The sequence below is a fragment of the Strongylocentrotus purpuratus genome, unplaced genomic scaffold (assembly GCF_000002235.5).
Source record: "Strongylocentrotus purpuratus isolate Spur 01 unplaced genomic scaffold, Spur_5.0 spur5_scaffold_18, whole genome shotgun sequence".
NCBI classification, from domain to species: Eukaryota; Metazoa; Echinodermata; class Echinoidea; order Camarodonta; family Strongylocentrotidae; genus Strongylocentrotus; species Strongylocentrotus purpuratus.
The window spans coordinates 19505025-19573878 of record NW_022145603.1 but is presented as its reverse complement, the minus strand read 5'-3'; the positions used below and the strand labels follow the sequence as shown (position 1 = coordinate 19573878).

Genomic DNA, 68854 nt, shown 5'->3' with positions numbered 1-68854 from the left:
AGAGAGGGATAGAGAGAGAGAGATAGAGATAATTAGAGGGGTATAGATAGATATATAGATAGATATATAGATATATATATATAGAGAGAGAGAGAGAGAGCGAGAGAGAGAGAGAGAGAGAGGGGGGAAGGTATAGATAGATACATAGATAGCGAGAGGATATAGATGGTTACATAGATAGAGAGAGAGAGAGAGAGGGAGAGAGAGAGAGAGAGAGAGAGAATAGAGAGAGAGAGAGAGAGCAAGATGATTGTTGTTTGTGCTCGTCCCAGGTGCAGGCATGGTAATGAGATGTATGACATGAACTATAAAATGCTTTTACCTGCGTATGTTCAACTGTCACAACTTGCAGTGCGTGCTATGGAAATTTATATTAGTGGTTATGTAGATTTTGCGTACACGCGATAAACACAGAAATCTGATAACATCTTGGTGACACGACATTTGCTCCTGCGACAATTGCTCCGGGCTTTATTTCGTCTAAGATGTAGGGTTAGGGTTAGGGTTTCAATAGGGTTTTATGTTAGGTTTAGGGTTAGGTTTAGGGTAGGGTATAGTGTTGAATCCAGGGTTGAAGTTAGCCATTCGATTAGTGTATGAAATTTACAGCGGAGCAATTGTCGCCGGAGCAAATGACATGGAATCAAAATCTTACATGAGAGGGAGTTAGGGAGAGAGAAAGGGAAAGAGAGGGGGAGATAAAGATATAGAGATAAAGAGAGGTCGAAAAACCCAGTTGAAACCGTTAGGCATCTGGTCAACTGGTACCAATTGAAACCAGTTTATATTCCACTGTTTTTATCATGGAAATTGAAACGCCGCTAACTCGGACCAGTTGAAAAACCAGTTGACATCTGAGACCAGTTGATATTTCCAGTTGAATTACCAGTTGAAAACTAATAGATTTACCAGTTGATATACCAGTTGAAAACCAGTTGAATACCAGATGAGACTAGTAATCAACTGATAATCTTTCATCAATATTGGCATCTGGCCACCACCTAGACCATTATAAAGCCTCTTGCAATTACCCCCATTACAAACTAGGCGTTGTGGCGTGCGCCTGTAATCCAGCTAATAAGTGGAAGTTACAAACTGATTCAGCCGAGGACGCAGGTTCGAAACTGAGTCACGTCTTTCGGATGGTGACGTTTACAGGTCGGTCCCAGACGTAAATAATCATATCTGATTGATACACGTCTGTCAAAACACAATACACACACACACACACACTCCATTACAAAGATCATTTGAAGTGGTATACAAATGAGTGTCTTATTAAGTAATACATTTGGAGCTCGTACAGAATTATACAAGTTGTTTCCTTGTTATCAATTACATATATCAATACATATATTGTTACGTCTTAAATTACACGTACAACATATTAAGACATATATATTTGTCAATGTGGATTGACCGTAGAACATATATATTACTAAATGGATGTGCGTTGTCACATTTGCTTGACAGATCATGATGATTATATTTCATGTGAAAATGTCCAAATTAATCATGAATATGCATAACATTCATTGAATTGGTTTTTAAACTGGCAAATCAGCTGGTAATCATCTACTGGTTTTCAACTGGTAAATCAAATGGTAATCATGCATCTTCCGGTTTTCAACTGGTAAATTAATTGGTAATCATCTACTGGTTTTCAACTGATAAAGCAACCAGTAACCATCTACTGATTTTCAACTGTTAAATCAACTGGTAACCAACTACTGGTTTTCAACTGGTAAATCAGCTGGTAATCATCTACTGGTTGTCAACTGGTTATCATCTACTGGTTGTCAACTGGTTATCATCTACTGGTTTTCAAGTGGTAAATGAACTGGTAATATCGACTAGTCTCAGATGTCAACTGGTTTTTCAACTGGTCCCAGTTGGCGGTCTTTCAATTTCCAATTTACAAACAGTTGCTTACTGGTTATAACTGGTAGCAGGTGACCAGTTGGATACTGGTTCCAGTAACAACTGGTATTCTATTTGTCCGACTTCAAACTGATATTTCTACTGGTTTCCAAATTGTATCAACTGGTACCAGTTGAGACAAGTTCGAACACCAGTAGATACCAGTTGGAAATCTTTACTGGTTTCAACTGGCATCAACTGGAATTTTGACCTGGGCCGGGAACCGGAGAGAGATGGTGAGACAGACAGGGAGAGAGAGATAGAGAAGAATACAACTGTTATTGTTTTGCTTGTCTCAGATGTAAGCGAGGTAATAAGATCTAGGGCATGCACTAGAAAATGTTTTCCCTGCATAATTATTTTGAAACATTGACAACTCGAATCTTGTGCTATGAAAATGTAAGATTTTATCAGATTTCTATCACGTGTATACAACATATATCTGCTATAGCAATTTCCATAGCTCATGATGCTATCCGTCTGTCTCTCCATCTCTCTATCTCTCTGTCACTCTCTCTCTCTCTCTCTCTCTCTCACACACTCTCTCCCCTCCTCTCTCTCTCTCTCTCTCTCTCTTTCTCTCTTTCTCTCTTTCACGCCTCTCTTTCCCTGTCTCTTTGACAACTATTTTATAGATTTTGTTATATATATGATAAAGACAGAAGAGGACTTTGGTTGGACAGACTGCAGACATGGTTTGAGGAGACAGGAGAGAAATACCAAAGGAATGGAGCTCCTGGGCCCCATTTCACAAAACTTGTCATCAGTGGCAAATGACAGTTTTTGTTTAAGCTAGTGGAATCCTTGCTTCTGATTGGTTATCGGCAGATTTGTCACTGATACTTGTCATTTGTCATTGAAAAAGGGCTCTGTGAAACGGGCCCCTGGTCTGGCAAAGGCTAGATCGTGATAGTTGTGGAATGGCATAACCGCCAAAGTCGATAGATATGGCACCTAGAAAGAGAGCGAGAGAAAGAAAGAGGGAGGGGAGAAAGAGAGAGAGAAAGAGAGAAAAGGAGAAAGAGAGGGAGAAGGAGAGACAGAAAGAGAGAGAGAAGGAGAGAGAGAGTGAGAAGGAGAATCAGAAAGAAGGAGAGCGGGAGAGGGGAGGGACACAGAGAAAGAGAAAGAGAGAAGAAGAGAGAATGAGAGGGAGAGAGAGAGAATGAGAGAGAGAGAGAGAAAGTGAGAGGGAGAGAGAAAAAAAATAGTACAGACATATTAAAGTCAATGTTGAGTATAATAACGTGAATAGATTCAGATTGCTATGCTTTTTAATCATGTTCTTGGCTTCGCAGAACCAGAGAACACGATCCCTATTATCGCAAAGACTTTCGAAAAATCAACCTATAGTACAATCAGTGACAATGGCATTGTGCACCATGACAACAACATAGTTATTACGTCATATTACGTAATACAAGTACGATTATAATGAGTGAAAAGGGGTAATGAAGTTGCCCTTGTTGTGTTGATTTCTCTGAAGGTCCTAATTTACGATCGTGTAAAATGGGAATGCGCATGATCATCCTCATCTGCATCACCATCATCGAAATTTGTATTTTCAATTACCTATCCGTTTCTGCTTAATAAATGCTTACAATGACAGTCCTTCTTCCGCAAATAATTTTATAATGTTTTATAATGTTTGAAGGAATTTAGTATTTATGACAGTTTATCATTTCGTTTTGAAAACAGTTTATATATATATATATATATATATATGTGTGTATTTGCTAATTTATGATTCATTGTCAGTAAAATACTTATTGTACTTTATATTTTTGTTATCGAAAAACTGTAAACTTATATGAATGCAGAAGAAAATAAAATCAAAACAAATCAAATCAAATATTACCTCGATTCCAAATCTATTTTATCTTTCTACTTTCGTTAATGTATGGATTGGTCAAGACGGACACCATTAGCTTGATTACGCAGTGAGAGCCTGGCTTCTACGCCAAAGGAAGAAAGAGATCCCTTAGCTTCCCCAGAGTGGAGTTTCACTCCTGTAAATTGACAGAGTATATCATTTCGAGAAGATTGACCTAGTGGCATGTTTGAGTCAAGACAGGTAGATGTCACTATTTATTGACTCGTCAGGTTGGTACATCTCTCGTGTATTGTGTTGGATAGCTTGTATGTGTGGCATGTGACACATTTTCTACCTCTTCATCCCCGTTATTATAATGAAATCCACTCCAAATTCGTAGACTCTTTTCAGAGTGTATTCCACCCTGATGGCTCATAAATCACAGTGAAATCCACTCCGAATTAGGTGTTGAATTAGCCTTTTGAGAGTAGATTGCACTGAAAACGCAAAGGAAGAGATCCATTAGCTCCTCCGAAGTGGCTTTTCGCTGAACTCCTGTACATTTACAGAGTCAGGACAGGTGTATTTAAAGATGAAGTTCAGTTCTGGTCATGCGATTTCATTGTGAAAGAAACGTTGTAAAAGTATTGGTGTGTACTGCAAGGTTCTGGAATAATCGAAATGATAAGAAATTTGGCCCAGTCTTGGTAAAGTTACAAGCACTTTGCACACAAAAATATATGGGACTAAACGTACATGTGGCATAGAAATCCGTCCCGATTTTTATGCTGTTTGAAGAGCGATGCTTTTCAAGGAACATTTTTTATCTGATGTTCTTCCACACTTGCATAATACAATGATAACTCTCACAAATGTTCGTTCACCTCTTCCCAAAACTCAACCTTCTCTTTAAATCCCAAAGGAAGTTCAACTACCCTCTTGAGATTGGAATCCGCTCCAAACGAAGAGATGCCGTTTATATAGCTCCCCAAATAAATATCGACCGCTGTATATATACATATATATTTAGAGAGAGGGGGAAGATGGAGAGAGAGAGAGAGAGAGAGAGAGAGAGAGAGAGAGAGAGAGAGAGAGAGAGAGAGAGAGAGAGAGAGGGGGGAGAGAGAGAGAGGAAGAGAGAGAGAGAGAGAAGAAAAAAGCAAGAGAGAGAAAGAGAGAAAGGAAGAGAGTGAGAAAAAGATAGAAAGGAAGAGAGAGAAAGAGAGAAAGTAAGAGAGAGAGAGAGAGAATGAGAGAGGAAAGGAGAGAGAGAGAGATAGAGGGAGAGAGAGAGAGAGAGAGAAGGCCTAACATTTCAAGATGATCTGAGCCAGGGACAAGCCTGATTCAAGGCAGGTAAATAATTAATTATTGACTCGATCATTCAATAGAAGAGGAGGCCGGTAGAAATCTCGTATGCATTGGTTGGGGTCATAGCACACTTAGAACAATAGTTGTGACACGCGAACTCTTACATGCCTCAAATGTTAATACTTGGAGCCCCTGCTTGGAGCTCCGAATAGACACTCTCTGTGGGAAGAATCATTTTGATCACTAGAGGGGAATAATTTCGGTGCTCCATGAACTGGACTTCAAACGAAGGCTACTTCCGGTGGCGTAACTATGTGTTTTCTCCTAGCTATGGGTTGGAAGGATGGGAAATGCGACTGGTGATACGTTTTCCACGCTGATTGTTAGTGTGTTGAAATAAGAGCTGGGTTACTTCATCTGATTAGTGATTGTGGGCGGAGGACTGACGTCTGCCCGATATATACGTCAGATCTCGATATATTCCACGGGGGGGGGGGGGGGGGGGGGGAGGGGGGGGGGTCTGTCCACATCAGTATGATCAGATGAAAAATAATGTTGGAAAATGGTAGCAATAGAATGGAGACCCTTTCACATCAGTAAGATGCGGGGAGATGTTAGCACAGAATAGGGACCCTTTCACATTAGAGAGATACACGGGAGAGGATAGCACATTTTATAAACCCATTCAGATAAGAAAGATCGATACGAGGAGATGTTGGCACACAATATACCCTTTCATCTCAAAGAGATGCTGTGAGATGATGGCACAGAATAGAGAACCTTTCACATCAGAGGGATACGGGGAGATGTTGGCACATATTATAGACCCTTTCATATTAGAGAGATCGAAACAGGGAGATGTTGGTACAGAATAGAGACCCTTTCACATTAGAGAGATACGAGGATATGATATCACAGATTATAGACCCTTTCACATCAGAGAGATACGAGGATATCATATCACAAATTATATACCCTTTCACATTAGAGAGATCGAAACGGGGAGATGTTGGTACTGAATAGAGACCCTTTCACATTAGAGAGATACGAGGATATGATATCACATATTATAGACCCTTTCACATCAGAGAGATACGAGGATATCATATCACAGATTATAGACCCTTTCACATTAGAGAGATCGTAACGGGGAAATGTTGGTACAGAATAGAGACCCTTTCATATCAGAGAGATACAGGGAGATGATAGCACAGATTATAGACAACCTTTCACATCAGAGAGATGTTGGGAGTTGATTACACTGATAACAGACCCTTTCACATTAGAGAGATCGAAACGGGGAGATGTTGGTACAGAATAGAGACCCTTTCACATCAGAGAGATACGAGGATATGATATCACAGATTATAGACCCTTTCACATTAGAGAGATCGTAACGGGGAGATTTTGGCACAGAATAGAGACCCTTTCACATCAGAGAGATACGGGGAGATGATAGCACATATTATAGACACCCTTTCACATCAGAGAGATGTTGGGAGTTGATTACACTGATTACAGACCCTTTCACATTAGAGAGATCGATACGGGAGATGTTGGGACAGAATAGACACCCTTTCACATTTAATAGAGATATCTAAACAAGAGATGTTGGCACAGAATAGAGACCCTTTCACATCAGAGAGATATGGTGAGATGATAGCACAGAATAAAGACCCGGTCACATGAGATATCTCGACATTTCCATGACAAAGTAACCGTTCACACTGACGAATGAGTGGGAAGATTACTGCATAGAACAGAAATCGCCAAACCCGATCGCAAAGTCTTTCAAGAAATCAAATTTCAATTTCAATACACGATACACAACACTCCTTCTCTCCCCTTTCCTTTTCTTCTCTGCAAGTCACTCTTTTTTCTTTTTTTTGTACTGTTGTATCTAAGTTGAGGGCTGCTAGCACGTCAAGCTACTTTTCTTATTTATGTAGCCCTCCTGCATCTAATGTATGTTAATTATGCATTCAATACATTTGTTTAATTTCTTTATTATCTGTATAAAATTATATACACTTGAAATATCGTATCAAACCATATTATCTTCATGAAAATGTATGATAAAAAAAAAATGATGCAGAAACCGATAAATCAAATCAAATCAAATCAATTGTGCATCACTTTTTTGACGAACGTAACAGTGACATAATGATATTGCAATGACACCATACGTATGGGCAAGACAATTGGGTAATGGTATTGCCCTTTATCCGATTTCTTGAGAGTCTTTCCGATCATGGTATCCGTTCTCATCTCAGCGATGGGTGTTCAACCAGAGCATAGAACAGGAATGTTACCTACCTGCTTCAAATCTGAGGAATTCGATGGCCAGTTGCAAGAACTTTGTTTTATCTGAATTCGTCATACCTCTGATGTACATTTATGCTTTATTTACCATGTATTTTATGTATTTATCTGTTTGTTTTTGATGTTGTGTTTTAAATAAGTTTATACATTGTCATATCCGCCTGATTTAGGGCCTCCTTGTAAAGCAGGCCTTGTGGCACTGAATGGCGCTATCCTTTTTTTTTTTTTTTTTAAACAAGACTGAATAAATAAATTAATCAAATAAATAAGAACTACCCCAAGTGGAACATGGACGACACACGTATTGATTAGTTCTTTTTATGTCAGCCTCATCAGCGCCTTTGATTAGGGTAGCTAAATATAGGCGCTCTACAAATTCGTTGATTGGAAAGAAAGGGAAAACATCTGCGTGACGTGAACGGTAATTTCATCATCTCTGTCATACCTCTACATCAATACAGCAGATCACTAATAAATTACGAAATAAAAGACTTTAAAAGCAATTTTATCGTTACATTCATTTTTAAGAAAACGCTTTTATCTTTTGTGTTTAATGATAATAAGTTTATGAAGTAAGCATGAAAGCCAAGTTCCTTGTCACAAATACCTGACTAGGTTTCTCGAATCAGAGTTAATCACATTGAGAAACCTAAATGGATTTCCGCCCTCTCACGACTGACCTAATCGCTTTGCTTGCAACACGCGACGACATGCATACACCATGTGCAGTAGTAATTCAAGGCATGTGATGAACTCGCATCAACATTACCCAGTGCTATTAGTGTTTGAAATTCGTTTGTCATTAAACAAGAATTTTTTTTTTTATTATCATTATTATTATTATTATTATTATTGTCTTTCAACATGTTAATTTTCTTTATATACCACTCAAACAATTTTCGTGTTCCGTATTATATTTATCAAGGTATAGCTAAAGTAACTAAAGCCCAACTAAAGGCTTTACGATTATTGAACTGTGCACTATTAATCTATACCGCTCTTAAGAGGGTAGTCAATGACCTCATTAAGACCTTCAGTCCAAATGTACATATTTTTCTGTGCAAAACTGCACTTGTGGCAAACGAACACCTGTGCAATCATGTGAAGAAGGCAATGGCTGGTTCGCTTTATGCAAAATATTAAGAGACCAAAACATAAATCCTCAATTCTCTATAAATATTACATAAATTGAAGGTATTGTAACTTGCTTAGAGACAGTTTTATGGTTAATAATATGATGCATTATGTGTGCGAAGGTTTTTGCGCTGACTAGAAAAATATATCTGATTATCTAAATTTAACTTATTGTGACAAAAATTAAGACATCTTAAATTGTTGTAATCATCGTTTAATAAAAACATGTTCGTCGAAAATTCGGGACGTAACAGAAATTAGTAGATTTATAGCATGAAACTTCTCATCTTCGTCACTTTTTGCATATTGCGCCAACACGTCGGCTAAATATTGACTAAATGATATATTCATATATCATATGTAAATGTATATGTACATATTATGTACATGTATACGAACATGTGTTCATGTTTATGTACATAAGTACATTTTTTTACTGCAGATATCAGCTTACTTATCATTTTGCTGATAAGCAAACCTAGACTCGTTACATGGCAAATGAATACATCGCACGTAGGTTCGGTCATAAGTTCAGTAACATAATTAAAATCTCGTTTAAGGGCGTCGTTAGAATTTAATTGGAGGGCCACGTGCGCTGATAAAACTAAATGCTTTTTAAATGAGCAATCGAGTAAGGCATTATAATGGGTAGGTAGAAATGTGTAGATACGTCATTCCGTAATATTAAAGCGCTTTGTAATAATAGTAATAAAAGTAACAATAATGATGATGATTAAATGATAATAGAAGTGATACTTATAATAATATTATAATAATGAAAAATATGATATAATAATTTTAAACAAATAAATAATGATATTATCATTATTAATAATGCTAATACTGATGATTTAAAAAAAACGACTGATGATATCAATAATGATAATATTGACACTGTATGTAACAAGTTTCCTATGATACATCGCTTTAAGATGTCATTCCTGGCCGTTCAGCGTTTGATTTAAAACAAAAAGTGACTGTTTGAGTTCAACGAATGCATACATTATTGCTCTTTTCCATCATTATAGGCTATTCTTATATTTTCCTCCAAATTAGCGTTTAACATGGATAGAGCCTATTTTATTTGTGAAATCTTTTGTTTTAAGACAAAACATCGTTTCAATGTAAAATACGACTTTCTTCCCTTCACATTAACCGTCACATGCCAATATCCTGACTACTTTATTCTTACGTGCCTCCTTATTATTGCAGCCTGACAGTTTAAGACATCTGGGGAGGTTTAGGGTGGAATATTTCGTTATTACAAGCACCTTGAAAATATTATATCGATTAGGCTATTATCTAGGCCACGCGAGGACATCTTTTAAACATTACCTCCACCCCCTTAATCTCTCTCTCTCTCTCTCTCTCTCTCTCCCTCTCACATACAAGCACACACACTCACATGTATACACACCCATCTCTCTTTTTCTCTTTCAGTCACTCACTCACCCCCTCACCCCCCCCCCCCCCCCCCCCCCCCTCTTCTCCCTCTCTCTCTCTCTCTCTCTATCCCCCTTCAACTCTCTCGACCTTATGTCCAGCAGAAAAGACAATAATTAATGCACGGCAGCTGCAAGCGGTACTTATTATTCATTACACACCGAAATGCGTTTGACTCTGCGCGTAAAACGATACTCATCGAAATATGACGTTTTTTTTATTCACTAAATAAAAACCGCACCGTGCATCCCGGCAAATAAGCTTCCAACCTCAAACGACCATTGCGGTCATTATTCATCAAAGTCGAGCCAAGGAAGCCTGCCTTAAACGGTAACGTCTTTGTGATCTTTTGATATTGATATGTTCTACTTCAAAAACTTCTTCTTGAATATACTGATTTAATAGTCTCCGAACTTGGTGATATAACATTTTCGTATTTGATGATATAATACATCAATTATCCTGCGAGTCATTACGTTGATGTCAACGCAAGCGTAATCGGAGGTGAGTGTATTTTACCTTTTCTACTTTAACATATTGCTATAATTGATATTCATTTCAATAACAAAATAATAGTAGCCATTTACCCTTTGCTTCCTTTCCTTTTTTTCTCAATATGTTTTTTTTTAAAAACATGTATATTGTGTGCCTTGTTTACATCACTATTAGCAGACCTTACGTTATTTATATTTTCAATTTTTACCTGTCGCTGTAATTTATATTTATTAAAGAAACAAATAATAATGAGTCATTTTTCCTTTATATCTAGGCCTATCTGTTCTTCTCAGTATGTGAAAACCAATATCAGTTAAATCTGTAAGTCTCGTAAGCATATATAGTTATAGGCGTTCATTTATTTCCGATTTATACTTATTTTGTAGACGGGAATAGAATACATTTTTTAAATCTAATTGGCCATGTTGGTGCGCCGGCTTTCGTTTACAACTCGAAAGGGAAGGACATACGGACTATCTTTTTTCCATTAAATTGCTGAAATTGCTCAAAGTGCACTTCTAATGTCAATGTTTATATACCATCATTGTGGACCCCTACATTAAACATCACTCGTCCTGATAAGAGTGTTCCATTTCACAAGTAGATTTTTTTTTAAATGGTGTTTGATGTTTACATTGACATAAAAGGGAAACGACTTTATTGCATATATTCATGATAACACCCGGGTATTGTTCGGTCTTGATCTTATTATTCAAGTAGGGCCTATTTTATCTCATTCAAGGCTGTCAAACTTATACACATCTATGCTCTATATACCAAAGTCTTAAACTTTTTCATTTTCATTTTTGTTGCTGGTGTCTGAAGAAAAAGGATGCAAAGTCATCGAACCTTTTCCACTTCCTTAAATACATTTCTTCCCTTTATATATTGTCAAATTTTAAGGTGATGGCTAACTGCTTTTTATGTCAATATATCGAATGTATGTAAATTCTGATAAACATATCAATTGTAACAAAATGGAATCATGGTTGATTTTCGTACCATTAGTGATAGAAATATACATAGTGGTTCTATGTGTTATCTCTTCTTCATGGTAACTAAGGGAAACAATTGTTTAAATCTTAATGGGGCACATTTTTTAAACAGAACAATAGGCAAGTATTTTCAGAAGACCATTACCATTCCCAAAGTTTAAACGGCAAGCGTTCAATGTTCATTATATTTCCATGCCCTGTCATATAACAAATAGGTAGAAAATATGTATCCTATCATTTGATTTACGAACATCATCTGGAACTGATTTCAAATGCTGCAGTCACGATTCAGTTTTTTTTAATTGTATTATTGAGAGACTGACTCACTTACTCGAACCATGGAGCTACTAGGTCCATGCCCAAACATAGTAATAATAGGGCAATAATACAAAAAGGAGTGACTGAAAGTATTGACAAATAAACAGAGTGTAAAACAAACAACTGTTTACAAAAAATTGATATTCAAATAACCTTGTTGTTGTTGTTGTTTTCAACGTTATATGGCAATCAGGCAAATTTGACTAGTAATATCACTAACCACATTTTTTTTTCTTAATATGAATTTCTATTATGAAATATTAATTGACCTGTCTCTTATATTATTATCTTTATTATGAGTGTCCTCGTATTTTGTTCATTTTTTTAAAAATTTCATTATTATTATTCAGTATTATGATTATATCATGCCAGGTTACCAAATCCTCTCCTTTCTTATTCGGCACAAATAGGTTATATACATACTTAAAACACAGGCCTTAATTGAATTAAAAGAAAGGGGAAAGGCCTAATGAGTTAAGGGCGCCACTGCCCTCTTTACCGTCATAGGCCCGCATAATTTTTGGAAACTCTGGGATCAGTCTGTCACCTAAAAACGTTGTTAATTGCTCGGTACATACGAATGGCCAACATGACGATGAAATTAACGCATAATGATCGCCCCGACGATGTAGGTTAATTCACTTCAATTCAATGCTCGGGGGGCCGAATACTCATTACGTGGACTAACTAGACTTTGTTCTCGTCCGTGTTAAATATTCATATGCACCTGGTGTGGTTTTACGTCGTGATGCGAAGTAGGGCTTCGCCTGGAAACATACTGATTGGAGAGGAGTTAAGGAACTGAGGAATGACATTACCTGAGACAATGCACATAATAACAGAACGTCAGAGATATACTAGTGCTTCTCTCCGCTATCTCCCTCGACCTGTCGCTATCTCTCTCCCTCTCTCTCTCTCTCTCTCTCTCTTTCTTGTACTCACTTCCTCTACATAATTTTGTTATCTCTCTATCTTTTTGTCTATACCCCCTCCCCCCCCCCTCTCTCTCTCTCTCTCTCTCCCTATTTCTCTCTATCTCTATTTCGCTATCTCTCTCCCTCTCTCTCTCTCTCTCTCTCTCTTTCTAGTACTCACATCCTCTACATAATTTGGTTATCTCTCTATCTTTTTCTCTATATCCCCTTCCCCTCTCTCTGTCTCTCTCTCTCTTTCTCTCTCTCCCCTTATTTCTCTCTATCTCTATTTCTTAACCCCCCACCCCTCCTCCTCTCTCTCTTTTTCTCTTTCTCTCAGCCATGTATATCTCGTTGCCTTCCTATTCTCTACCCATCCCACTCTCTACTTTCTTCGTTATCCTATTCCACCCCCCTCTATTTCTCCTTTTTTCTCTCTCTGTCTCTCTTCTTGCCTCTCTTCCCTCTCTTTATCTCTATTAATCTTCTCTTTTGTATGGCTTCCTCTCTCTCTCTCTCTCTCTCCTTTTTAAAATTCTCTCTCTTCCAGGTGAAGCGGTCCCTCTTCCTCTCTCACCGACAGAGTCATCTAGCCCACCTACTCTCTCTCTCCCTCTCTCCCCTCTCTTTCTCTCTCTCTCTCTCTCCCCTCTCTTTCTCTCTCTCTCTCTTTCTCTTTCCCTCTCTCCTACTCTCACACGCAATGTATACGCGCCATAACACATAAACAATTTCACTTATTCCCAATAGTTTGGTATCTTCCATATACCTCTCTCCTAAGCTCCTTCCTCTTTTTCTCTTCTTTCGCTAGAACGTTGCTAGACTTACGTAACTGCAACTCCTTGTCGTTTGGTCCTCAACAATTAATCCATGCATTTCAGATAGAATTCAGTCAAATGATACAGGGTTCCTTTGTAAAGTAACCAAGCGTTCTTGCCTAGATATAAGAACAAAATAAGAAAGATGACAAATTTATAAATTCTTAAATAAATGGGAAGCAAGAATGCAGACTTGTACTTTAATAACTGAAAACCTGATATGTCTCCTCTGCATCAACTTTGCTTAGTCGAAGAAAAAAAAACGGTCGAGTATGCGAATTAGCTACAGATTTATGTATAATTTGCAAATAGATAAGCTAGCTTTTGCTTTATACATCATAATCCGGGAAAAAATGTAAATACCAGCTGCATGATAAGTCTATGCTTAGGTTTTTTTTTGGAAAGGGACTCTGTTGAAAAGGGTTGGGCTCAGCAAAAGATGAACGATTTCTGCTTTTTTTCCATCCGTATTAAGTCACTTTGGAAGAATAGCGTGCTTGAAATGTCACCTGAAAATGGCTTACTTCGGATCATCGGGTCATCACGTCCGGTCGGGTGGTCGCGTTGCATGACCTTTCGTGAAACAAAAGCGCAATATATAGCGAAGATGCGTGTTAAGTACGCGACCTTTCGTAGATTTGCCGTAAGATTTTTGTTTACAAAGTGTCGGGTAATTTGGACCAGACCATTTGTAGATGAGAGGGTTTTGTTTACATTATCCCCGATATTTTGTGAATATAGGGGCATGTTTTCACCGCCGACCCGACGCGATGAACCAGCTGATGATTAGAAGAAAGCCCCTTAAACTGATGGTCCTTACTTTGTATTCATAATATGACGAGAAACTGATGACGATTTTGGACCAAGCTTTCATACCATTTGTGTGTGTAGTCCCGGTATACCCGATTCAGTGCATGTTATTTTCATCAGGATGGATCAAGTGGGTATCTTTTTATTTTGATACTTCCTTAACCTCATAGTATGCATTACCTCCTATGTACAACAAAATAAAACTTTCTCCATCGCTTCTAGGCAGCTGTTTTGACAATGTAAATCGCGTGACTAGGGGGGCGTTTCACAAAGCCTTTTTTCATTAACAAAAATTAGTGACAAATCTGCTGGTAACTAATCACAAGCAAGGATGACAACTTTTGTGAAACGGACCCCAGAACTCAACTTTATCTTAAAATAGTACATGAAACCATTAATCTCACATGCATGATAGAATTAATTTTCGTTCTGCAACATACAAACCAAATTATATTTCAGCAATACCACATTTTTGTTAAATGGATAAAAAAAAATTGAACGTGTTGATAAAATAAAAATAGATATGTTGACATTAAATCAAATTGTAACTGATAACACACTGCCAAGAATTATTCATTAAGGAAGCTGCAGAAAAGATAAGGGAGCAAGAAAAAAGGAGGGTATTCCTTAACTGTATAATGGTATGTGGTACAGATTCACAACTGTTCATAACTGTATGGCCGACATTTTTTGACATTTCTAATTCCAATCTTAAATATCTTGGTAATCAAACAGGTGATCGGCTTGTAAAAGTCATGGGATTCATGACTGACCTAAAGGTTTTAACTATGATTGCAGCATGAGCTAGATCCAGGATTTCGTTTATAATACGAGGATAAGTTACCTATTCCCTTTCAAGGCAAAGTCGAGTTCTGATATCGCGATTAAATTTAGAAAGAAATTATCTGAAGCATTTAGGATGGGTTGATTATGTAACATAAAGAATTGATGTGAACTGTGAAGTTTTGGAATGATTAAAATTAAAATATATAAAATCAGGATCCCGTCTTATAAATATTTGGATGATCCGAATCAATCGCAAGTTTGCACTAGTGTTCTATCTCTTATGAGTTATGACATAGTTGCGATTAATCGTAACTGCTAACAAGGTGGGGCCATTATTTGCTTAAAGATCACACACACTACACACAAAAATAAGTTAATGGGACTACACAAAAAGTTTAGTTCAAGCATTTAACACATTGTTCATCCTAATAGCAATTCATTTCAAGGAACATTCAATAGTATTACAATTTCCACTATGATAATCTTCCGAACCGACATAAAAAGAATTAGAAAGCTAAAAATGTATTTCCTCCCTTCACCAGAACTCGATCTTATCTTTAAATCCTCAGGATGGTAATATTCTAATAGTACTATGGTGAGGTGAAGTCACGGCAGGATATTTGTTTTTCCTTGTCTAAATATGGAGTTACCATGACGATGAGGAGATATTTGTCGACTGCATCACATCATGACGTTCCAGATCGTAGGGAGCATATTTTATAAATAGTACTTGCCTGCAGTTGAATGTAAATACGAACTAAAATGTCAGATACTTATCCAAAGCATGAATACATTGGCTACAATAATTACTGTATTAATAATGAATGACGATGTTAATGAATATAATAGCAATATTAGTAATACTCTATGTACAAATTATAATAATAATGATAATAATAACGACGACAACAATAACAACAACAATAAAAGTAATAACAATGATAATATTGGCACTGTCCATATTATGGTTAAAAAATTAAATCGAATTAAATCTTATTTTGAATTAATTGGGATGATTATGAAATTGGTGTAAGCTTTAAAGTCACATTAAAATTAAATGAATTAAGCAATAAATGAAATGATTTATTTATTCATATACAGTATCAAAACCACATAAAAAAAGTAATGACAAAGTACATATAGATGGGGGGGGGGAATAAAAAAACAGCTAATATGAAAGCGAAATCACTGGAATTTAGATAAGGAAATAATGACAAGAAACAACCCATCTAATTTCTACAATTCGAGGTACATGAAAACAAAAATATATATCATTAGACCTGGGCACCATTTTAAAAATTAAAACAATTGAAAAAAGACACATGTATTTTCGAAAATCAACCCGCTAATTGGGCAATTTCAATAGACTTTTAAAGCTTATCTGCCGTAGTTTACAGAAGGGATTAGACCGCTCTGCAAGGTCACTGGACAGGTGGCTATCTCATCAACTCAGCTCTCAGTTAACATAAGAAAAAGAGGATCATGGGGGACCAATGGTCACCGATTAGGCATCGTTTGTTATATAGAGGGCGCAAGTAGCTACCAGTAGTGCAGTGGGCCTTTAAGTCACCTATTGAAATGAGCGAACATGACAATAACATATTACATAATCATAACATGATTTGTACAGGGCATACAATAGGGTCCTGAAATTACCCTTGATTTTATTTTTCGACAATAGTGACAATCGTATTGTCAATACTCTAAAATAACACTTAAAACCCTGTGCAGTACTAATGGTATGATGAATCATCCTATATTTGCCCTTTACTTTGAGGAGGCCTTCAATGTCAACATTGTACTTCTAGGGCCTTTTCAAATTGACTTTGTCTGTAAAAAGGTATAACTGTCATTCATACTTTTTGGAAAGTAGGTATAACAATAGCGAGGTATTCTTGCGTGTCCTATTTTATCGTTCTCTTTGTTCTCTTTGCCTCTCAGTTGACTATCATAACACCCCGTTGTGCCTTTCGAGTTTGCGACAACAGTGAGCATATGGGAAGTATATTCATTTAGTGTTTGGTGTGATTTGTAGTAAGATTGCCTCAATATGGATACGGAAACTAAAGGAAATAAAATGGATACGGAAACTAAAGTACATAAATTGGACACCCTGCTCCACGAGCCGGCATACGTGCCTATGAGGTAAGTTTAAAGAGTATGGTAATGATAAATCATACATACCAGGGGGTGTTTCACAAAGATCCTATGTCGAACTTATATCTAAGTTGGACTTAATAATCATGGAAAGCCGTTAGCATCTATGACTTTTTTGTAACAGTTCTTTTAAAAGGCATAAAATGTTGATCCAAATCATTCCTATTTTCCATTATCAAAGAGATTTCATGTTCTTGATGTGGAATTTATGAAAAGTCTAAAATACTTGAATGTTTGCTTTTAAATATATTTTGTTTTAGGCTTCAAATTGCTCTCTATAGTGTTTAAGTCCAACTTAGATTTAAGTTCGACTTAGGATCTTTGTGAAACACCCATTGGTGTATTAGTTGAACTGATTACATAACTGATAATATGTTTATTTATGGCATGAATATTTTATTTACGATGAGGACAGCTCAAGCTGTAGTTATCACGAACCCTTTTTTCTATGTATGTTTTTTTTTTAAATATGAATTTATATCATCCTTTTAATTTTTCTCAATCTCTTTATTTTAGTTGGTATTTAGTGTTGATTATGATTATCATGTATTTTGTATGTATTATATGTCTGGTTGTTATGGCGATCCCACCAGAAGCCTTGTGCGTTTAGGGAATTCCGCCTCCTTGTGTTTTTTGTGAAGGAATTACGTTTATTGAATTGAATTGAATGGATGTGACCCTATTTGTTTAAAGTACATGTTTGTGTTATGATGGATATTAATGAATATCAAATCAAATCAGATATGTATATATTTCAAGAGATAATAGAATAAAGAGAGATTAGGAGAAACAATTGAGTGATGGAAGTCTTGAGTTTGTTCTTTCACTTGATATTAAAAGGAAGCGGTTACTTCCAAAAGAATTGTGAACAGAACTTTTATAAATAAACTGTTGGATCATGGGCATGATACTTGTACAGAATCTTTATTTCTACATTTATAAATAACCAAGTTTGTATTTTATCAGGAGATTTTCTTTTTCTTGTTTACATTGATACCATTTCATGCTCCCTTCGTGGACGCATTTTATTTTATGGAACGTATTGAACCAACAACAAAATCATTGCTTCATCCCCATTAGAGTATTACTACTGTATAGAGTATAATAATAATATATATGGAGTGGATGAGAGGGAGGGAGAGAGAGAGAGAGAGGGAGGATGAGAGAGATATAGAAAGGGAGAGAGAAGAGGTACAGATTGGGAAATAGATATGGAGAGGAGGAGATAGAGAGATAGGGAGAGAGAGAGAGAAAGAGAGAGTGACAGAGAGAGAGTGAAAGAGAGAGAGAGAGAGAGAGAGAGAGGGGGGGAGATAGAGAAGAAGGGAGGGAGAGGAGGGAGTGATGTGGATACAGAGTTGGAGGGACTGTGGAGCTTCTTTAAAGCGAACTTCCAATAAAAAAGGAAGGAGTTTATAGTAACTCCGATTAGAGTCATGATGGCGTGTCGAAATTGTCGACCATTTGTTCAATTTTAGCACTGTATGTGTGCATCATTAATTTGTAGTAATTACAAAAAGGAATATTGTTAATGTTTGTTCTTAGAATATTATGTGAAAACTGCAGGAATTATGTACCTGTAAGTATCTGTTATGATTGCACCATTTTATTTTTATTTTTATTTGTTTTTAATGATATTTTATTTTCTCCATTGCTTTTCACAAACAATAACAACAATAACAATAACAAAATCAATACATAAAATAATCTGCATGTTAATATTATCATATAGAATATGATTTTTCATTCACATCTAAATAATACAAATGAATTTTTACTATTTACATCAAATAAAGCATGAAATATGCATGCACGAAGAAGGCATGAACATAAAAAGACATTTAAGAAAAAAGAAAAAGAAGAAGAAAAAAAAAACATGGTATCGTGATTGTGAAGTTAGTCTGGCGTTAGAAGGAGACAAAACATGAAGCTCGTCCTCTATTTCGGCTTGTAGAAATGTGAAAAACATCCATTTTAAGCCCAAAACTTTTTTTTAAAAAAACGTACTTTCAGTTCTGTGGTTTTAAAACTTCTGGTAACGTTGATCCTCTTCTCTAGTATACGCGCATTGAGGATACGTCAGTTTCCGTCTTTCAAGAAGATATGATCTCTGAATTTTTGTAATCTTAATATGAATAAGAACAGTGTGTCCTACATTCATACATCAATCTGAGTTAAAGGAATAAGAACCTTGTGTGGGCAAGAGATTCTTCGTGATTGTTATGATGTCACGTTATGATTCGTTTATGTTTGTATATAATTGTATAATAAACGAAACCTATGGAAAGAGGAAAAAAGGGTGTTTAAAGCCATCGTTTAAATGTTCAATATGAAATGCACGGTCCTACGTGTTATCAGTGTCTGTGATATGGTGTAATATTGAAGCCCTGACAAAAAAATCGTGCTTCAAAATGATCAAGAAGTGCCTCAAAAAAGTAAAAATCTTTGAGTGACCGGTTTTACCATACTCGTTTTCCCCAATAGACTCTAGTGTTAGGAAAACCGTTTGGCAAAGGGTTTTCAAAATTTGTAATTCAAATCATAAATATCTTGATAATCAGACAGGCGATCGGCTTGTAAAAGTCATGGGGTTCCTGACTGACCTAAAGGTTTAAAATTATCATTGCATCATGAGCTAAATCCAGGATTTTGTTTCAGAATCTGAGACAAAGTTACCGGATCCCTTTTAAAAGTTTACTCTCTTTGAAAAAAAAAAATCCATATCCACCAATTTCAGATAATGATCGACTTAATAGATGACACGGGATTAGCTCAAAGTCACTATCGACTTGTTGAATGCACCACCATTATCTGTAATCTGTACAACACTGACACACCTGCAGAAAGGGACCCCCACGTACCCCTTCCACCACCTCTCTCCCCCTCTCGATCCCTCTCTTTCTCTTTCTTATAGCGCGTCGTGTCTCGGTGAATAGAGCGATCAAGAAGTCAATAATGACTACAGTTAATCTTGCCATCTATCACATCGATCAATATTCCAGATAATTGAAGTAGAAAGGTTCATTGATGGGGTAATAAAGAGGGATTATCCTTAGGGACCTGGGGGTCTTTTTGTGCGATCTTCAACGGGCCTACTACCCGCATCCCCACGTAGACCATAATAGCTGGCTTTGCCTGTACAGCCAATGTATAGCCCATTAAACTCGCACTTTTAGCTTTCTTCATGGCGTTTTAATAGTGATGTTACTAGTGTATCAACTGCTGTTTTAATGACCGCAGTAACACATGTTTCAAAGTCGTGAAAATAGGCCTATAACGATACGGAGAATTTAACTTCATTACCGGAATGGACACCAGGCCCCCACGTGTATTAAGGTAAGATATCATTCAATATTACTTTATTATATACGTTTCAAACTTAATAAACGCGATTCATTGAGAGGGATGGCAATCTGATATTTTAAGAGGCAGGTAGGAGATCCCATTCCTTTTATTTGCCTTCGTGCAATAATGAAAGGGCAAATAATTTGTATTCCTTTATATTTGTAATTTACATTCATTCAGTTTTCCATTTATTTCAAGTTTTTTTTTCATCGGATATGGCCTTTAAATTTTGTGAATTTCCACTCATGTATATTATTAGAAGTCACCAACCCAGTGTAGGTGTGTATAGGGAATGGAAATACACTTAAAAAAGAGAGACTTTTTGTTCTTCTCATAGGAGTCTTAATAAGGATCGCCTATTGAATTGATTTTCTCATAAATATTGTGGAATCCATCCCAAATTATTACTTGAATTATCTTTTTAAATATTTTATTCTACTTTTTCAGAGCGAGGTTTCCTACTTCATAGGCTAGGCGCGAAGCGATCCCATAAAACGTTATTGGTTTTCACTCCTGTATAATATTAAGAAAGTATAAGTGTAAGAAATCACCAATAGCGTGCATGGCGATGATAATATGTTTTGTAAAAGCAACCAGGGGGTGTTTCACAAAGATCCTAAGTTGAACTTATCTCTAAGTTGGACTTAAAAAATATGGAAAGCCATTAGCATCTTTGAAAATATTTTGTAAAAGTTATTTTGAAAGGCATTTATTGTTTATTGAAATCATTCATATTTTCTATCATCAAGGAGATTTCAGGTTCTGGATGTGGAATTAATTAAAAGTCTAAAATACTTGAATTTCTGCTTTTGAATATATGTCATTTAAAGACTCCAAAGGCTGTCCATAATTTTTAAGTCCAACTTAGAGTTAAGTTCTACTTAGGATCTTTGTGAAACACCCCCCTGGTACCTAGTTAGACTGTGGTATAAAATGAATCTAAACTGAAACTGAATACAAGGTTAGCCATTCATGGACATCATGATTTTAATCGTTCATGTGTTTTTTAAACAGATATTGGTAATGCTCTGTAAATACAGTCAAACCTGCTTTAGTGACCACCTGTCTACAAATACCACATTTTTTTGTTTTCCTTGAAAATGGTTTCTCATTTAAACATGTAGTAAAGGAATCTTTCCACAAAGGCCACATGTCTACAAAGAACACTTTTTGTGTTTGCCTTGGGCGGTCGCTATAGACAGGTTCGACTGTAGTTTGATGAAAACGAAAAATACTATTTCACTATAGAAACGTATTAATACAATTATACATGTGTTACAAACTGTTATTTGTATTTGTATGCGTATATCGGAACAGTGTTATATATTCACATATCTTGGCAATGTTAATGTATGTATCTGTACTACACAAACGCCACAGGATAATTTATTCTAAAACGCGATATGTATATACATGATGTGTGTGTACATTTGGCAAATGTTCACTTTGTAACTGTATGCGTGTATCGTTTTACTATATGATAAATCTTGGCAAAGTAAACCGGATGTAATTGTCATGACACTTGTCACCCATTTCCGCCATAAGTCAGGAAGAACGATATAAGCTCACATTTCCTTTATTGCCTTTATTGGACAAAATATTGGTTTTCCCTTCAAGGTTATATGTGCTGCATTGTTGTGTTTCTTCGTATGACTGATTTTTAACAAAAGCGCGACGTTTAGAAAAAATGGTTTATGACGTAGATAGTATCGTTTTTGCAGCCAGAAGGGCGTTAACTCTGTGTTAAAGGATATGATCTAATGACCTTCTGACTCCAAACAGATGCTATATCATGCACAGCGTGGGTCTTTCTGGGGTGAAAAGGGGAAGTTGAGTGTTCGTGGTTTCTGATTGTCACTGCCAATGTTTATATGACACAGCCTTTCAAAAGAACCGTATACCATAACTGATGAATGAGCTCAACAGTCAACTAACGTGCAGTGTACTCCTAGAACCATTTCTAGCGTTAGACTGTCAACCACGTGGAGATAGCGAGCCGACCGAAATAAAATTACCATATCATTTTCGGAACATTGAGGTACCACAGTGTACGTCTTTGGAGTTTGATTTGGATTAAATTGGAATATCGCTACAATGGATATGTGAGTAAAATTGTATTTTAATATGATCCAGTAATCCGACATTATGTGTGTTATGTTTCTTGGTGGTAAATAGGTAGACATAGACATTGCGTGTCAAATGAAGGCTCATGATCTAAAGAAAGGGAAACGTGTCATAACTTTTCCCATGAAATACATTTTGACCACAATCAGACATTTAACATTGAATGTTGGCACCCCCCCCCCTAATAAACGAACCAAAATTCAAATTCAAATCGGGCAGCAAATTAAAGCAGTGCCACTTCCAGATTCACGCAATGCCCTTTCAACACACGTTAGATGATAGATAGCAGCCATATTATCAGCAATTTAATGATTTGTTAACCATTAAATGAGTGAAATTAGGCAAGACAGTAACTAACTGGATCGGCAGTATTCATCGTCTGAATCCAGTGACGATGGTATTGATGGTATCGATAGGCCAGTTTTCAAATTATTGTAATTTCTGAATTAAAAATACGTGTTTACATGCTTTCGTCTATTTTTAATCATGAGTGGGTTGATTCCACCGACGTAATGTATCATCGCGAATTACGAACTTGCTTACCAAACTAGACGGCATAGGTCGCAGCCGGTTGAGAAGACGAATGTTAGAAGTAATTTCCATCGAAAAAGGCTGAAATAGATCATATTTACGACAAAGAAAAGAAATGTCGCGGAATTTCGTTCGAGAAGCCTCCACTGACTAAAATATGAAACAAATACAGAGCGATGTTTGATTTGATGTGATTTTGTTCGTAAGTGTGATTTGAGCACGAATGATGACCGGCAGTTGCAATATATTAACTACATATTGTGTTAATTATCATTGATTTCTTTCATCTGTATAATTTCTTTCGTCAGTTTTATGTATTAAGCAACGTTATCCTTTCTTCACTTTTTAGTTTTTGTTTATCTAATTCAAAAATCATACAAGTTATGTAAAACAATCAAAACATGCAACTAACTTATACTGCCAAAGCCATAGACTGCATGAAGTGGTTACGATCTTTTGTATTATGTTTGAGGGTATAAGCGCCTATATGTCACATTTTTGGGGCGTTTTACTGGTTTGATTTTGGGAAGAAAATTAATCTTGACAAATCGGGTTTTCTATGTTTTCACAACTTTATTAAGTATTTTAAAGAATCTGAAGAAAAAAATTCCGAATTGTTGTGGACATAAGCTTTCCATTGATACATACTTGTTTGTTTATACAATGGCTACTTTAAGATTACACCTTACGCTCGTTGCACGTATATGATCGAAGGCGTCATTTCCCTGGCGCAGAACTCCGCCAGCGACTTTTGCGGTATTTTACGCGCCAATAAGAGAGTGATTTAGTTAACAAAAAGTTCATGCAAAAAATAACCAAGTGTGTGTATTGGGTTTTACAGACGTGTATCAATCAGATATAAATAGGGAGTTTTAGATTCGCACGAAGACAATGGGGATTGCTACGATCGACGTCCTTTTAATGCACTGCCTTGAATGGACGTCAAACGTATCAGTCCACGCAAATCTAAAAGTCCCTATTATTTACGTCTGGGGACCGACCTTTAAACGTCACCATCCGAAAGACGAGACTCAGTTTCGAACCTACGTCCTCGGCTGAATCAGTTTGTAACTTCGACTGTTAGCTGGATTACAGGCGCACGCCACAACGCTAATGCAAGCAATGCATTGCTTAATTGGCCTATGGGAAAATTGCCCTCACAGGAATAGCCCAGTTAATAACGCAATCAAAAGGACGCCTTGTTTGCATCAGATATAATATTGTATACAGGTGACGTGCCATTTGAGAGTTGTATAAAATGTGAATACGAAGTGAAAAGTGCTAACATGACGTTAACTTGCTGGCTCATTAGGGGTTTTCGTTTTACACGACGAGAACGTGGACAGCCCTTTTAAGGCCATGTGACGTCCTTTTAAGGCACTGGCAGTGACGTCACATTGCCTTAAAAGGGCAGTCCACGTTCTCCGTCGTGCAAATCTAAAAGTCCCTATTGGCAGATTTCCTTCACCCTATCCACCGGCGTTATTAGCAAAGGTGATAGAACATATTATTTATTGAAATGACACTTCGCGTGCGACGGGAAAGTTCAAACGCACTCCCTGGGTGCAAGGTCGGTGACACTTGAGACACTGATTTCTTGTCAATCTCATTGCAGACAAGTCATCAAGTTCATTGCGCTATTCAAGAGCGTTCAAATAAGCGGGTACTACAACAGTGCATGTGCACACACGCAACTATACAGTGCGTCCCGGAAAAAAACGAAACCGAGAATTATCGATGTTTTATCATAACTCAATTACAATTATAATTAATAAATGACACATATTCGGAAAGCTTAGATCCTCTTCTTTCATTTGATGCAACTCATATAATGCATATTTCACGCATGAGTGATTTAAAAGCAATTTGAAGAGAGGAAACTAAAAAAGTCATTTGGCGAGCGGTATCTGAATTTCAAGAAGAAACCACATTTCTAGAAAGTTCAGTTTCTGCCCTTTTATATGACACCTCAATCAGGAAGAATGAGCAAGGAATGACAAAGTTCTGTTTGTTTAAAGTTACTATGTCCCATTTGCAGGCCAAAAAAAATGAAAAAGTTAAATTCCAACTGCATTTGAAAGATAATACTAATTTAGAACTTCCCTAAAAAAGGTGGGGCTTGAAAATGTCTTCAAGTGGGAAAATAACGACTATTAGTTGTCGAATTGACTTTAGGGCTATAGAGCCCTAAAGTAATAGTCTTGATTTTCAGACAATTGTACCGAATGGTCATACGTTTTATGCTGCGCAAAGATACAATCAGTTTAAGAAGTGGGTTATTGATGTAGACAAATGCTCATGTACCCTTTACAACTCTTTTCATGTATGTATACCAAAGAAGAAAAAAAGCCAGTCAGTCACTCAATAGTGTCTGACAGTGAAGTCTAGCAAGTAAACGGGTTTCCTTGCATAATTTGAATATGAGGACACTGCTAAGGTTTAAATTTCACAGATAGGACATACATGACATATTCGTAATTCCTGCAAAGTTCTACAGCATTTGAGGTTGGCTGCAAAAGGGACATAGTACCTTTAAAGTAGTGCTTGCATTTCCATAATTTGATCAAACGAATTCGTTTTCACTGGCTGCCTGCCGTAGCAACAAGCAGAATCGACAAAAGACCTAACTCCGTTTCGTTGACAATCAGCCATGCATGAAGTCTTTCGTGTCTTTCATTTGTTAATTATAATTGTGATTAAGTTATGATAAAACATCGATAATTCTCGGTTTCGTTTTTTCTGGGACGCACTGTATAACATAGGAGTGCGATTCCCAAACACAAGATTTCCGATTTTGACCGAAAACAACCGTGAACGAAAAGAAAAGGTCAGGACAAAGCACTTTATCTTTTGAAAGCAATTAAAGTCGTTTACTTTCTCATGTTCACACGTCAATATCAGTGTTCAGTGATACGAAATTTGATGTTTTGAAAACACAGTTGGCGTAGTCGATCGACGGTTCGTGTAATTTGATGACGTAGGATTGCGTCACTGATTGGCGCGGTCATTGAACTGCCATTCCTGATTTAAATTATGACAGAGTTAATGTAATGATATTGTTATTACTATTTTATATATCATCATCAGTATCAGCATTTTATTATTATCATCATCATCAGCGCTACTACTGCTGCCACTACGACATCTACTACTACTTCTTCGACTTCTACTAATACTACTACTACTTCTTCTGCTACTTCTGCAACTATACTACTACTATTATTTTACGGCTGCCACTGCTTCTATTACTACTACTACTTGTCCGATTTCTACTACTACTATACTACTACTACTACTACTACTACTACTATTACTATTTTTACTACTACTACTACTACTACTACTACTACTTCTCCTTTTACAATTAATACTACCGCCTGCTGCCACTATCACTAATAATTATTCTACTACTTCTGCTACTTTACTACTACTACTACTACTACTACAACTACAGCAACTATTACTACTACTTCTGTTGCTGTGAAAACTACTACTACAACTTTTACCTATGTAGCTACTACTACTACTACTACTACTACTACTACTACTACTACCGCTGCTGCTATTACTATTTTCTATCATTTTTCTCCTTTGTTAAAGTAATTACGAATTGGTACCATAAATGTAAGTGGTTCGATTTAGCATGTAAGTGACAGCCAGTCATAACAGCTAATAACGGACTTTATGGCCTAAACATTATGGCACGTATACATGTTATATAACATGATAATCGTGGGAATGTAACAGCCCCTGCCCTTTGAAATGTACTTTTAATCGTGGTCAAGTGGTAATATTTTGCTGGCAGACGATTTTTGTTTCTTGACATACATGTTCAGTCCGTTCAAAACAAGGAAAATGTATACGAAACTAGTACAGAAAGAAACGCTGTATAAAAAGATCACCTATATTGTAGTAGCGAAGGAGGAGTAGGCCTACAGACTAAATACAACATCGTATGAAGAAATGGCGTATTAAGAAAAAGAAGAAAAGAAAAAATAGTTTTGAAGGGGTCAGTTCACACGACAGTTGGTGTATCAACTGTGGACGCTCATGATAAAACCCGCTTATTGGTTTACGATTTCGTACCATACGAGGTTGATCAGACTAGAACAGTTATTTTTAATGATACTTTATCGCGTTTTCGTTCGTAACGTTTCGCTATTTGCCGTTTCGTTGACCAAATTTACCTATACGACCTTCAGACTAGAAAAAAGGTAAATTGCTTTAATATAATAAAGTTTTATCAATGTACGATTCTCGTAGAGCAATACGATGAATTCTGGAAGTCTAAACGCGTGGTGAGCCGTGTATAATTATGTAGGATGTGCGTTCGATTACTGTAACTTGCGGTTCAACGCTTTCACCAGCATCAGCGCATATCGATGACGTATTCAATGCTCTGTATGTTACTAAAAATAACTGGGACATAGAGGGGGATTGAAAATATGGAAAATAGAGGAGGAGGAGGAAGAAGAAGAAGAAGGTGAATTAGAGAGAGGAGGGAGATATAGAGTGGTGATATATTCTCCCAAAGCGTATCGATATTGTAGTGAATTTATAAGCCGATTCAGGTTGGAATGTTCAAAAGAGAGGGGAAAATATTGTGAAAGTAGAAAATGAGAGAGAGAGAGAGAGAGAGAGAGAGAAAGAGAAAGAGAGAGAGACGGGAGGGGGACGACGGGAAAAATTCGAAATTTAATATCTTAATTACTATTTTGTAACGGGTAATTAAGGCTAGTCAACCAATTTATTAAAGCTTATTAGAGTGAGGGCTCACAACAAAGTACTACACTGTTCAACTTTTGCGAAGCATTAAACCAACACCTCATATATTTTTATATTTGTATTAGGTGATTTGATTAATGCTGGTACTTTCCAGCCACTTTTAAAGTGTCAATGTGACAATGTGAAAACAACCTTGTTATGCCACTGCGCACACAGCCATAAAGCCTGCTTTCGGTTTTCAAAGCTCCGTTAATTGCTATCTAGCACGTCGGTGAGTGAATTATATACGCTTCACCGGAAAGACAATTGCTCAGTGATCAAAATTTGCCTTTCAAGTGCAGGTAGTGTCTGGGATATTCTGAATATGCAGGAAAAAGACGACCAGAGACCGGCTCCGTTTGTGTAAGTAGGCCCATCTTGTCTGATAAATTATTTAGTAGAGTAGAGAAAAATACATACACAAAACATGGTTGACACACCTCTTGAAGGAGACTGTAATCATTGACAAAACATGGTGGTAGTATCCATTTTGCAGAAAGAAATTATAGCATAAAACCTAGAAAGGATCGTATGTATAAATTGAATTAAATATACGGAAAATATGTAGGGGCAGAAAGGATTGTGATCCCACCGACGGAAGGAAACAATCTGTCCCTTCGCTTCTGGACCCCGTTTGAGGCGTATAACCTCGCTCACAAATGCTATTACGAACTACTACGACCGCCATACGAACGATTTTCAGACAATGGAAATTCGGGAAGACAATTGAAAAACAGGGAGATTCGTACGAGATTAGCGTTCGCACGAACCTTTGTGACCGTGGAAAAAATGGAAAAACAGGGAGATTCGTACGAGATTATCGTTCGCACGAATCTTTGTGACCGTAGCAAAAGCTACTGTCCTCTATATTTTGTGCTGGTATGTTAAAGGGAGCGTAGCGACCAATTAAGTGGGATCTTATTTTTGTCTCGGGGAAACTGAAACTGCATTTGAGCACTTTGATACTCCATATATTTCTGATGTGGAAGTTGGCCGATATGCAGACATGTGAAGAATGGGCGATCATCTTACCATCAGCAGGAAAAGTTACTGTACCAAAATTAGTTACATGATCGGAGGGGAAATGAGAGTACTGCCGATAGCCTTCTCGATTTCACCTACTAGTTGAAGATAATGTTGTGAGACAAGAACAAGAATCCTTTTTTTTTCTTTGTTTGAGCACAATCATCCATGTCTGCACATTACCTACAAATTTGGAAAGTGCAGCAAAAGTGAGTTCAGCCTTTCGAAAGGTCACTATGGGGTCAAACTAAAGGTAAATCTGAATGTATATCAACAGTATACAAAATGAGACTTTCCGTTTTCAGCTCTAGAAAGATTTCCAAGTAGACTAGTGTACATAGTGAACAAGAAGGGTCCAATCACAGATCCCTGCGGAACGCCAATGTTAATGATGAACACACATCCAACAGGTGCGGTTGGGAAGGTATGAAACTGTCCACTGGAGGGCTCAACCTTTGATACCGAAGGTGTTACCTAAGCGATCAACCAGAATCTGGTGATCAATAATGTCAAAGGATGCAGGCAGATCAAGCATTACCAACCTCACACCAACATTTTTCGTACAAAAAAACTTATATACATACAAATAAACATACCCCAAAAATGATAAATATCAAAATTATTTATCGATTATAACAAAACAACAAAAAAATAGAATATTTATGTGATCTCTCTTTTTTGTATTTATTTCACAAACGCGCGGTGAGCATTTGATTTCAAGTGGATTCGACCCCTTACAAATCTCATATATATTATTGTCATATCATTATTATTTAAAAAGAAAACGGCTGGATTACTCTATTCCAAGCCATTAATAATATGAATTGTTCTTTCTACATGCCCAGAAAGGCTTGACAAGACACCAATCAGCAATTAGGGTCTGCATATTTCTAGTCTACTCACTTGCTTCGTGGTTAGAAGGGACAAGGAAATAGATTACTTTCGATTCCTCTCGAAGCTCCTTTATCATCCCAGGAAACCAAGAGCTTTAGGGCATTAATATTAACGATGAGATGGCCTGTTCAGAGCCAAAAGGGCAGTTAACTATGTATTAAAGTATATGAGTTAACGCCCTTCTCGCTCAAAGCTGAAGAGATAGGAAACCATACATAATTGATTAGCTATAACTGAGTAGGAGTGTGTAGAGCTGTATTGTGGTTAAGTAGTTAAAGGGGAAGTTTCGAGGAAACCAATTGTTTTATTTTTGGTATTCATTATCAAATTTCATTGGCATTGTATCTTGATTCTATTGCCTTCCAATACTAAGAGTCTATAACACATTACAGAAATTGAAATTGTTATTTCTTTTTTAAAGATTAACAAAAAAATTAAAGCAAGATTTCATTTTATTTTTTATTTTATTAATTGATGATTGTTTCAAATGACTGGTAAGAGAGCACGTGTTTGCTTGTAAGTCAGAAGCCAGGAAACTCACGGCTTTAAGTCCTCTTCGAGGGGATTTGGTAATGGTGATCATGCCTTACCGAATTGCATGAGCGGATCGACTTGAATTTGAACCCGGGACCTCCAAATTGCGAGACCACTGCTCTACCACTGAGCCATCGCACAAAATGGAGAATTTTTGCAGAATATTCTATTTTGGAACCTGGGAAAAGTAATAACATTCCAAAATCTCCTGTCACTGAAAGTTAGCGGGGGAAGAATGTTATGAAAAAGTCAGTATAGAATATTTGTACAATTCTACCAAAGATTAATGACACCAAACATGTCTGCTTCCGGCAGGTGATGAAGAATAGTTATATACTTCTACAACTAAAGGTCTTATGCATGTTACCTGGGCCCCGTTTTATACAGAATTGCGATCGATCCGAATCAATCGCAAGTCCTCTAATCAATCGCAAGTTTACATTCTCCTCTCTCGTATTTACATATATAGTTGCGATTATAATATCAATCGCAATTAAGTGGAAATAATTGCAACTGTTCTTTAAGACAGGGCCAGAACTTCACTTTGTCTAAAAACATAATGTAGCCTACTTCCATGAACGTGTTTTCTTCACTTTTTCTACACAACTTTTTTTGCACGACGCACCTAATATGTGCTTATTATTCCGTTACAGACATCGCTGACAACAACTGTGTTAAATTGAATGGCAGCTGTATAAAGCTGTATTGCATGAGTGAGATCTCTCATAGTCTTTTAATGGCGTTTTATATCCTGTTTGTTAATGACACTTCACTTTATCAATTAACAGGCGATTTTGTTTACGACGCTTAGTGCTGTTTCCTGTTTCCTGATTGAAACGTTCTGGGAATATGGTCATTATCCCCTTTGTGAGTGCAATGTTTGTTTGTCTGTCGAAAGGAAACAAAACACACATTTTCCCGGGGCATTAAATAAACAAAGCGATATTTTATGATCATTGTCACGGGTATCCGATATTTATAGCGAAATAGTGAAATCATTTTGTTTAGAATTCATTTAATGATATCAAGTGCCTGCAATTTTCAACTGATATTTGGAGAAATGAAAGAAAGGAGCAAAAGATGTATGTTGTATGCCTGTTTCATGGGCACATTTCACCAGTGGGGCTTGTGCTGGTTATCCGAATACCAACTTTCTAAATTCTAAATTTTGCAAGGGAGCATATCGACCGAACGAAAATTGAAACATTTATTTTTTTAGGAAAGTCTAATTATGTCCAAAAAAGGAACATGCGTAAAGCCTCGGTCACAAATGCCATTACGAACTGCTACGAACGCCGTACGAACGATTTTCAGACAATGGAAAAACAGGGAGATTCGTACGAAATTATCCTTCGTACGAACCTTTGTGACCGTAGCATAATACATACATGAACGAGAACAACAAAAAATACAATTAAACAACTTATTGCCTATATATGAAGTGGTGTTTGTCCGAATAGGTTGCCCCAGTTGCCCGAATGATGTCGAAACTCGCAAGCCCCTCCCCCACCCCCTTCACCTCCTACGCTAATAACATGTTGTTGCAGCATACATGCGTCCAAACAGCTTGACAACATGCCATTAAGTGCTCTATCAAGGGGCTGGCTTGTGGAGGTAAATTTGATTTAAAATGGCATTGTAACCATGCATGTCAACCGTGTGACACATGGCAACCAGCCTTACCAAACCAACAGACCAGAAAGGGCATCAGCTTATAAACTATAGCAGCCTTTCATTTCCAAAAATAGTTTTGTCATGATCGGCGGGCACCAATTTTGCCTTTTTATTCTCACATAATCGAAGAAATTATTTATATTTAGGCCTAAAGGTAGTAAGGAAATTACTGGTGCCCTTGGAACAGAATAACGAATATAACAAGATCGCACAGTCTTTCAAAAATCAACCTAGAGCAATTTTATAAGACTCGTACGACACCTTTTGAACAGTGCGAACAAGACGTATTGCAATGGCATGTTACGTAATACGAAGAAGGATCCTCCCTGGAATACAACAGGTTATTCGAACTGCCCTTGATGAAATATCCTGACAATAATTATCGATCGTACGTGTTACATGACATTGTAGAAGATTTCCCCACCCCTCCCCCAGAGATTTATGTCGCCGTCAGCCTTTTGCAGCCATTAGGAAAAAAACTCTCGAAGCCTTTCGAGAGGGCCGTAGCAACCGCTTCCCCTGTTATTAATTTTCTTATTCTTAATGCCATGCAATGTCGTCAAGTTGCCGTTCCATCTAACCATGCGTGCGCGCTGGAGCCTGTGTACATAAACCTCTATGTTAATTCGATGGGAGCTAGGAATCGCTTTGCAGTTACGGGCATGCATCTGGCGTGTATTATTGATAACGATGGTGCGTGTGAGATGAGGTTGGAATCATATCTTTCTTGGATTTATACATGCTTATCCTCATCTGGATTAATTGTAATAAGTGGGTGGAAAAAACTTCTTGTACGTTGTCTGATTGCCATGGAAACGGATGATCTTAATAATTTTGTTTTCGTCTCGGATTCGTAAGGACGAGTTATCGCGAAATTGTTTAATTGGAATGTGGGAGCCGTATTACCTGTCGAGTGCTGTCCGCGATGTAGCTATTATTGTAAGATGAAGCAGTATAGAGAAACAATAGAGAGAGAGAGAGAGAGAGAGAGCTAGCTAATAGTGAGAGAAAGAGAGAAAGAAAGACGGAGATAATGTTGAGATAATATTTTGGTAAGATCGTGACTGCCAGTGAGAGAGAGTCTCTAAAGAGAGGGGGTGAGCAAAGAGGGAGAAAAGAACAAAACAAAAAAGAAAGAGAGGCAGTAATACAAAAATTAACAGCAAAGAGAGGTAAAGAGAGAGAGAGAGCGAGAGAAAAGGACATGTTCGAATATGGAAAGGGAGTAGAGGGTTTGAGAGAGCGAGACAAAGAAACAGACAGAGATGGATAAATATATAAATGGATAGATAAAGATGCATAGGTCGATAGATAGAGGGAGGAAGAGAGAGAAAGGATGGGAGAGAAAAAGATGGAGAGAAGGAGGCAGAGAAATTGAGAGAAAGGCGGATAGAGGAGAGACAAGGAAGATTATAAACAACGACGATTAAGAGATCAGTTGCGTAATTGCGGCTCACTGCTTTGGTATTAGGCTTTTATCGATATCATATTTTATTCATCCTACTTGCAATACCACAGGGCTTTGTTCCTAGCATGATCTTTGGATGCATGGTATGTAGCAGCAAAATTCCTCCCAATGTTAGGAAAACAAGGGCAGCATCTAATCTCCAATTCAAATGTCATCGATTTTCCCCCGCAAGAATCAATAGCTATACGTGCCCCGTTTCTAGTATCAGTAGGGTGTCTACCACCCCCTCCCCTCCCCTTCCTCTCCTCTCCACACACGTACAGTATCATCCTTTTTTTACGACGAGACAGAGGATTCCTACTACAACCTTTCAGACCTGCGAGTAACTGGGTCCGTGCTTAACCAATTCAAGCGTTAGGATTAAATAGTACATATCTGCCTCTTGCATCTTCTGGCTGCTCGTTAATTCAGTAATTAGTCATTACCACCCGCTCCTCCACATACCAGTGCCTTAATGACCACTCGGCAACAGTACATGAACATCTATGAGTGGTCACTGTGGATCTTGCAGCTGGACATTTGATAATCTTGGTGTTGCCATCATTAACTTTAGAACTGAGGAATTGTTTTAAGTGAAATACTTCGCTATGAATCAGACAAGGAAAAATTTACACAGAGACCTACAGCCTGAATCGACATACGGGTAAGTTTATAATCATCATTTTCAATCACCCCAAACGCAAAGACTTTCGGGAAATTAATTAGTGTTTAATAAGAGAGTAATGTCAATGTTGCATTGTACATTAATTTCCATAGATATCATTCTGTATAACACCGCATTGAAATGTTCGCAGATTTCAAAAGGAGACGAAAAATACTCTCGACATTGCTATAGAAGATACATGTAGTTTGATTCTGTGAGTCTTTTCGATCGTGCGAGAATAATTTTCAATCGAAAGGATTGATTGATACTGAGAACATATTAATTGTAATGGATAAGTAGATTAATGACAGTGTTTGTATTTTGTTTGTCGCATTTCAGTCACTACGAGTGATGAGTGATATGATTGCACGCTTGCCACGTATGCAGATCGGCACAAACAATATATGAACAATTTAAAGGCCCACTGCACTACTGGTAGCTACTTGTGCCCTCTATATAACAAACAATGCCTAATCGATGACCATTGGTCCCCCATGATCCTCTTTTTCTTATGTTAACTGAGAGCTGAGTTGATGAGATAACCACCTGTCCAGTGACCTTGCAGAGCGGTCTAATCCCTCCTGTAAACTACGGCAGATAAGCTTTAAAGAAAGAAAGCCAATTCATTAATCAAAATATGTTTAAATAACATCCTATATCTTGTTATATTTCAAAATACTATTATGATTGCAGGGCCCTCGAAAAGAACAGTATATACTAGGGCTATTAATAATGATAAGGCTACACTGGGTAATACTAATATTGAACATTCCCCTTCTTCTTCTTCGTCTTCTTTTTCATCTTATTCCCTTATCGTCATCTTTTTCCTCGACTTCTATTTCGGATGATGACGAATGTGCGAGCTCTGCGCTGGCATTAATCTTCCTTTGTCACTCCGTACCCAGGAGAGAAATGGGGACCTGGTCGAATGACGAAATTATTTGTGTTGGTAATTGCCATATTCCCTCACGGTGACTATATGGTAGGAATACTCCCCATGGAGTGGAGATAGTGCACATTGTGCGTAGATGAATCCGATGTCGGGGGTAATAATATATGTAAAGCGCTTAGAGTTGGTATTTCGTATCAAGCGCTGTAATATAATATCCAGATTATTATTCAATACATACAGAAATGTGACGCGCTTTACACTTTACGTCATCACAAAAAAAGAACATTTAACAAATGGCTTGCGCGTTATATCTGAACGAGGCTCACCCTTCCCCTGACATGAACCTTACTCTACCCCTCACCTTTCCTTGATTGACATCAGGCCCCCTGTCCACGAAACCTTTCATCGTCCTCTAGTCTTACTAAGTATATATACCCCCGTGATTCTGTTCGCTATGGGTTTTGCCTGTCAACGTCCACGCTTCCCCAATCCATCAAACACACATTTTGCTACGCTCTGACATCCAACCGAGGACCTACATACAACCGTCTGGGGAGCAATTCCAGCAAAGGAAAAAGTCGTTTCTTTTTCATTTAAAGCAGAGGAAACAGGGGCAAATTCCGTTTTCCTTTGACATTTAGCAATCTCCTCTACCAGTATACATCGCTCACCATCTCCCATCTCCCTCACCTATTCTCCGATTCATCTTTAAAATGATAAATGCAACACTAGACTGTTTGTAACAACTAAATTATTCATACCCTTACCAAGTTTTTTTAATTTGTTAAGTAAGTGACAAATCGATTTGACCCGATGTATGTATTCGTGAGGATGTGATGTATATTGAAACTTACACTAAAAGTATTCAAAAGAAACCCTAATTCAACCAGTCCACTTTCGATTACGAACATATTACCGGCAATGCTTTCCAATATCTCACAAAACACTAGTATGTAATTATAACCTAGCACGAATTTATATATTTACAGCAATATTGATGTCACATTCGATTCTAAAACTAAAACAAAGGTTCATGAAAAACAGGTAAAAGCTTTGACTGAAATGCTAAGATAATGTTTATATTGTATATGGATAGATGTTATTGTGAACAGTGTAGATAAATTATGTGAAATAAAGTTCCCTGAAAGGGTTTGAAAAAAATATGTACAGCATGCGGTTACTTTAATAGTGCCTTCGACGAAAAACTAAAGGGTCAATGAAACATTGCTTGGTTTGTATAATTGTAATTGTTTTATAATGTGCGATTACCAGCACAATTTCCATTTGTCTACACAATGCCCACTTGAGATAAGATGCAGTTATATAAGCCACTTCAGATGTAGAGATAGCACTTGTTAGTACAAATGACCCCAACAATGTCCACAGAGCTTGTATACATTATACATGGAGACGTTCCACTTTGTGCATGTTGGAATAATCACTGCCAAAGTGATGGAAGTGCTTCATGGCTACCTTTGTTTGCCCTCTTAAAAGGAATAGTTGGTCTCGTTTTCCATGGAATGTACCGCCAGTGCATAACTGAATAATGATTGCATTCATGAACAAGTATCCAGTACTGAGCCGTCTCGATGTGTTTTACCGTTTTCTTCAAATGATAGTAGATGCGTAGATAGTATCTTTGAAGTGCCTTGTTCTTTCAGTGAAAGCACATTAATTATAAAATACCCGAGAAGAGGCGGAGAGGATAGCCTCAAGCCTCGGTCAGATGTGACGTAGCTGATACCGCGGCGGTTAACCGCGTCATATTTTAACAAGCCCCTAGTGTACCATACTACCACAACACAAAGTTCATGTACGCTCCATAGTGCCGTGAGTGTTTATATTTTAACTATCACTTAAATGTTGTCAGTTTGTTTTGTTGTTGATTTTGTTTACGATTATCATTTGGGTAAACTAATTTTTCATCTTCATTTTTAACTACCAGAACAACAATCACAAATGAATATATATATTGTAGGTGTATATCAATTTATCAGAGGGGGGGGGGGCAGCTATGTGCTACACTTGCTCTCACTTCCCTACATTCTCTCTTCACCTAGTTGCCTCTTTCCTCGACTCTCACAAATTGATTTAATATCAATCCTCCCAGTGCCTTAGTGCGTCGCCCCTTACTTTCATGCGACACACAATTGCATCACCTTCGAAGGATATAACTCACTTACAGATCTTACTACCAGCCTTCAAAGGCTAACTCACTTACTATCCTCAGCCTTGCGGAGATAACACACTTACTACCAACAGACATATGAAATTGACCTTGTGATATTTATGCGCATTTACTCTACGCCCCGCCGCGTAATGATCACACGGAGGTCAAAAATAGCAACGACAGAAAATGGCAGACGGTATATTAAGAACTGTCACTGGTTGATTTCATTAAGACAAATCATGCAGGGCCATCGAACTGATAGATATGTATCTATCTTAGATCTAGGGCAGTATGGCTACGGTTCTTGAGGCAGAGGTGCATGGTATGGGGTATATGGGCTTCTGTATGTGAGGGAGAGTGTGGGTGTGCGTGGTTATTGTAGTGCGTGTGGGTAATGTATGTGCGTAAGTGGGTGCGAGGGCAAGGGTTATATGTGCAGTGTGCGTAACAGAGTGATATATTTTTGACAGAATGTTTCGACTCCCCCCAGATGAAGAATGCACACGATTATCATTTACCGCCTAAATTTATCAACTTTCAATTATGTAATCTATCTGCATCTAGCACTTCTTCTGCAGATTTTTTTATTGGTAGTGTGCTAGCAGTTACATTTTGTATTAATGTCAACATTTCTATTATAATTATTATATTGTGCAGACGTTCAAAAAATTTGATTCTTCTGCAGATTTTTTTATGAATAATTCTTGGTAGTGTGCTATCAGTTACATTTTGTATTAATTTCAACATTTCTATTATTAGTGTACACGTTCAAAGTTTTTTTTATATTTTGGATATGTACCTCTGAAATGTAATCTGATTGTATGATTGCAGGAAAAAACTCAATTCGAATCAATATCTGTCTCTCTCTCTCTCTCTCTCTCTTTGTATCTCTTTCTCTCTCTCTCTCTCTTTCTCTCTCCCCCTCTCTCTCTCTTTATGTCTTTCTCTTTCTCCAGGAAACAGAGCAGTGGTGACTTGCAGAGTCGGTTGAAGACGAGGAAACTACTTGGAGTAGGTGAATGTGAAGATGGCTCCGTGCCGCTATCAAAGGTAAAAAGAAAAAGGAAGAAGAGTCCAAGTAAATCAAAAAGTTCGCTTTTTATGTATTTTGCTTTTCATTCACTTTGAGTGCCGATCGATATGTATTGTATTGTATTTATTAAACATCATTGATGTACATCAATATGATTGCAGACTTGCCACGTATGCAGATCGTCACAAACAATACATGAACAATTTAAAGAAAGAATTGCGGCACTAATGTTCTTTGACAAGACATTGATCTACAGTTGCCACACTCAACCCAGGTGAGGTAAATGGGTACCTGGTAGGATTATTTCTTAAAATGCACTGTGCGCTGGTAAGGCTGCCGGAGCTAAAGCTAGGGTAATAAAGTCCAAAGCTCTTTGGAAGCGCATAGAGATGTTATTTCATAACGTATTATGCGCTATACAAGAACTGAACTATTATTATCATTATTAAAATAGTTTTGGATAATTACCCCTTTCTGGTCTTTGGTTGCCAATATGAACACCCTTTTACCACCTACTGTGAAGTGGATTCATCCCTTAAATTAAGAAATCAACTTGAATCAATCGGGAAAAATATCCCTTGAGAAAAAACAACATTACCAAATGTTCCGCCTCACTACCCATTTTTAAACGAAATGTCCGTGAAACTCAAGTGAGTTGATTTATCGCTCACAATTTTGTAGTATTCCTACCACCCTCTCTCTCTCTCTCTCTCTCTCTCTTTCGTTTACTCTCTCTCCTCTTCCATTTCCATCTAATTTCCTATTTGTATGAAATGTTTTATAGTTTGTTTATATCGTTTTTATTTTTTGATTTATTGTAATTTGTTTGTTACAGCAGGGCTCCCTTGTAAAGCAGGCCTTGCGGCTTGAATGGGACCGCCCTGCTTTTTATAAAGAAGACATGAATAAATAAATAAATAAAAACATGGCACCGGGATATTATTTGAGCGGCACTTAAAAGGTTTATATATATATATATATCATTTGTTTAAAATAATGTTTAAATGGGATCGGGAAAATGGAATAAATACATGAAAATTATTTGAAATAAATTGTCTCTTGAACTTATGAAGAAATCGAGATTCTTTTTGAAAACTTAAAAATTGTTGTGATGGACTTAATTCCCTCTTCCTTTCATATATTCAATTACTAACGAGTAATTTTCTGAATTACGAGCGACTATTAAGATAATAAGCCATGTTTACTGAGTAATCACGAGAATGCAAGGAACATTTTATACTAAAATAGAAAGATAATTGAGCATGACTAGAGTGCAACCATGTGGAATAATGATTTTCGTTTTTAAAAACAAGTATGAGATCGTGTCCAGAAATTCAGTGAGGGAAATATTTAATGGGCCATTGGCTGATACAACTCATAGATTCAAAGAATAGTGCAAGACAGACTGAGAGAGAGAGAGAGAGAGAGAGAGAGAAAGAAAGAGAGAGAGCGAGAAAGAGAAAGGTTTTTTGATTTGATGCAAGAGGGTTAGCCAGCTATATGGACAGATAGAGAGAGGGGGAGGGACTGAGAACAAGAGAAAGAGAGAGGAGGTTATAAGATATATGGATAGAGAGAGATAGAGAAGGAGAGAGGAGAGAGAGAGAGAAGAGGGAGAGCGAGATAGAGAAGTATTATACAGCAAAATTACGGTTACAAAAATCAAACCATTTCATGTTTAATTAGTGATATACTGTAATACAATTGCAAAATCTCTGCAGATCAGAGATTTGTATATATTTTTGATGTTGATAATTTGCTTTATGGTAAGCCATTTCACCAATACCTTTATACCTTATTTCCTTTTTCCAGATCAGTCAAATTCTCGGCAGTGATGATCATTATATTATGAACATGCCGGCCGGATTAAGGTAAGAATTACAGTTTTTAATTAGATTCATTTGTTTTGTTCATTCATTCATTTGCCTGTATTCATTCATTAATTCGTTTCTATTCATCATTTGTATCCATTCATTTGTTGTAATTCATTATTTGTTTTCATTTTTCACTTTTTTATCAATAATTTTTCTTTGTACTAATGAACATTTTTTAATTCGTATGTCTTTATTCTTTCAATCATTGTTATTAATTTCTTTTTATTCATTTTGTATTCATTCTTTTTTATTAATTCATTTTCTTATCAACTTATTCATATGTTTTTATGCATTCACCTTTTTTTTATTAATGAAATTGTTTTTCTTCATTTACTTAATTGATGACATGTAATATAGCATACGAGTGCATCCCGGTGACTTATGATGCCATAAGTGAATGACAAATTACGTTTACTTTATTATTCTCTTTAAAGAATGGAGAAAAAGTACATTCATTGATATTTCGACATAGAATTGTTGTTGACATTATGTGTGAAAGGTCTGGTTTCAGAGGCTCCATAATATGTTATATTTTTTGTGGTTATATCCGTCGGTTGTGTAATACAATCTTTAGTCCTGAATAATTTATCAGCCACAATACCTTCTCACTCAGAAATTGTCTATTCATTTAACTATATTTCCTTTTAAGGCATGAATAGATTAACCACAATATGTTGTCATTCATTTCCTGTGATTTTAAAAGTAATGTGAGTTATATATCTTAAGAAAAGAATAATGAATGAAAAGTTACACGTGCACAGATGGGAGATACAGAGGAAGAGAGAGAGAGAGAGGGAAATAGTGACAGGATAGACTGAGATAAAGAGAAGTAGAAAGAAAGAGAAAGGGAGAGAGAGAGTTGGGGGAAGAGAGAGAGAGAGAGAGGGGGGCAGACAGAGATAGACGGAGAGGGGAGAGAGGGATAAATGAGAGAGAGGGGGAGAGATGACTTAATGGGTACGTTGAGAACAGACATTTGACTCGGTGGAAGGGGGTCCGGTCTGTTCTCTTTGTGCACAATTCTAGACCAGTGTTCTATTCAGCCATACCGTCGCTGGCTTACTGATGGGGGATGCTTTTGGGCAGTTCCCCCTCGTAAAATTCAGATTTTGCTCAAATTACATGATTTTCCGGGTTTTTGGCTCTCTTTTTTGTAAATTGTACTTTTTCTGCCCCCCAAAGGTTGATCCCAATAACAACTAAATTATTAGTACCCTTGTACATTCCATTTTTTTTTTGTAATTAAAAAATGACAGGTGGACTTGAATACTTATAGATGTAAGCTTTAATATTTAAATTTCCAAGTGAAACATAAATTGGGACAAATCCATTTTCGCAAACTTAAAATGTTACTAAACTCGGTAAGGGTATGAATAATTTAAGTGATAATTGTATATGACATAACCAAGCGTGCACGACATGAATAATTCATGTCCTAATGTTTCTTCTATTTTGTGTTTTCTTTTTAATTCAGGTTATGGCAAGTGACTACAGCTGTAGTATTTACATCAGTATCTCTTCTGGTAAGATATAAAGGCTATTCTTTTTTAATCTCAAATTTAGCTTTGATTTTTTATTTTTTATTCAGACGTCTACATATAAATAAACTTTAAAAATCAATAAAGGGTTGACTTGTAGCACATGCTCGGTCATGCTCCGGAGACAAAATATGCCATCTTGTCAATATCCTACACGAACCGAATCAATAAATTCAACCCAGAGCAAAATATTATGCCCAACCCCAACTCTGACAATATATTTGATGAATTGAACTTTAGTACGATGGTTGTCGGAGCATAATCTCTTTTGCTTCCACGTCTAAAAGAAATGTATCGAATCTGCATGCCAAAGATTTTCCGATCCATTTTACGTGCACTCAAAAATGAATTGAATGTCGCCATGGAGCGAATTCGTAAGCACACAGTTAAATGCACTCAATGTCGTGTACCTTTAGCCAAAGAACATTACTTGACTTTCCTCTTTTCGGAGTGGGGGGGGGGGGGTGGGGGGAGGGGCGGGCATTTTTTTGTTTTAGATTCGCAAGTTTGAGCTCACATACGCCAGCTGCGGTAAATGCTGCGAATCCTCATATATCAGAGCCGCCGGACTTTCAAGTTGAATATTTATGAGCGCAAAATGAAATTGGATGTACGGCGAGACAAATTGAACGACCGAATGGAATGTTTGATTGATGACTCACATATAAGGTGAACGTACGTGGTTCACGTCAAAATGGATGTTCGAAAGGTGAATTTGAATTGCAAATTGATTGAATTGATCGGGAAAAACCAATTGTTGATATCTCGGATTCGGTAGAACCGAGGAGATCTTTGCACTAAGCCACTATGAATATGACGGACAAAGAAAGAGGACAAAAGATACAGCTCCTCATTGTACCCTCAACAATTGCTGTGTTAGACAAAGGAACATCCCTTCACTGCTATTATGTAAAAATAAGTAGAACAGGTGAATTTTCATGTGACACCTGTTCTACACATTTTTACAAAATAGCAGTGAAGGGATGTTCCATTGTCTACCACAGCAATTGTTGAGGGTAGAATGAGGAACTGTATATTTTGTCCTCTTTTTTTGTCCGTCATATTCATAGTGTTGGTAGTACAATAGGATGATTAGCAAACCATACATAATTATACGTGCATTTTGTTACAGTTGACACAGCTACCTTACGTGCCTTAATGAGCACGGACGCAAGGCCTCTCGAGAATTCAATTTGAAGGCAATGTCACTACCCTATCGTATATCCGTATATCCCCATAGAAGTCACGTTCGGTTTACGTAATACCTGGGGGGGGGGCGTTTCACAAAACTTGTCATCAGCGACATATGACAAGTTGTGTTATAAGCTACTGAAATCCTTGCTTCTGATTGGTTATCAGCAGATTTGTCACTGATTTTAGTCATTTGTCATTGAAAAAAGGCTTTGTGAAACGGGTCCCCGATTGTCATGTTCGCGCATTTCAATAGGTGACACACAAATCCATTGAAATTGTCTTGGGTTGATTTTCGAAAGCAGTTGTGATCGAGCATGAACGCAAGGACTCTCGAGAAATTTAAGGGCAATTGCAATACCCTAGAAGTTTACATTGCTTTTATAACAACAATTATGATGTAATAATGATGTAATAATAATCATTGTACTGTTCATACATGTAAATAGGTGACACACAAGGCTACTGAATTTGTCTTACCTTGATATCGTTAAGTAGTTGCTTTCGTGTTTCTTATTAGGGACTTTTAGATTTGCACGTCGACAGCTTTGACTGCAACGTGTGACGTCATTTTAAAGCACTGCGCATGCGTCACGGCGTCTCAGACTTTCGTAGTCCTTTCACACAACTACCATTTTGTAGAGTTTAAGCATTTATAACTGTGTATTGTACCTTTTCTTATACCCTTTAATTTAGTAAATAATTGTACGTCATATTTTATATTTATGTATATGATTCCTGGACCCCATGGAAGACCAGCAGTGTCGTGCCTGGCACAGCTGAATATGGGCTATCCAGCCGTTTTATTTACACTATGTATATACTTGTATTATATGTTTGTTTTTAAAACGGAAAATAAATACTATACTACTATACTATACTATACTATACAGTCGGCGATCGAGGATGCGTCAACCTTGATTATCCTAAATCTAGTACGGTCCATGGTATATGCCGCGTGCACATAAAATATACAGTTCCTCAGGTAGACAAAGGAACATCCCTTCCCTGCTATTATTTAAAAATGTGTAGAACAGGTGTCACGTGCATATTCACCTGTTCTACACATTTTTACGTAATAGCAGTGAAGGGATGTTCTTTTGTCTACCACAGCAATTGTTGAGGGTAGAATGAGGAACTGTATATTTTGTCCTCTTTCTTTATCCGTCATGTTCATAGTGTTACTTCCTGCATGCATTTATATCGTCGAGTGCAATCTAAAAGATTTCTAATTGTAGGCAACATGGGCAGTTGAGTACGTTGACACGCATGATCAGTCGGCGTTCGTCGTGTTCTCGTCCACTCAATCTAAAGTCCCTAATATGTGCCTTAATGAGCGCGAACGTAAAAGCACTCGGATAACCCATTAAAGGGACATTGCAATACCCCGGAGATTTGTATTCCTTTTTATAAATCTTGTTTTAATGATGTAATAATCATTGTAAAGTTCATACACTTAAATAGTTGACGCACACGGCTATTGTCATTGTCTTAGGTAGAAAATGATTAGAAAAGGATGAGAAAAATCATTAGCTTGGGGTTGTGATTATGATTAGGGTTATGACGTTAATGACTTCAAGCTAACGACATGAGATGAAAGGATGGCGGTAATTGCAAGCAATTTTAGATTCATGTGAACCATGTACGTACATGTATATTTACGTCTATATTATCATTAAGACAGTAATAGACTTTGTGTGGTCCTTCATTGAAATTAAAACGCCTGGCAATGGGATAGGCCTATCGCCAAACGTGTAGTTTAGTGCGAGCCTGGATTTCGTGAAAAATACCCTTTGTTTTTTTTGTTCTTCCTTTTTTCTTTTCCAGTGTATTTTCTTTCCCGTAACCATCTTTAACATGTTATTCTCCAGTGAGTGTGGCAATGATGCAGTTCTACCACTCAGGCTTTTTGGAGCTGCAATCATCTGTGAGTATCTCTTTAATCCAGGGAAGGGGCCAGTTCCACCCCCCCCCTCTCTCACCTATCACACCCATCCGCCCACCCCACTCCTCTCCCCCAAATTCTAAGATTGTTCAGATTTGCCAAAAGACATTACATTCGGCTCTCTCTCTCTCTCCCTCTCCCTCTATCTATTTCTCTTCGAGTCTATATAACACACACACACACACTCTATTTCTCTCTCTCTCTCTCCTTATCTCTTTTCTCTAGTAGTTTTTAGAGTACTGTCACTTTTTATTCAACGTCTACCATTCTCATTTCTATCTCAATATGCCCTTTCTATTCACAATGCATTAATATATCTGTTCAGAACTTATTCAAAATATTTTTTGAATGTTATCATGGAATGCTAGCAATATACATGTGTAGATGTATTCTAGAAATTAAAGTGCTATTCTATATCTTTGCCTTTCGATGCAATAACTTCATTAAAGTGATATTTTGGATTATTTGTATCGTTGCTTTTAGGTCTTGCCTTGTTGTTTTGGAGTTCAGTGAAGTCTCTGAGTCGTTATATCATTAGATGGACCCTGTTAGCTGAGGTCTTATATCTCTCGCTTCAAGTCACAGGTAAGAATCATAACATTCGAGGAGTTGTGGTCAAGCAATAATAATAATTACAGTTATAAAAACGGTGCTTATAAAGTGCTTACCACGGAAGTCTCTAAGCGCTATAACAAACAAAATACAATGATAAGCAATTTCATATCAAACAAAACAAAACATTACAAATAAACCTACAACTTACAATACATATGAAATATACATCGATATAAATAGAATAAGTTAATCGTCAAAAGCAAATTTGAATAAAAGAGTCGTAAGACAAGTTTTGAAGTTTTTAATTGATTGACAATCTGACAGTTTTTGACATGTAAAGGTAGTTTGTTTCAAAGTTTAGCAGAAGCTTTGCAAAAAGAGCGATTACCAGTGGATAAGTCTCTGGACTGTGAACCACAATTTAATGTAATTTATGGAATACTAAGTCAGTCATGCAGAGATGAGAGACGTCAAGGGGCACAGTGATATGTTAGTAACTATTATGTAAGTCTATAATTAAATATCCAATATTAGTTATTTTCCCCTTCCAGTTTCAAGCGACGCTAAACTATTGATAATCATGGAGTTATAATTTAACTTGAATGTCCATTTTAGATCACGCCCTCTGCTATCTAATTTTCGTTTTATAGGTAACATTTATTACGCTTTTCTCCTTTCAGTTTCAAGTGACGCTGAATTATTGATAATCATAAAGTTATAATTTAACTTGAATGTCCCTTTTAGATCATATCCTCTATCTAATTTCCATGTTATCCGTAAACTCTCTTACCTGTGATTTGGTTTTCCCTGTGGGAATTCAGATCATCTCTCCTTCCCCAGTCTACTAGTGTTGGTTACCATGAACGTGACTGATTATTTTCTATTTCTATTGTCATCTTTGTCATCATCATTGTTATAATCTTGTCATCATCGTCGTCATCATCACCATCATCATCACTGCATAAACGGATCGATTTTTTCTAATGTCCTCTATAACTTCCCAGTTAATTTCGACTGTTAATCATTTACTTTTCTTGCAGTGATTTGGTTTACACTCTGGGATACACACCATCTCTCATTCCCCAGCCTCCTCGTCTTGGTAACCATGGCAATGGCTATCATCATCAGTCTCTATTTCTACTCCATCCTGGCTGGCATCACCTTCAAGACCCTACTCCGAGGAAGAGCCCTCTTCGCTGACTTCACACAACACGATAAATGTGACTGAAAACATTTACCCCAAACAATGTGATCGCAAAAACTTTCAAGAAGTCAACTCATGGGCAATTGTAATACAGTCAAACCTGCTTTAATGACCACCTGTCTACAAAGACCACCTGCCTACAAAGGCAACATTTGTTGTTTCCCTCGAAAACGGTTTCTCATTGAATCATGTACTAAAGAAACATGTCTACAAAGGCCACTTTTTGTGTTACCCTTGGGCGGTTGCTATAGACAGGTTTGTCTGTACCTTATTGTATCTTGTATCGCCTACGGATATTCTGCTCGGATTGTGTGGTATGTTTTTTTATGATGTGTTCACGTCTCAAAAGGTGATAGATAATTCCACTGAAATTGCCGTAGGTTGAATTTTTGAAAGTCGTTGTGATCGTATCATGAAAGACAAAGAGGTAGAGAGCAAAGAAAAATATTTATTTTTAAGATTAGAGTTGTGGCTAAAAGTTGAGGATGAATTCAAATTCTTGCAGTCGAATTATATATTTTGTAGAAACTGGTTTAAATTCTTCCTGATTTGCTTTTCATGCAGTAGATGGATTTTGTGAAGAAAAAAAATTAAGATCACACTATTGATAACTTCCTGGACCATAACCATGGTTACTGAAAAGCAAACTCTTTGAATGTTACTCGGATTATCAAGAACTCTACAAATGTTTGGCAGACAGCATCTCTATTGTAATTTAAACGTTCAGTGTAATTTTTTTAATAGATTCTCCCAGAGCTTATGTTCTCTTATCATAATAAAGGAAGATTATATTACATCATTTATTATACTTTTCGGAATGCTAAGTTTAAGTTTTGAAAAGCTAAAAAAGTTGGTAACTTATATCATGCATGTATTCTAAAATGAGAGCTCATTTGGTTGTCATAGAAAATTTTGGATAAAAAATGAAATCAATACTTTACATTGGTGCTAGTACACATGACTTGATAAACCGGTCATTTAGTTATATACAATAATCAATTCCTTATCCTATACCTTCAGTTTTTTGTTTAAATTGCAATTAAAAATTAAAGTACCTCTTAATAAAATATAAATGATATATTTCTCTAAATATTCATCAGTCTTGGAACACCGTTTGCTTCTATAAATGAACAAAGTGAAGAGCATGTTATGAAAGTAAATCGTGATATAATATTAAGGATAAAACATTTTTTCAGAGTATTAATTAGTCTTGGATCACCGTTTGAACCAAATATAACAGCATAATTTTAGCAATATTCGATGTAATGGCTTCATTTTACTGTTCGATGAGCACGTTTATCACTTTTGCTTTAAAGGTATATATTTTTGTAAACTTGTCATGTATACATTATTTGCTTTTCCAAAGACAGATGCTTCGAAGATTAAGAAGGGACGCGCTTATTTATTTCAGACTGATTAGTTTTTTTTTTTATCAAAATGATAAGTTTGCAGGCAGTTTGATCAAACTTGTATCGTTAATGATTTACTAATCTTGTACTTGTAGTAAACACATTTATTATACCCAAAGAAATTTCATCACGACCTGAAAGCCTAGCTGTACTTAAGTATTTACAGACTGATCTTTGTTTCTACTAGTATGATCAACATTAAATGTTTTTCCAGGCAATGTGATCATATTTAAAATAATGAATTTGTGTTATAATTATTGATTTAAGCATCATGTTATTGTGGTCAAAAACATATATAAAATACAGGATTCGTGTATATAATATTTGTAGATTGCAGTTTAATCAGTGATTAGTCTAAGTTTTTATTGTTATTGTATTTTACATTAATCAAGACTGCACATTAATTGTGAAATATGTTTTTAATTCATTATATCAATGTTTAAATCTAAATGATATTGTGCCTAAAATATTAAGAGGGAAATCAATCATGTGTAATTATTGTACATAACTGAATGATACTCTTTTGTTATTTCATAATTATCTTTTTTTATACACATTACATATAATTATAGAAATTTTACATAAATGATGTGAGGGCGGCTAGATTTAAATTGAATAGTAAAGTTGTCAGTTTATACAGTATTATGTACCCATCCCAGAAACGTTCTCAGATAACTGGATGGATATATCCCGAGTATTGCATGAAACCCGATTGCGAAGACTTTCAAGAAACCAACTGAAAGGGCTATTCCAAAACCCTGTTGCGTTGCCTGTACATCATTATTCGATTGTGTAATACTTCATTGTCACCTTTGTAAATATCAATAGGTTACGCACGATGCTATTGGTATTGTCTTTGTATGACTTTGTTAAAGTTTTTGCAAATTGTTTTATCAAGAAAAGGAACAAGCAACAAAAAAGGAACATAAATGGGAGAAGAAATGAAAGAGAAAATCCATGCATGTGTAGGAATGTGTATGGAAATTTATTTGCAAACATACACATATCACTCATGTGACATAACCAGCTTTTTTGTGTCCCAATTGAAAAAAGCCCGAAACATTTTTCTACCTTGTGCAGAATGTTTGCATTCTTTTGAAAACTATTCCCTTTTAACTACATTTCAACAACTTGGTAGAAGAAAAATGGTTTGTCTTGTTTCCTCTATAGTTAAATCTCACAACTGTTTACAGCCCCAACGTATTTATTTTCTTTCTTTATAAATGTGCAATATCGCTGAAGGTACGTCTACTTGAACTGGACGATCTCCTTTTTTATATGTGATTTTTACAAAAAAGGATCTATGTATGTACTAAGTGTATGTACTAATATGTCATTGCACATTTGTTTGGTACACTTTTGTCCATCTAAGTATATAGATTTAGCTAATAAAACCGACACTCACAAATTACCGGTCTTGACTATTTATTTTATAGGCCTACCGTTCATGTAAACAAACAAAAACGAAAACCAAACGATAAAGTCCATGTACATGATAATAAGGGACATGGATATCGGTAGAGTTTTAACATTTTTTCTAACACGTACAAGAGATGCCACTTTTGTGTAAAAAAGAGGGAGTTGTTGTTGTTGGGTTTTCGTTGTTGTTTGTTCTGTTCTTATGGTACAATACTAGATGAAAGCATTTTTTAATCACACCACAACTATAAATATTCTCGTCAGAGTCAAAAGGGGATTAATTCTGTGACATTTAATTCACTCAATTTAATTTGCAATCAATTGCAAATCTCCAAAAACAATCGTAAGTCTTGCGATTAATTGCAAATTTGCAATTGATCGTAACTCAACTTTCTTGCAATGCCCCATAGTAAGAGAGAGAGAGAGAGAGAGAGAGAGAGGGGGGAGGGGGAGGGGGGTAAAGATAGATCTAGTTAACTTAATGTACTTGTTATAACTTTAATCCTAACAAAATCCTTGGAAATTTAGGAGACTAGTGGGGCGTTGCAAGAAAGTTGAGATGGAATCGATTAAATCGAAACTTTCTTGCAACGTTCCATTAGTGTCTTAAAACAAATGGGAAAGTTGTCCAGCACGACATCATAGACTTTACTGATTAAATCCACTCAAAATTCCAATGCATGATTACAACTTTCAAAAATTCATAGCTTTCTCATTTTTTATCCGATTTCAATCAAACTTTCACCACTCTCCTCTGTTTTTGTCTGCTTCCTTTTAGAGTTCTTTGCTATTAAAGTAGGATTTCCTTTAAATGCCATGAACATACAACTGTATACCACAGAAACCAAATTAAGTGTTGTCTAATTCACATTTTTTGCATCTCTCAGCATACGTGAATAAAGTGAGAATCTTTCTTCAGCACGGCTTCTTTTCCTAACCCACTTGCCATTTATTGTAGCTGTTAAAAAAAAAGGCGATATACACAAATAATTTGTCTCCAAATTATACTCATTTATTAGCTCGTCTTTCACACACAACTAATTGAGAGACGGAGAGAAAATATTCATTGAAGAAAAGGCACAAACACACGCAATGAAATATATCATATCATGTATATTTCTTGTCAAACTGATAAATGTTAGAGATGTCTGCTTCCACTGCGACCCGTACTCTTTAGGACTTGCACTTATAATCAAAGGGGCGTATTTTTTAAAGGCTGGCAAAGTTCTAAACCAATTTACCTAGGTGCATAGTACACTCATAATAATAATAATAATCTGGGTTTATATACCTATAGCAAATTAGTCAGTACATTAGTCAGGTACAATGTACATCTACAATGTTTTCAAGTGCTTGGCGGAAAAATTCTCACCCTGGTCATCGGATTCAGGCCTGCCCACACACAATGTTTGCACATTCTCCACTCACTGGGGAGCATTCTAGCCAGGCTTGTATACAAAGTTCCAAATGACCACCTTTTCATAGAGTACAAATCAGAAATATTCTCATCCCGGTCATCGGATTCAGGCTTGCCCACACAATATATGCACATTCTTCACTCCCTGGGGAGCATTCTAGCCAGGCTTATAAAATATAAAATCGTGTATATGGAGCTCTAAATGGTAATCTTTTCAAAGAGTACAAATCACTATAGGTCTGTAACTGAGTGAAAATACAAAGGCTTGTGACTATGTAATACATTTTCAGCTTCTTGGCTGAATCAATCATGTTTATTATTTTGTTATGCAACTACAGTTATTTATACTCGTAATTCGATTTGAAGCCCATGGCAGACCTTACAAAACTCGGGAAGAAGACAACGGAAGATAATTTAAGAGCATCAGGGGGGTGTTTCACAAACTTGTCATCAGTGACAAATGACAGTTGTTGTTATCAGCTACTGAAATCCTTGTTTCTGATTGGTTATCAGCAGTTTTGTCACTGATATTTGTCATTTGTCATTGAAAAAAGGCTTTGTGAAACGGGTCCTTGGCCTCACCTAGGTTGAGGCTGAAGACCTGGGCCCATTTCATAAACTTAGACCTGGGCCCGTTTCATAAACTTAGACCTGGGCCCGTTTCATAAACTTAGACCTGGGCCCATTTCATAAACTTAGACCTGGGCCCGTTTCATAAACTTAGACCTGGGCCCGTTTCATAAACTTAGACCTGGGCCCGTTTCATAAACTTAGACCTGGGCCCATTTCATAAACTTAGACCTGGGCCCGTTTCATAAACTTAGACCTGGGCCCGTTTCATAAACTTAGACCTGGGCCCATTTCATAAACTTAGACCTGGGCCCGTTTCATAAACTTAGACCTGGGCCCGTTTCATAAACTTGTTATCGATAACAAATATTACATTTCTATGACATATATGCTCTCAATTAATCAAAATACATGATTTCAGTAAGGCCCCAATTCAACCAGTCCATGTTTCATTTATTGAGTTATAAATATAACTACCCCCCCCCCCCCCAATCAAACCAAACAAATATTAACTACAATGAACCCACAGATAATAATCTATTGAAGAATGACAATTAACCGATGGATAAACAATATTAAACAAATCTAAATTGCACGCTGCAATATATCAAACACATGCGACAGCTCAATACATAAAGAAGAACACTTAAAGTAAGGTCGATTCACTTACAGAAAGACTTGTTAGTTTTCACATTATGCAACTATTTCTCGTTGTTAGGTATTCTTAGCCTCAAATGAAATAAAGTTTGAATACTTGCACACAAAAATTGCAAACATGATCATAGTCACTCAATATAAGCTCACAATTCAAGCCCCAACTCAAACCTGTGTTTCTATCATTCTATTTACTCTTTTCTATTCCCATTTATCTGTTTTTGTTATTTTTCTTTTGTTTTGTTTTAAACATATTACACTAAAAAAAAGTATCCCAAAAGACTTTGCACAGTTGACTTGCATGATCCAAATTGTAATATAAATATAAACTAGCACTGAACACATTTCACTAAATGTACCAAACAAGAAAAAACAATATAAATAACAAAACAATTAAAACCTTGACATTAAATGATAACCCTGCATTTGGCATTTGAAGTGTAGAAATTTGATTCACATAGTTCTTTTCTTCTCATCACATTAATGATAATCTATACAAAAACCTAAATTTTAACAGATAACCTGAACCACAATTTCAGTAAAATAAGTGTCTTGCTGCTAACACGTTACAATCAGAGTTTACCTATCCATAGATAACCATTGTCTTTAAGACATGCCACATGTATGTCTTAATGAAAATACAAATTAGAAATGATAACTACTGCTTTCCCTTTATGGTATAAACCTCCCGGAGATGATTATTTTACATAAATATCAAACACAAGGACTTATATGCTAAAATTTGAAACCTGAAGAAAAAAAAACTGATGAAATCAAGAACAATACCAAAGAAAGTAAGCAATTACTTCAATGAAAAAACAAGGAAAAAGATCTAATCTTAAACATATAAACCCCAAAACATCAGATACTCTATTTTCTTTGTTACAATTTCTTGAATCAAACACATAATCTACGAACGACGTTTCATAATCTTCACAGTACTAAATGACGGATATTCAGCCTGTACCCATGGAAACCGGTAAGTTAATTCATTTCAGACCTTCCTCGAGTGAAGCCATTACTGTCAAATCGCGACCAAATCTTGATACACAAACAGGAAGAGAGGAAAAAAAGGCAGGTATTTTAATAATTTCTGTGTTCACAATAAAAAGAATTACAGAGAGAAAAAAATGTAGGGTATTTAATCCTCTCTGACGTCAATACTGCCTATTCAAGGTTGAATTGCGATACATTAACAGAGAGAGAGAGGGAGAGAGAGAAAGAGAAAGAGAAAGAGAGAGAGAAAGAAGAGAGGAAGAGAGAGAGAGAGAGAGAGAACATTTTTGTTTTAATCATGTGAAAAGAAAATGTATATCCACACATTTAATACTTACCCAGTGAGATAATAGCTGTGTGATTATAATCTTATCTTTACACACAAAGCAAAAGAAATAAGTCCAGACATTTTGTAATCCAAAAAGTCTTTATGTCGACAAACAAGCCTTTACACACAGTCCAGTCCAGTCCAAATAGTGAATTGCAGGGGGAAATATGAGTTTGCTTTCATGGCTGTTATTAATTTGCATCTTATGCAAATTGCGTTTATTTTGACATTTTGACAATTTTATCCAGGCATTTTTAGGCACTAAAACCCTTTTGATATGGTAATAAAATGCAAAACTATAGAGAAAATGCGAGTGTAAATGACAACAGCTACTTTGCATATTATGTATATTTGGTACTTTCCACTTCTTAGATTTTTCTAAACTTTTAATATGTTGGTAAGAGGGATATTCCTATAGAGCATTGCAGTGGAATAAATTCTTTTTCTATAAACTTGGGGGTGAATTGCTGTTTCGACTGTACTAGAATGAAATCCAACAGTTTTGAATTCAATTCACAATCACTCAAGTCTTCATATCCAGACAACTAAAAATTGTTGCACCCAATGAAACCATACAATGTTCAGGTCATAAGACATTCATCAAAAATAGATCCTCATACATGCCAACATTTGAAAATCAGAAATCTGTACAAATTATGCTATTTTCAAAAAAAAGAGGAACAATCCTAACTCTCCTATTCAATACTACAGACAAATTTGTACAGGAAGAGGAACACCTGCATTAAAATGATAATTATCTTCTCCCAAAAAGAGGAATGTTCCTCTTTAATCTGAACAGTTGGCATGTATGGATCCTAATTGAAGAAACAAAGAAGGCAATAACAAGATTGTGTCTCGGCTCTCGCCCACCCTGTGACCAAATCAGAAAATGCTGCCAAAAAGCAGCCCTGACGCAGGTTTGGTTGCAGTTGGAACAATAGATGCAAAATTACTAGTCACAAGATTCTTGTGATTAAAAACCTGCGTTTATTACAGAGCTATTTCTAAGTGTATCTATCACACTGCACTACACATTTTTGTATCTTATAACAAGATCAGCGATTTTGGAGTAGTTACTTTCTCAATTTAACGGTTAGCACATGTCCCAAATGACCCCGAATATCCACAGATCTTCAAAACGTGAAGAGGTCCCACTTTGTACATTTTGAAAAATCACTCCTACAGCGAGGGAGGTGCGATATAAATAGCCCATTTCCCCTTTTCAAAAAGAATACTTCCACCTGTGTATCATGGAGTGCACTACTTGTGCATAAATGAATAATGATTACATAATTTTCATGAGTAGGTATCCAGTATTTTTTCTCCATGTATTTCACAATTTGGTCTGCAATGACCTACATGTATATCTGCTCATACTCAGACTGCAACTATGAACTTGCTTATTTCCGCTTGCCACTCATTTCATACAAAAAGAAAGAAAAAATAAAACTCCATGGTAAAACGTCATTTGTGAAAAAGCCATATGCTTACCCTTTAAAGGCTTCCTTGATTTCATCCACCTTCGACGACTGACAGCAGAGGGCGCACTTTGCTTTGGAGGGGTCGAAGAGCAGGCTGAAGTACTTTTCTCCGACTCGTTTCAAGTCCTCCACAGTCACCTTCGAGATTCTCTTCAGTAGCTCCCTATGAAACAGTTGACAGAGATGTTAGCGTAGGATATTGTAGGAGCATGTTTTGTGTTATCTTCATTAGGGTTGTACGGCTCATTTTAATTTCGATAGAAAATAAAAGTAGGTACATTTACATAACCCAGGTCCTCAGCCAGAAGAAGAAAAAATATTTCCTTATCGACTGGCAAGAGGAAGGGTCACAAATACAATAACAGACAGTAACAAATACAGGAACAAGAGAGAAACAAACATGGACTCGATGCTGCTTGTAAGTATCGGCTTGCATGGTGATGTAGATATACAGTAGGCTTGCGGATGCACCATGTGAGAGAGAGGGGGAGGATTGAGGATTGAGGGAGCATGGACTCGTTTGACATTAATGCAACCATCTCTTCTCGTACTATGATCACATACGACACGCTACTTGTCACTATCTAAATCTACTATGGTACATACATGTGCAACTTTGTGACACAAGAGGAGGGCAAACAATCTCGTACTTACCTATTGTAATGCTGGTCTACACGTCGGAGGTAGTTCATCATGGACTCGTTTGACGTTGATGCGACGGTCTCTTCTCGTTCTATGATCTCGTACAACACGCTGCTTATCGTAGTCTCGACTTGACCGGCAGTGAACTCAGTTTTCCCAGAAAGATATCCCTCCTAAAAACAAAGAAATAAAAACCTAAATGAATAAAATCTCCTTTAAAAATACAAAGGGTTGAAATAAGGCAAGTACAAGCTATTTTGCAATGTAAAAAATGTTTTATTAGTTTGATTTTTAAGGCTCGAGGCAATCGGGACACTTCCCTCATGTACTGTGAAAGGCTGTAAGGTCCTTTTACCAGTGAGGTGATGCATTGTGGGTATGAATATAGCATCGTAGGCTGTACATGGTTTTTAGCCAGATAAGGGCTACTCTGTCCCTACATATAATTCTCCTTCAAGAACGTTTAGTATCTGTTGATTAAAACAAGTTTAGCTAGTAGATTTTTTATTTTTGCTACTTTCGTTATTATTTGGTACCCTAGATTAATATTTAGTATTAAGAATGATTGAATTGTATCACAATGTTTTTAATTGAAAGGTACGTGTAGGTGTGGCAATGTCTCAAGCCTTTAGCTTATATTGCTAAACCTCTGGGTGTTTCTCCATCGGCTAGTTGATACCCCCCCCCCCCCCTTGTGCGTACAGTAAGGGTTAACATCTGTATATAAGGAAGGTTGAGAAATGCAGAGTTATATTTAAGAATTCCCCATACCAGATGGATATTTTTCCGTCTAGCTACGTACCACGATCTCCTTGGCCTGCTTGTACGCGGAGACGACATGAGTGCATTTGAATAGCTGAAAGTACAATAATCCCTCCTCTGGTCGAATGTACATACTGTAGTGGTAGGCGAACCCTAAGCCTCTGATCTGACGCCACATTGGACCCTGCGAAAAAGAAAGATAAAAATCAATCACGATACAGTTGTGTTATGTGTATGAGTACGTGACAGGACAAGGAAGACATCTCAGTCACCACAATTATGATCATCATCACTATCAAAATCACCAGTATCATCATCACCATCATCATCATCATCACTATCAAAATCACCAGTATCATCATCATCAACATCATCATCATCATCATCATCATCATCATCATCATCATCATCATCATCATCATCATCATCATCATCATCATCATCATCAATATCAAAATCACCAGTATCATCATCACCATCATCATCATCATCACTATCAAAATCACCAGTATCATCATCACCATCATCACTATCAAAATCATCATCATCATCACCATCACCATCGTCTTCATTATAATTATCTTCATCTTCAACACCATCACCATCACATAACCATCACCTCCATCATCATCATCGCCATCATCATCATCATCATCATCACCATCATCATCATCATCATTTTTACCTCAAGAGCACAGAGAGATTCCATGTAGACCATCACAGCAGGCAAATCTGGATGCTCGAAGCTATCCACACACGGGATGGTCTGAACGAAGAAAGCCGATTCCACCGAACCCACTCCAACAATCGTACCGCGTGGTTTGGAAGAACTCTCGTCTCTCAACTGGTATGACAGCTGACGCACCTCGGAGCTGAATCAAGATCAAGAAATATGCTTACAACTACTGTAAAAGCAGACACTTTTGCGACATGAGAGGTGCGAAAATTGCAAGAACGAGCACTGTGTCAGGTGGCTGTCTTTGTGCGCTCTAACTGCCTCATTTCTTGGCAGATTTCTTTCAAACATCTACAGAGATGCATTACTCTAATCTACACACATATTGTTTTGGTGATGCTGCTCCTAGTCTTGACAATAGTCCGAGCCACTAGTGGCAACCTCTCTACGTCATCCTTTTGTTTCAGGGAGGGGAGAGGTGATCTTTGTCCCTCCTTCGAACATAAGGATGACACAAAAATCGCTGCCACTGCCGGGGGATACCTTCGCATTGTGACAGCGATTCAAATATCATGAATTCTTGAAATTAAACCATCCCAAGACCTCCATCTACAGGGGTGTTTCAAGTTTACAGCATTTTTGCATTAAGGAAATATAAATTATGGATATGAATATTTTTAGAAACATGCCTTTATGACTGCTTGAATAATTTCTCCCACGCTAAACCTGTGTAAGGTTTAAGTGTATATCAGTTAACGCCCTTCTGGCTCTTGACATCAGATATGAACCTTACCATCAAAAAATTGTCTCAGAAAATTCTTACTTCTTTTCCTCAGCCTTCAATCCTTTTTCCATGAAGAACTGTTGCCATGGTGACTGCGGACTTGAAAGCTTCTTCATGTTGGCTGCCATGTGGACCCTGACGTTGCCTGGAGAGGTCACAAGGTCACGCAGAGAGTTCAGGTTCTTGATGACCTGTAGAGCGGATGAATATAATCATCATGTTATACCGTTAAAATTGGCAGCTGAATCCTCGTCATTCAAAGAAAACAAACGCAAGTGTTAATACACAGACAGGACAGTGATTACAGATTGGGGCATCAGAGTGTTAACATTACAGAATATTATAGAAATATTGTATGCTTAACGGCACATAAACTTGCAAAATTCAAAAATGTTCATGATTTGAATGATTGTTTGTTCATTGGGTGTGACATTTGCATTATAATTGTTGAAATACCCCACACCATGATGGGGTATCAAAAGACAAGGATCATTATTTTATTTGTGGACAAGAATCAAAATTACCACTTTTGTTCAGGGGCCCATGAAGTTTCCTCTTTTTTTTGAGATTTTAATTTAAACAAAATTTCCTTCAAATTCTATGACTTCTCCTTGACTGGAAAAGAGAAAATTCATTTATTTTCCAAGTTTCCCCTCATTTTCCAGAATGGATGTGAATCTTGTTTTGGTGGACATACCGTTGATGGATCTTGGCCGAGTTGCTCAAGTAGCTTGGTGAGGAAATTCTGCTGTCTGATCATCGAGACAACATGATGATTGCTCTCTGCACGATAGAAACAAGGCATACAAACTCTACATAATAACAATTATAGGGAATCACACACAAACTGCATTGAATAACCTCCCCTCAGTACACCGTACAATGTACTATGTATAGGACGGTCAGTGGAGCCAGAGGTAGTCTCAGCGGAACAACCATTGATACCAGAGACTGAAGCTTTCAGTCCAGCGAGTAGCTAATCCCATAGTAGTTGTTACTTGCCAAGATTACTCACATGTAATGGGATATCCCCAGGCCTCTGGTAAAGTAACCCGAGTTATAGATTCATATCCTTTATATACAGTAAGAGCCAGAGTAGACATTCGTTTATCTTTAAAGTCCCTCTAAAGTGTTGAGAGCCCCAAATTTGTCAAAAATTTGATGGCGAAATTTCACTTAAATTGTATCATGATGTGAAAGAGGATGTCATTTAAGACACACTTCTGCAAAGATTTCTCCCATAAAATGTGTTTGAAGACAAATATTGATAAAAGACTACATAGTTTGGGTTTTCTGTTGTACGCAAAATACATAATTTTTTAATTCCTTCATCAATAATCGTCTTCAAAAATATTTGTTTTGAAAATCCTTGACTTAAAGATGAAGTTGAGTTCTGGTCATGCGATTGCATTGTGAAAGAAACGTTGTGGAATCGATCAGAAAAGGTTGATCATCTAGCATATAAGAATTTGTGTGTATTGCAAGGTTCTGGAATCATCAAAATGATAAGAAATTTGGCCAAGTCTTGGTAAAGTTACAAACACTGTACACAGAAAGATGTATATGAGACTACACGAACACGTGGCGTAAAAATCCTACCCCCCCCCCCCCCCCGAGTTTTACAATGTCACATGACATATTTAGAATATAAAGGCATTTGAAGAGCCATGCTTTTCAGGGAACATGTCTTATCTGATGTTCTTCCACACTTGCATAATAAGAAATGATAACGCTCACAAATTATTTTTCACCTCTTCCCAGAACTCAAACTTCTCTTTAAATGACATCCTCTTTCACATTATGATACAATTAAAGTGAAATTTTGTCATCAAATCTTTGGGGCTCCCAACACTTTAGAGGAGCTTTAATCTGTTGTTTTTGTGGTTATTTTTATTAATATTAGTCTTACTAATATTAGTATTATTAATATTCTTTGAACAAGGCACTAACCTGGAGAATAGTTGATATCCCTAAGCACCATGAGCGCCACCGTCCTGCCGTCTCTCTTGAGCTTGGCGACATCGTTGATCATCTTCTGAGCGACTATCTTGATACGATCAGCTGTGAACTGAACCTGATACAACACCTCCTGAAGCCACTGCACGCCCTTGCTGTACTTTTCTTCCTCCACCTTTATCAATAATTACATTAAAATTAATTTATTAGTTATAGGAAAATCATTCTCAATGGCACCTTAAAACATATAATGAGGGGCTTTAAATGGGAGAATACAACCATTGTATGTGTGCGCATAAAGATAGAGCAGCATCTTTTTACCAATTGCTGCGAAAGAAATTTAATTTTTGAATAACATTGATTTAGTGGAAACAACAAATATTAGAAGAAGCTAAAGTATGTACTTTCATATTTTAACAACGAGGTGTCTGAATACCATTCTATTTGACAGCGAGGTGCCCAAATATATAGAAACACAAAGGGTGCCATGACTGATAAAGGGTTGAAATATGCCGAGATAAAGTAACAGATTCTGCACAATGAGTTGACATTATCAATATATAATTATCCATATTAGCATTATCATCATCATCGTTGTCATCATCATCATCACCATTACCATTATCATTATCATTATCATTATCACTATCATCATCATCATCATCAACACTATCATTATCATTATCAAACCAAGATCTCACCTTGACAACGATGCTTGCGACCTGAGAGAACTTGCCACATTTGAACCTTTGACCTCTGACCCCTAGGCACGACCTGGTGGCCAGAGTATCGCCAGCTAACTGTGTGATCACATCCTCATGAGATACAAGGGCTACAAATAAATAATGAAAATACAAAAGGATAATGATTATAATTTGTCTTCTGAAGCTCAGGGGCTTATATACAGTTAACAACCTAATTATTCATACCCTTACCAATTTTTGTATTTTTGAAAGTACTTTTTTTTTTTTTATATGTCCCAATTTATGTATCTCGAAAGTGTGACATATTTAAAGCTTACATCTAAAAGTATTCAACAAAGGCCCTATTTCAACTAGTCCAGCTTTCATTCTTGAGTTACCAACAAAAAGGATAAAAAAAAAATCAAAATTCTCATGGGGTATGAATAATTTAGTTGTTAACTGTAATACTTATGTCAGTAAAACTCATTAAGTAAGCAGGGGATGATCCCCGATAAACCTCTGTGGTTTTTGATCACCCCCTCTGCAGGTTCATCTTTTGTTGTAATACTTTTATATTTGATTGTAATTTACATTGTCTTTTATGAATCTGTGGAAATAAATGAAATTGAATTGAATTGAACTACCCAAGGTATAAACAGTTAAAACAATACCAAGATATTCAAGAAATGATAATCTGCCATGTTCAATTAATATCAAATTCACATCACAATGGCTAGTTTTTAAATTGAAGTTCGAAGATGACTGCTATCGCAAGAGTGTCGCTGCCGACTTCAGGAAGTCAGATTTTGCAGGTACATGTACACCATAGGAACATGTCTTTTCAATGTACAAATTGTGCATTTCTCTATGATTGGAACTTATATAAAAAAAATAAACAAAATTAAACAATTTTTTTAGGATAATACCTGGAGATCTCAGGAATAGACAATTTTAGCACATTTTCTGCATAGGTTTGCTACACAGGTTCAACTTCAGTCCCATATGTTCGAAATTGTGTTCTATTGTTTAGTTACCCCCAACAGCACTAATGTTTACTCACCACCATCCCGTAGGATAGGAGACTCAAACAAGAGTTCAAGATAGAGAGGTAGGTAAGGCTTCAGGGATGCATCTACGGTTGACGTATCCAACAGAGTAGATAGCTATGATATAATTGGGAAAATACAGAAATATAAGTAGCTGGACAACGGCAAACATAGTTTTAAAAAATAGAGATAGTGACTCTTTACACTATGACAAGGGGGGTGTTTCACAAAGATCCTAAGTCGACCTTAACTCTAAGTTGGACTTGAACATTATGGAGAGCCATTTGTAGCCATACCATTAAATATATTCAAAAGCATAAATTCAAGTGTTTTAGACACTTTTCATAAATTCCACATCGAGAACATAAAATCTCCTCGATAACAGAAAATATGAATGATTTGAATTAACATTTTATGTCTTTTAAAATAACTTTTCCATAATTGTAAAGTCCAACTTAGAGATAAGTTCAAGTTAGGATCTTTGTGAAACACCCCCCCCCCCCCCCCATCATTGTTTCACATATTGATAATAGATATATTTATATTGTGCACATATCTATCCCCTGGGAAGCTCAAGGAATCTACAAAGTAGTATCATTACCCTGACTTTAACCCAGCTGCCGCCCTAAGATGCTGAAAGCATTCAGGAACCCAAATGAATTTCTACCAGGTACCCATGATCCTCACTCAAAATTATGTGTTGTGCAAATGCAAATAACTGAGGTTTCGCCAGCCTGTACATGTATGCTTGGCTTATAGTTTTAAAAACTGACAACTTGTTATTTCAGTCCCGTATGAACACTTGTTGTTAGTAGATCGTTGATTTAAACGTCAGGGTCTTGCAAAGTTTCAATGAGAACATTTCCGTATGAACATACATAAGGCCTGGCTTCATCAGCTTGAGTTTGCCAAATAACCTGCTATTTTCAGACTCAGGATATTATCCCGAAGCTCAAAATTGCGTCTACACCAGATGGATACGCTCATCACAAAGTAGCTCAGACGGGTGCGAATAAGCCAACTATTTCCCAATTAGCGGGATATTTAGGAAAGAAGACCAAGATTTCTCAGGATATTTTCTCGACCAAATATCCTGCTAATTGCAACTGCAGGCTGATGAGGACGCACACTAGTTGGATAATTTGCGATCGGGATAGTTAAAAATAGTGGGTTGTTTGGCAAACTTGGGCTGATGAGGACAGGCCTATAAAGAGCTCAAAGGGTATTACTGACCTTGACAAAGTTGGTATGAATATCATCAAGCTGGAATGTGAAGGGTAGCGATTGGAGGTCCAGACCCGTATCACCTGCCCCGCCTCCCAGGTTGCTATAGCGTTGGAATGGATGGAATTGGATGGACGCTGTGTCTGGAATGGGTAGCTTGGTCAGCAGCTCAGCTGGCGCTTCTGTCTGTGAAAATAAATCAAAAACCATTGTATATGGTATTAATATTTTCAGTGAAAATGAGTCAACAACTATTTTATAGCAATTCTTTCTGTGAAAATGAATAAACGTTTATTCGGTTACTACAGCAAATCTTTCGGAGAAATGGATTGACATTCATTCTGTTAATACGGCAATTCTTTCTTTTGAGAAATTAAACAACATCTATACTGTTACTATGAAAATTCTATCTGAGAAATTAATCAACATCTATTCTGTTACTATGGCAATTTTTTCTGAGAAATTAATCAACATCTGTACTGTTACTACAGCAATTCTTTCTGAGAAATGTTTCAACGTCTATTCTGTTACGAAGGCAAATCCTTCTGTGAAAAAAAAATTGAATTTCCTTCTCCATCGCTTCAACAGTTCAAAGTATTATCCAATCTATCATATCATCATGTACCTGCAACAACGAGAGCTACGACAAAATACAGTAGGTCTGGAAAAGCTTCCTGAACAGGTAACTTTTTAACCGATTGTGAAGAAAGCACTAATATTCAAGTTCCTGATAATAATAATAATGATATTGGGTTCTTGTATGGCCCTCGTATCTGTTATACTTGACACTCTTGGCACTCCCAATTATTACCCTGGCTTTAGCATGGCTGCCATTACGGCGCTCTGGCATTTCAAGGAATTAATTCCTGCCAGGTGTCCATTTATATCACCTGGGTTGAGTGTGGCAAATGTAGATAATGTCTTACCTCATTCTCCTCATTGGCCTTCTCAACAACCTCTGCTTTCTCTTTAAGTCCTGCTTCTCCTAGAGATGCTACTTGCTTCGCGACCCGTTGCTTCTCCTCTTCGGCCATGTCCTTTGCTACTTTGCCGCTAGGTTCACCAACGATCTGTACAGGAAAAGAACAATTAGGGTCAAACCTTAGGCTAGGCTAAGCTAAGCCTTCGCTGTGTCCCTAAGGACGGTGGCTCCACAAACATATTCAAACCATGTTTTCCTATCTCGAGCAATTCTATATGCCTTCTGGAAGGTGCTGCCTACTAGGATGTCACTTTCCTTTCTCTTCCTTGGTCTTCCTTGGCCTATTTGTTCCAACAAAGTCCTTGTGAGTAGGCATTTATTAAGACCACATTAACTGTTTCTCTTAACAAAATCTTCCTATTGAAATGTGTACTATAGGAACCTGTACATAAAGACCACCTGCCTATAGAGACCTCTTTACTCGTCTCCCTTGAATGACTTCACTGTACTCAAGGAATCTATACATAAAGACCACCTGCCTATAGACCCTTTTTTCTTGTCCTCCTTGCTGTTATGCTGACAAGAAGTACCGTATTTGCCGGCGATAAGGCCGCACCGCCGCATAGGCTGCACCCCCAACTTTGACATTTCGTAGAGAAAAAAAAAAAAGGAAAAAAAAAAAAACGGACCAAAAGGAAATAATCATAATTTTCTCGTAGAACTAATTCAGAATTATCTTACTGAAAAGTTAAGAACACAGATGATTGCGCGCTGTGAATCTCTGAAGGTGCGTTGGATTTGTTGGCAACTCCCAGCCCAGTAGCTCCCCACCACAGAGTGTGTGAGCGAGGTATGATTTGGGTTACCTACCTGGGCCGTGCGCTACGGACATTTTTACAAGTACGATTTTTAGTACGAGTTTCTGGTCAGTTTTCTTCTTATTTCTTTGGTTGCACAACGATTAAAAAGATAACTTCTTCAAATTTGCTGCTGATGTGGTTCAGACTAGATCTAGATCTTGTCCGATGTGTTTTCAAGTCAATTTTGTTTTTTGTATGAAGTTGCCTACAAATAATGGACGTGCTGTTTTGACTTGCGATTTTTACTGTTTCAGCATAAAGGCCGCACCCCAACTTTTTTATATTTTCTCTTCGAAAATACTGCGGCCTTTACGCCGGCAAATACATTACTTCTTGTCGGCATAACAGCAAAATCTGCTTCAAATCTTGGACGATCAGACAACTGAAATGACTAAACTACGAGTCTGAGCAGTCTCCTGACATTGTCGTTTTTCATAACTTTTCATAACAGTATTCCTAACTGAGCAGATAGCATCTCTGAAGTTGCTTACTATACTACATAAAGCCCATCTGCACTAGTTTGGCCAGGAGGGATTAGACGTCCCTGCATGGTCACTGACAAGTGGTTTTCTCATCAAATCAGCTCTCAATTAACATAAGAAAAAGGGGACCACGGGGATCCAACGGGTACCACTTAGGCATCGTTTGCTATATAGAGGGCGCACGTAGCTGTAAGTAGTACAGTGGGGCTTTAAAGGGAGAGTGAGACTTACCGTGACAGAGGGAGCGTCCACAAAGAACTCCTTGAGAAGAGAACACCAGAAGGCCTTCGCTTCACCTTGTAGGCGACGGAAGTCCTCCACTTGATTCAAGCGTTGCTTCAGCTGGAGGTTGAAATGAAAAAATCAATATATGCAATTATATACCTCACTTAAGAAATCCAGCCTCTGATTGGTCGAAATTGCATTCATAAACTTTAACTATTTCTGTAAAATTCCCAGTAACCATGGTTAAAACAGTTCTCAAATCCCAGTAACCATGGTTACCGGGAAAATAGTTCAGTCTCCATGGTTACCCCATAGGTTTACATGTTAAAAAATGGTTTGAGCGATCGAGGATACCGTACGTGTGCGAAGATTTGGTCGGTATTTTCATACAAGACAAGACAATTCCAAACGAGACAAAAATGGCTTAAGAAACTGTCCTAAGATTTCAACTTATCAAATGCAAGACTCGCTGACAGCAAGAACAACTAGATGGAATTTTGACTGCGCGCAGTCGAAAATGATGCCTCCGCCATAGAGCAATTTAAACAAGTTTGGAGTTTAAATCTCCAGTGGTTCTTGAGATATCATGATAACAATCTCAATGTATGGAATTTCATAAGTTGACCTCTGTGACCCTTGACCTTTGACCTACGTGCTCCAAAATCTAATCAGATTGTCTTCCTATGGTGATACACACTATCATTAAGTTTGAAGTTTAAATCTCCAGTGGTTCTTGAGATATTATGATATGGTGATCCATACTATCATTAAGTTTGAAGTGAAAATTCTCCAGTGGTTCTTGAGATATCGCGATAACGATCTCAATGTATGGAATTTCATAAGTTCACCTCTGTGACCCTTGACCTTTGACCTACGTGCTCCAAAATCTAATCAGATTGTCTTCCTATGGTGATACACACTATCATTAAGTTTGAAGTTTAAATCTCCAGTGGTTCTTGAGATATTATGATAACAATCTCAATGTATGGAATTTCATAAGTTGACCTCTGTGACCCTTGACCTTTGACCTACGTGCTCCAAAATCTAATCAGATCGTCTTCCTATGGTGATACACACTATCATTAAGTTTGAAGTTTTTACATCTCCAGTGGTTCTTGAGATATCATGATAACAATCTCAATGTATGGAATTTCATAAGTTGACCTCTATGACCCTTGACCTTTGACCTACGTGCTCCAAAATGTAATCAGATTGTTTTCCTATAGTGATACACACTATCACTAAGTTTGAAGTTTAAATCTCCAGTGGTTCATGAGATATCATGATAACAATCTCAATGTATGGAATTTCATAAGTTGACCTCTGTGACCTTTGACCTTTGACATACGTGCTCCAAAATCTATTCAGATCGTCTTCCTATGGTGATACATACTATCCTTAAGTTTGAAGTTTAAATCTCAAATGGTTCTTGAGATATCGCGCTAACAAACTCAATACAAGGAATTTCATAAGTTGACCTCTGTGACCTGTGCCTTTGACCTACGTACTCCAAAATCTAATCAGATCGTCTTCCTATGGTGATGAATACTATTCCCGAGTCTTAAGTTTAAATCATAAATGGTTCTTGAGATACTGTGATAACGGTCAAACGGGACGGACGTACGGACGGACAACCCGAAAACATGATGCCTCCGGCACCACCTTCGGTGGCGGAGGCATAAAAATATATTTTCCTCCAAAATCCTGAACCACCCCGGCCCTAACCATTTCGGCCTGAAATTGGTGTTTATTCAAATTATCACAATATTTGCCCCTACGCCCCTATCAAAGGGATATGGGGGTCAAGATCCATCTAATGGCATGTATGGACATTCATTGTGGGGAAACTAGCCTATTAAAAAAAATATATATTTTCCTCCAGAATGCTGAACCACCCCGGACCTTCTAATTTCGGCCCGAAAGTTGTGATAATTCAAATTATCACAATATTTGCCCCTACGCCCCTTTCAAAGGGATATGGGGGTCAAGATCCATCTAATGGCATGTATGTACATTCATTGTGGGGAAACTAGCCTATTAAAAAAAAAATATATTTTCCTCCAAAATGCGGAACCACCCCGGACCTTCTAATTTCGGCCCGAAAGTTGTGATAATTCAAATTTTTACAATATTTGCCCCTACGCCCCTTTCAAAGGGATATGGGGGTCAGAATCGATTTAATTGCATGTAGGTACAATCATTGTGGGGAAACTAGCCTTTTAAAAAAAATATATATTTTCCTCCAAAATCCTGAACCACCCCGGCCCTTACCATTTCGGCCTGAAATTGGTGTTTATTCAAATTATCACAATATTTGCCCCTACGCCCCTTTCAAAGCGATATGGGGGTCAAGATCCCTCTAATGGCATGTATGGACATTCATTGTGGGGTAAGTACCCTAATCAAAAAATATAATATTTTCCTCCAAAATGCTGAACCACCTCGGACCTTCTAATTTCGGCCCGAAAGTTGTGATAATTCAAATTTTTACAATATTTGCCCCTACGCCCCTTTCAAAGGGATATGGGGGTCAGAATCCATCTAATGGCATGTATGTACATTCATTGTGGGGAAACTAGCCTATTAAAAAAAATATATATTTTCCTCCAGAATGCTGAACTACCCCGGCCCTTACCATTTCGGCTTGAAATTGGTGTTCATTCAAATTATCACAATATTTGCCCCTACGCCCCTATCAAAGGGATATGGGGGTCAAGATCCATCTAATGGCATGTATGGACATTCATTGTGGGGAAACTAGCCTATTAAAAAAAATATATATTTTCCTCCAGAATGCTGAACCACCCCGGACCTTCTAATTTCGGCCCGAAAGTTGTGATAATTCAAATTATCACAATATTTGCCCCTACGCCCCTTTCAAAGGGATATGGGGGTCAAGATCCATCTAATGGCATGTATGGACATTCATTGTGGGGTAACTAGCCTATTAAAAAAATATACTTTTTTCCTCCAAAATGCTGAACCACCCCGGCCCATACCATTTCGGCCCGAAAGTTGTGATAATTCAAATTTTTACAATATTTGCCACTACGCCCCTTTCAAAGGGATATGGGGGTCAGAATCGATTTAATTGCATGTAGGTACAATCATTGTGGGGAAACTAGCCTTTTAAAAAAAATATATATTTTCCTCCAAAATCCTGAACCACCCCGGCCCTTACCATTTCGGCCTGAAATTGGTGTTTATTCAAATTATCACAATATTTGCCCCTATGCCCCTTTCAAAGGGATATGGGGGTCAAGATCCATCTAATGGCATGTATGGACATTCATTGTGGGGTAACTAGCCTATTAAAAAAATATACTTTTTTCCTCCAAAATGCTGAACCACCCCGGCCCATACCATTTCGGCCCGAAAGTTGTGATAATTCAAATTTTTACAATATTTGCCACTACGCCCCTTTCAAAGGGATATGGGGGTCAGAATCGATTTAATTGCATGTAGGTACAATCATTGTGGGGAAACTAGCCTTTTAAAAAAAATATATATTTTCCTCCAAAATCCTGAACCACCCCGGCCCTTACCATTTCGGCCTGAAATTGGTGTTTATTCAAATTATCACAATATTTGCCCCTATGCCCCTTTCAAAGGGATATGGGGGTCAAGATCCATCTAATGGCATGTAGGTACATTCATTGTAGGGAAACTAGCCTATTAAA

At 37.0% G+C, this 68854-nt stretch overlaps 2 protein-coding genes across 6 annotated transcripts; one reads left to right on the top strand and one right to left on the bottom strand.

Moving 5' to 3' along the window:
• The first annotated feature begins 17058 nt into the window (after positions 1 to 17058).
• LOC755950 (tumor protein p53-inducible protein 11) lies at positions 17059 to 49456 on the top strand. Of its 5 annotated transcripts, none has more exons than XM_030989388.1 (7): positions 17059 to 17224; positions 38255 to 38348; positions 40144 to 40202; positions 41680 to 41728; positions 44762 to 44861; positions 45363 to 45464; positions 46475 to 49456. In XM_030989388.1, exons 1-7 carry the CDS (start codon positions 17130 to 17132, stop codon positions 46660 to 46662), a joined length of 687 nt encoding a protein of 228 aa, XP_030845248.1. In that variant the 5' UTR covers positions 17059 to 17129; the 3' UTR covers positions 46663 to 49456. The 5 variants fall into 5 exon arrangements, with proteins under 5 accessions (XP_030845248.1, XP_030845251.1, XP_030845252.1 ...); XM_030989391.1 differs by lacking the exon at positions 17059 to 17224 and adding an exon at positions 20342 to 20572; XM_030989392.1 differs by lacking the exon at positions 17059 to 17224 and adding an exon at positions 22397 to 22683.
• Positions 49457 to 51162: 1706 nt separating this feature from the next.
• On the bottom strand, positions 51163 to 65309 carry LOC115918751 (uncharacterized protein C05D11.1-like). The gene is made up of 14 exons (XM_030989387.1): positions 65181 to 65309; positions 63612 to 63755; positions 62695 to 62871; positions 61476 to 61578; positions 60434 to 60564; positions 59727 to 59907; positions 58474 to 58559; positions 57816 to 57967; positions 57002 to 57188; positions 56357 to 56500; positions 55567 to 55727; positions 54923 to 55075; positions 51785 to 53148; positions 51163 to 51484 (listed from the first exon to the last, which is right to left on the bottom strand). Exons 2-13 carry the CDS (start codon positions 63717 to 63719, stop codon positions 53097 to 53099), a joined length of 1635 nt encoding a protein of 544 aa, XP_030845247.1. The 5' UTR covers positions 63720 to 63755; positions 65181 to 65309; the 3' UTR covers positions 51163 to 51484; positions 51785 to 53096.
• Positions 65310 to 68854: the final 3545 nt, after the last annotated feature.

What these genes read in the sequence shown, in the direction of transcription:
- LOC755950 (XM_030989388.1), top strand. Translation starts at nt 17,130, where the DNA reads ATGGATACGGAAACTAAAGGAAATAAAATGGATACGGAAACTAAAGTA. An exon ending in CCGGCATACGTGCCTATGAG is followed by an intron (nt 17,225 to 38,254) that starts GTAAGTTTAAAG and finishes CTCTTTCTCCAG; the next exon opens with GAAACAGAGCAGTGGTGACT. An exon ending in AACATGCCGGCCGGATTAAG is followed by an intron (nt 40,203 to 41,679) that starts GTAAGAATTACA and finishes TTTTTAATTCAG; the next exon opens with GTTATGGCAAGTGACTACAG.
- LOC115918751 (XM_030989387.1), bottom strand. Translation starts at nt 63,719, where the DNA reads ATGGCCGAAGAGGAGAAGCAACGGGTCGCGAAGCAAGTAGCATCTCTA. An exon ending in TCCTATCCTACGGGATGGTG is followed by an intron (nt 60,565 to 61,475) that starts GTGAGTAAACAT and finishes ATTTATTTGTAG; the next exon opens with CCCTTGTATCTCATGAGGAT. An exon ending in AGCAGGCCAAGGAGATCGTG is followed by an intron (nt 55,728 to 56,356) that starts GTACGTAGCTAG and finishes CTTTGTTTTTAG; the next exon opens with GAGGGATATCTTTCTGGGAA.